Source organism: Zea mays, chromosome 1 (genome assembly GCF_902167145.1).
Source record: "Zea mays cultivar B73 chromosome 1, Zm-B73-REFERENCE-NAM-5.0, whole genome shotgun sequence".
In the NCBI taxonomy this organism is placed as follows: Eukaryota; Viridiplantae; Streptophyta; class Magnoliopsida; order Poales; family Poaceae; genus Zea; species Zea mays.
The window spans coordinates 57,214,694-57,286,534 of record NC_050096.1 but is presented as its reverse complement, the minus strand read 5'-3'; the positions used below and the strand labels follow the sequence as shown (position 1 = coordinate 57,286,534).

Below are 71,841 nucleotides of genomic sequence, written 5' to 3'. Positions count from 1 at the left end.
AGCTATCCTTCCGCAAGACTCCAGCGCTCCTCCGACGGCCACGACATCACATGAACAGGGTGCCAAAACCTCTCCGGCTGCCACGACGGCATGTACTTAGGGCACTAACTCCTCTCTGCTAGACACGTTAGCACACTGCTACACCTCCCATTGTACACCTGGACCCTCTCCTTACGCCTATAAAAGGAAGGTCCAGGGCACTCGTACGGGAGGGTTGGCCGCGCGGAGAGGACGGGACGGCGTGTGGGCCTCTCGCTCCCTCCCACGCGGACGCTTGTAACCCCCTACTGCAAGCGCACCCGACCTGGGCGCAGGACAAACACGAAGGCCGCGGGTTTCCCCTTTACGCCTGCCTCCTTGTTCTCCCCCCTTCGTGCTCCGTCTCAAGCCGACCCATCTGGGCTGGGACACGCGGCGACAATTTACTCGTCGGTCCAGGGACCCCCTGGGGTCGAAACGCCGACAAAACTATTCCTGGTGTTGTACCTAATCAGAATGGAGTTATAGCTGATCCTGGCCTTCGAGTTCCAATTGAGGATTTGGATCCAAATATTAGGGATGCTATAAAAAGAGAGTATATTTTGATGGGTCCATGTCTGAAAGGATCACGATGCCCAAGAGGGGGGTGAATTGGGCTTTTCTAAAAATCAACACTAATTAAACCCTAAGCAAGAGCCCAACTTCACCCCAACAACTAGCACTAAGAGAATAATACTAGAAATACAACAGTGCTAAGACAATACTTCAAATACTTGCTAAACAAATACACAATGTCCAGGGACCCCCCGGGTCGAAACGCCGACAGTTGGCGCGCCAGGTAGGGGCCTGCTGCGTGTTGACGAACAACTTCCCGTCAAGCTCCAGATGGGTAGTCTCCAGCAACCTTTCCAGCCCGGGACGGTGCTCCGTTTCGGGAGTCTTGAGTTCATGTCCCTCGACGACAGCTACGACATGATACTCCTTCCCCCGTCGCGCGACAGCGACAATGGCGGCCGACAACCCGCCCGCCGGCGGCGGAATCGACGACGTCTTCCCCACATGGCGGAAGAACAACATTCGGGTTTGTCCCGTCGCCTCCCCCGCCGACGGAGGAGGAGGCGGGGCAACCAAGGCCAAGCAGGAAGCGGCACCTCGTCGGCTGTCGAGCGAGTCGACGACGCCGGCGCCCCAACGGGGGACACGTCGGGCATCGACCTCGCGTCTGAGACGAAGACGAGCGCTGTTTCCCCGCAACACGCCAACTCCAAGCGGACGGACGACGCCAACACGCTCGCAAAGGACTTGCTGGGCGTCACCCTCGTACCTAAGACGACGGTGCAGTCTACCCCTGACGCGACTTCGTCACCGCCCGTCGACCAGGAGGTACCGACCGATTCCCATCTCGTGCCTTTAAGATCCAGCCGCGACCCACCAAGCGACCCCGCTTTGGTGGACGCTTTTATAAAGGCATGTTCAAACTCTCCGGGGTATCGTATGCGGTCACCCTGGGACCGGCTGACGGCCGTCTCGACCTACGGGCCCTCGGGTTCCGAGGAAGATGACGAGCCCGACTTTTGTTGGGATTTCTCCGGACTTGGTAACCCCAGTGTCATGCGGGACTTCGTGACCGCATGCGACTACTGCCTTTCCGACTGTTCCGACGGTGGCCGCAGCTTCGGCGACGAGGACTGTGGCCCAAGTCGTGAATGCTTCCACGTCGATCTAGGGGGTCCCGGTGAAGGCAACCATCTTGGTATACCGGAAAACGGTGATCCCCCTAGGCATGCGCCTCGCGTTGACATCCTTCGGGAGCTAGCTGTGGTCCCAGTCCTTGCGGGGGGTCAGGACGCACAGCTCGAGCAAATCCGCGAGATGCAAGCCAGGCTCGACGAGGGAGCAGGAACACTTGAGCCGTTCTGGCGGAACATCGGGCAGGAATGGGCAGACCAAGCTCCGGCCGGAGAAGCGCGTCACCTACCCCAGGGCATCTAGCACCACATCGCCGACGATGTCAGGGCAAGGCCACCACCGGCTTCCAGTGGGGTCGGCCAGAACCTGGCTGCAGCAGCGATACTTCTCCGCGCGATGCCGGAGCCATCAACCACCGAAGGGCGGCGTATCCAGGGAGAGCTCAAGAATCTCCTGGAGGATGCCGCGGTCCGACGGGCCGAAAGCTCTGCCTCCCGAAGGCAGGGATACCCCTCGGAGCATCACGCCGTGACTTCCCGATTCATGCGGGAAGCCTCAGTCCACACCGGGCGCACGTGCAACACAGCGCCTGCGGCCCCGGGTCGCCTCGGCAACGAGCACCATCACCGCAACCGTCGAACCCACCTCGACAAGAGGGTGCGCCGAGGCTACCACCCCAAGCGTGGGGGACGCTACGATAGAGGGGAGGATCGGAGTCCCTCGCCCGAACCACCCGGTCTGCAGGCTTTCAGCCGGGCCATACGACGGGCGCCGTTCCCGACCCGGTTCCGAACCCCGACTACTATCACAAAGTACTCGGGGGAGACGAGGCCGGAACTGTGGCTCGCGGACTACCGGCTGGCCTGCCAACTAGGTGGAACGGACGATGACAACCTCATCATCGGCATCCTCCCCCTGTTCCTCTCCGAGACCGCTCGGGCCTGGTTGGAGCACCTGCCTCCGGGGCAGATCTCCAACTGGGACGACCTGGTCCAAGCTTTCGCCGGCAACTTCCAGGGCACGTACGTGCGCCCTGGGAACTCCTGGGATCTCCGAAGCTGACGCCAGCAGCCGGGAGAGTCTCTCCGGGACTACATCCAGCGATTCTCGAAGCAGCGCACTAAGCTACCCAACGTCACCGACTCGGATGTCATCGGCGCGTTCCTCGCCGGCTCCACCTGCCGCGACCTGGTGAGCAAGCTAGGTCGCAAGACCCCCACCAGGGCGAGCGAGATGATGGACATCGCCACCAAGTTCACCTCTGGCCAGGAGGCAGTTGAGGCCATCTTCCAGAAGGACAAGCAGCCCCAGGGCCGCCAGCCGGAAGATGTCCCCGAGGCGTCCACTCAGCGCGGCACCAAGAAGAAAGGCAAGAAGAAGTCGCAAGCGAAACGCGACGCCACCAACGCGGACCTTGTCGCCGCCGCTGAGTACAAGAACCCTCAGAAACCTCCCGGAGGCGCCAACCTCTTCGACAAGATGCTCAAGAAGCCGTGCCCCTATCATCAGGGGCCCGTCAAGCACACCCTTGAGGAGTGCGCCATGCTTCGGCGCCACTTCACAAGGCCGGGCCACCTCCGGAAGGTGGCAGGGCCCACAACAACGATAAGAAGGAGGATCACAAGGCAGGGGAGTTCCCCGAGGTCCACGACTGCTTCATGATCTACGGTGGGCAAGTGGCGAACGCCTCGGCTCGGCACCGCAAGCAAGAGCGTCGGGAGGTCTGCTCGGTAAAGGTGGCGGCGCCAGTCTACCTAGACTGGTCCGACAAGCCCATCACCTTCGACCAGGGCGACCACCCCGACCGCGTGCCGAGCCCGGGGAAATATCCGCTCGTTGTCGACCCCGTCATCGGCAACGTCAGGCTAACCAAGGTCCTCATGGATGGAGGCAGCAGCCTCAACATCATCTACGCCGAGACCGTCGGGCTCCTGCGGATCGATCTGTCCTCGGTCCGGGCGGGCGCGGCGCCTTTTCACGGGATCATCCCCGGGAAACGCGTCCAGCCCCTCGGACAACTCGATCTGCCCGTCTGCTTCGGGACTCTCTCCAACTTCCGAAGGGAAACCCTCACGTTCGAGGTGGTCGGGTTCCGAGGAACCTACCACGCAGTGCTGGGGAGACCATGCTACGCCAAGTTCATGGTCGTCCCCAACTACACCTACCTCAAGCTCAAGATGTCGGGCCCCAACGGGGTCATCACCGTCGGCCCCACGTACCGGCACGTGTACGAATGCGACGTGGAGTGCGTGGAGTACGCCGAGGCCCTCGCCGAATCCAAGGCCCTCATCGCCGACCTGGAGAGCCTCTCCAAGGAGGCGCCTGACGTGAAGCGCCCTGCCGGCAATTTAGAGCCAGCAGAGACGGTCAAATCCGTCCCTCTCGACCCCAGCAACGATGCCTCCAAGCAGATCCGGATCGGCTCCGAGCTCGACCCCAAATAGGAAGCGGTGCTCATCGACTTTCTCCGCGCAAATGCCAAAGTCTTTGCGTGGAGTCCCTCGGACATGCCTGGCATACCGAGGGAGGTCGCCGAGCACTCACTGGATATCCGAGCTGGAGCCCGACCCATGAAGCAGCCTCTGCGCCGATTCGACGAAGAAAAGCGCAGAGCCATAGGCGAGGAGATCCACAAGCTAATGGCAGCAGGGTTCATCAAAGAGGTATTCCATCCCGAATGGCTTGCTAACCCTGTGCTTGTGAGAAAGAAAGGAGGGAAATGGCGGATGTGTGTAGACTACACTGGTCTAAACAAAGCATGTCCAAAAGTTCCCTATCCTCTGCCTCGCATCGATCAAATCATGGATTCCACTGCTGGGTGCAAAACCCTGTCTTTCCTCGATGCCTATTCAGGGTATCACCAAATCAGGATGAAAGAGTTCGACCAGCTCGCGACTTCTTTCATCACACCTTTCGGCATGTACTGATATGTTACTATGCCGTTTGGTTTGAGGAATGCGGGTGCGACATATCAAAGGTGCATGAACCACGTGTTTGGCCAACACATCGGTCGAACGGTCGAGGCTTACGTCGATGACATCTTAGTCAAGATGAGGAAAGCCTCCGACCTCCTTTCCGACCTTGAAACGACATTCCGATGTCTCAAGGCGAAAGGTGTAAAGCTCAATCCCGAGAAGTGCGTCTTCGGAGTACCCCGAGGCATGCTCTTGGGGTTCATCGTCTCCGAGCGGGGCATCGAGGCCAACCCGGAGAAAATCGCGGCCATCACCAACATGGGGCCCATCAAGGACTTGAAAAGCGTACAGAGGGTCATGGGATGCCTTGCGGCTCTGAGCCGCTTCATCTCGCGCCTCGGCGAAAGAGGTATACCCCTGTACCGCCTCTTAAGAAAGGTCGAGTGCTTCACTTGGACCCTTGAGGTCGAGGAAGCCCTCGGGAACCTGAAGGCGCTCCTCACGAACGCGCCCATCTTGGTGCCCCCCGCTGCCGGAGAAGCCCTCTTGATCTACGTCACCGCTACCACTCAGGTGGTCAGCGCCGCGATCGTGGTTGAGAGACGAGAAGAGGGGCATGCATTGCCCGTCCAGAGGCCGATCTACTTCATCAGTGAGGTATTGTCCGAGACCAAGATCCGCTACCCACAAATTCAGAAGCTGCTGTACACGGTGATTCTGACGCGGCGGAAGTTGCGACACTACTTCGAGTCTCATCCGGTGACTGTGGTGTCATCGTTCCCCCTGGGGGAGATCATCCAGTGCCGAGAGGCCTCGGGTAGTATTGCAAAGTGGGCGGTGGGAATCATGGGCGAGACAATCTCATTCGCCCCTCGGAAGGCCATCAAGTCCCAAGTCTTGGCGGACTTTGTGGCTGAATGGGTCGACACCCAGCTTCCAGCGGCTCCGATTCAACCGGAACTCTAGACCATGTTTTCCGATGGGTCGCTGATGAAAACAGGGGCAGGCGCGGGCCTGCTCTTCATCTCGCCCCTCGGGAAACACCTCCGCTATGTGCTGCGCCTCCATTTCCCGGTGTCCAACAACGTGGCTGAGTACGAGGCTCTGGTCAACGGGTTGCGCATCGCCATCGAGCTAGGGGTCCGACGCCTCGACGCTCGCGGTGACTCGCAGCTTGTCATCGACCATTTCATGAAGAACTCCCACTGCCGCGACCCAAAGATGGAAGCCTATTGCGACGAGGTTCGGCGCCTGGAAGACAAGTTCTACGGGCTCGAGCTCAACCACGTCGCCCGACGATACAACGAGACTGCGGACGAGCTGGCTAAGATAGCCTCGGGGCGAACAACGGTTCCCCCGGACGTCTTCTTCCGAGACCTACATCAACCCTCAGTCATGACCGACGACACGCCCGAGCCCGAGAAGGCCTCGGCCCAGCCCGAGGCATCCTCGGCCCCCGAGGGTGAGGCACTGCGCGTCGAGGAGGAGCGGAGCAGGGTCACGCCTAATCGAAACTGGCAGACCCTGTACCTGCAATATCTCCACCGAGGAGAGCTACCCCTCGACCGAGCCGAAGCTCGGTGATTGGCGCGGCGCGCCAAGTCGTTCGTCTTGCTGGGGGGAAAGGAAGGAGCTCTACCACCGCAGCCCCTCAGGCATCATCCAGCGATGCATATCCATCGCCGAAGGCCAGGAGCTCTTACAAGAAATACACTCGGGGGCTTGCGGTCATCACGCAGCGCCTCGAGCCCTTGTTGAAAACGCCTTCTGACAAGGTTTCTACTGGCCGACCGCGATGGCCGATGCCACTAGAATTGTCCGCACCTGCCAAGGGTGTCAATTCTACGCAAGGCAGACCCACCTGCCCGCTCAGGCTCTGCAGACAATACCCATCACCTGGCCGTTTGCTGTGTGGGGTCTGGACCTCGTCGGTCCCTTGCAGAAGGCACCCGAGGGCTACACGCACCTGCTGGTCGCCATCGACAAATTCTCCAAGTGGATCGAGGTCCGACCCCTAAACAGCATAAGGTCCGAACAGGCGGTGGCGTTCTTCACCAACATCATCCATCGCTTTGGGGTCCCGAACTCCATCATCACCGACAACGGCACCCAGTTCACCGGCAGAAAGTTCCTGGACTTCTGCGAGGATCACCACATCCGGGTGGACTGGGCCGCCGTGGCTCACCCCATGACGAATGGGCAAGTAGAGCGTGCCAACGACATGATTCTGCAAGGACTCAAGCCACGGATCTACAACGACCTCAACAAGTTTGGCAAGCGATGGATGAAGGAACTCCCCTTGGTGGTCTGGAGTCTAAGGACAACGCCGAGCCGAGCCATGGGCTTCACACCGTTCTTTCTAGTCTATAGGGCCGAGGCCATCTTGCCCACAGACTTAGAATATGGTCCCCCGAGGGCGAAAGCCTACGACGACCAAAGCAATCGAGCTAACCGAGAAGACTCACTGGACCAGCTGGAAGAGGCTCGGGACATGGCATTACTACACTCGGCACGGTATCAGCAGTCCCTGCGACGCTACCACGCCCGAGGGGTTCGGTCCCGAGACCTCCAGGTGGGCGACTTGGTGCTTCGGCCGCGACAAGACGCCCGAGGGCGGCACAAGCTCACGCCTCCCTGGGAAGGGTCGTTCGTCATCGCCAAGGTTCTGAAGCCCGGGACATACAAGCTGGCCAACAGTCAAGGCGAGGTCTACAACAACGCTTGGAACATCGGACAGCTACGTCGCTTCTACCCTTAAGATGCTTTCAAGTCGTTCGTACACCTCGTCCACACACAAAGTCTAACCATCAAGGAAGGGTCAGCCTTGCCTCGGCAAAGCCCGACCCTCCCTCAGGGGCTAGAAGGGGGGAACCCCCTCTGCGTCAAAATTTTCCTCGAAAAAAGTCTTCCATCAAAAAGGCTTTCGCGTCTCCCGGCTATGTCAGTAACAGAACCCCAAGACATGAATAAGGGTGCATGTAAGTGGCAAGGCCGACCGAGCCGAGGGACTCCTACACCTCTGGGATACGGATACCTCACTCGTCGCCTACCACGAAAAATGACTCTTACTTGGGCAAGCTACCCTGCTACTGACGAACGGGTCCGGATACGCAAAACGGAAGGAAAAGAAACACAACCTTATATTACGATAATAAGGTGTTCGAGCCTCGGCGGCCGCAAAAGACACATATGCATTCAAAGAAAACTGCTCCGGCAGAATCAGGCGTCGCCCGGAGAAGGAGTCGCGCCCTCGGCTTCATCCCCACCCTCGGCAAGATCCGCCCCGGCCTCGGACGACGGCGCAAGCGGGAGGATCTCTGCCTCGAAGGTGGTTGCCAGCACCACGCTTGGGCCCGCGGCGGCCACGTCGAGCCTCTGGACTTCGGCCAGGGCGGCTTCATCTTCATCGGGGAGGCAATACCCCTCGCTGACCCGCTCCAGATCCATGTCATAGTGGGAAGCGAGCACGGCGAAGGCCCGCCTAACGCTGTGATGCAGCGCCTCGCGGAGTCTGCCACGCGCATGGTCACCCAAGGCCTGCAGGCGACTTTGAGGGGAGCTTCCCGAGGGGACGTCGTCAAAGCCAAAGACCCGGCAGAAGGCCGAGATGGCCTCGGACATGGCCGCGTGGTCGGCCTCCCTCTGCTCGGCCGCCTGAGCAAGCGCCTTGGCGGACTTATCAAGGGCAGACTCGAGCTCTGCGAACAGCCAAAGCGGAAGACTTCAAACACGAGTTGAGGAACGAAGCCGAATCAAAATCTTAAAACAGCCAAAACATACCTTTGGCTCGGGCACGCTGCTCCGAGGATGCGACTTGGGCCACGGTTAGGTCTGCTGCAAGGATTCTGGCCTGAGCAGATGCCTCGGCTAACTGGACTCCAAGAGCCTCAGTCCGGCTTTCGGCCTCGGCGGCCCGGCCCCGAGATTGGTCCCACTCGCGGTGACCTGGTCAAGCTCCGACTGCTGCCGCTGCGCCTCTGCGCGTGCCGCCGCTGCCTCTGCTCCCAGATCAACACAGAGCAACCGAAGGTCCGCCACCTCGGCACTCTGTTGGGAGAGGCGCGCGGTAGCCCTGGCAAGCGTGGTCCTCAGGGACCACAGCGAATCCCAGACATCGACCTCGCGGCGGATGAACGACGACTTGGCGGTGCTCAGATCCGTCAGATCCTGAGGGAAGGAAGCGGGGCGTCACAAAGAACGCCTTAATCACGTGAAAGGTATGCCTGAAATCATTACCTGGAGGATCTTGGGAACGTCCCTGCAAAGGACCTCCAAGGTCGACCGGAGCGACCCCACCGTTGCCTCGACACACTCACGAAGCCCGTCCCAAGACTGCTCCTCCCGCTCGTCGTCAAGAACGAAGAGGGGATCCGAGGCCCCACGGGTCCGGAACCAAAGCAACTGGCGCCGCCCGTAGGAACTGCGCCGCGCAGGGACAAGGCTGCCGCTCGACGGGACGGGTCGTGGGTCCGCGCCCCCCTCCTCCGAGGCACCAAGTAGCGACGCCTCGGCCATCTCAGCATCGACGGCGATGGGTGGCTCCACGGCCAGAACGGCAACGGCCTCGGCAGCAGTCGGCGCCACCGCCGGCAGCATGTCTGGTGGGCCCGAGGCCACGGCCGCGCCGGCAGCCTCCCCCAGCGCGACGACCGCCTCGACAGAGGAGTCAGCCTCGGGAGCTCGCCCCACGGCAACTGGTGCCACCTGAGCCCCACGCTGTGGGGCGTCTTGCGAGGAGGTCAGCTGGCCGGCGAGGCCCGGCGCGGCACTAGCTGCAGAAGCCGACGCCGTCTTGAGGACCTTCCGGGGAGCCAGACCGGTCGAACCGTGCCTCCGCTTGCTAAGGAGAAAAGGAAAATCAGGATCGGGACATACGAAGGAGGAGCCAGGACGAAGACATCCTAAGATACTTACCCACTCCGAGCCATGATCAATCGTGCCTGTGGGGAGGTCTCTCGAACCTCGATCCCCGAGGGTACCACCGAGGTCTGCCCCGCTGCCGGCTTCGGTACCGTCCTCGCCTTGGGCGCCCGAGGCACCCGAGGGACGGACTGCCCAGAAGCAGCCACGACGACCCGAGGATCGCCCTCCTGCGCAGTCGGCACGGGCGACGGTTCTCGGGGAATAGGCAACTCGGCCTGACCCCCCGGGGTCACCTCAACTACCTCGGCCGAGGGGTCAAGTACCCCCTCGGTCTGCCCCCGCTCTTCGGACTGGAACCCTGACGTCCCGGCCCAGGATACCGACGGCACCAGCCCGCTTGGGGGCTGGCTTGACAACCCCTGGCCCAGCCTCAGATCCGGGCTGAGGCCAAGGCGGGCAGCCATATCGTCGTCTTCATCATCATCTTCATCGTCGTCGTCGTCGTCAGGCGTCTTCGGCGACGGCTCCCTCGGGAGCCCATCCCTCTCCTGCCGACGACGGAGCCTTTCCAAGGCGTCCCGAGCCCGCGTTCGCTCGCGGGCCCGAGCCTTCTTCGCGTCCTTCTTCTCCTTCCTCTTCTCCGCGGCGACCCTCCGTGCAGCTCGATCCACCGCGTCCTCCGGGACCGGTGGCAGGGAAGGCTTGTGATGCCCTACCTCCTGGAGACAGACAAAAAGTCTCGGCTGTGAGAACCAAGGGCAATCCGATGCAAGAAGAAAGAAGGAGCGGACACTCACCAGGGACACACACCCGCGGTCGGGACGCATCAAGGGCTGGGAGAGGGCGCCGGCGTCCGGCTTCCCCAACGTGTCGGCTACCCGACTGTGGAGGTCGTCGACGGGAAGGGGATCCGAGGACATCCGCAAACCCTCCAAGTCGGCCCCCGGCATCATCTCCCAAAGCGGCAGCCGCCGCTCCATCAAGGGAAGCACCCTCTGGCGATGAATGGCGGCAACCACCCCCGCAGCGGTGAGCCCTCCTTTCCGCAGCTCCTCCAGGGCCTTCAGAAGGGGCTGGAGATTCTTCTGTCTGTCGTGCGGGGTCCCGTAGCGCTAGTTATCGGCGGCGGCAGTCACCACTCACTGAGAAAACGACGGGAGCCTCCCGTCGTCATTTCGGAGATAGAACCACCGGCGCTGCCACCCTTTGTTCGAAGACGCGAGGATGGCGGGGATGTACTGTGGCACCCATGCCTGCCTCAGCTGGAGGATGCAGCCACCAGCCCGCACTGCCATGCGGACCCTTCTCTCCCCCGTCGACGAGGCAAAAAGCTCCGCGGAGAAGAGATGGGTCCACAGGTCCCAGTGAGGGTCAATCCCCAAGTATCCTTCACAAACCGCCGTGAAGATGACGGCTTGCGAGATGGAGTTGGGACTGAGGTTGTGCAGCTCCACCCCGTAGACATGCAGAATCGCCCACATAAAACGGCTTGCCGGCATTCCGAACCCCCGCTCGTGAAAGGAGACGAAGCTCACGACATATCCCGGCGGCGGGGACGGGGCGGCTCTGCTCGGAGGGGCCATCCACTCCGGCTGCGAGTCACCGGAGAGAGGGCGAAGCAAACCCTCAGTGACAAGGGCCTCCAGGTCATCCGCCGTGACGGTGGAGAAAGACCACGGGTCGCACGGCGAAACAATGGTCACCCGGTCAGCCATCACCAAGCAGAAGAGGTGGCGACGGAGAGGACGAGGTGCACGGTTTCCTTTCTCTGGCTATTCCCTCGGGTTGCGAAAACCTAAGTGGGAGGCGAGCAGCAGAGTAGAAAACCACCACCGGTCCCTCTCTCGAATATATGAAGGCCCAAGCAAGACCCGTTCAACACTTCGCCCGAACCCGCTGCGAGATTCAAAACTCAAAGCAAGACGCCCGTTCCTCGAACGGCTCGCGCACGCGCAACGGCTGCCTCGCGAACCACTCGTCCCGTCGCATTAACTCTGTGGCAGGACAGGCGGCACCTTTGGCAGGAGAAGCAGGCGACGCTTCGCTTCCGCCATAATGACCGCGTCAAAAAAGGTGTGCCACGTCGTTCGATTTCGTATCCTTTTCCTCTTCCTCTTTCTCTCTCTTACAATAGGGATCGGGAAAGAGGACACCCCGAAAGGGATCCTTCTCCACGAAAGAAGCGAGCCCTGAGCCCCCCTACTGATCAGAGGTTCAAAGGCTGGCCCCTTGGAAGGGTTCAACAGCTGCCTCAGAGCGCTCGAGCTCCGCGCCCACTACTGGTCAGAGGTTCGAAGGCCGGCCCCTCGGAAGGGTTCAACGGCCGCCTCAGGCCACTCGGGCTCCGCGCCCACTACTGATCAGGGGTTCGTAGGCTGGCCCCCGAAGGGTTCGACAGCCGCCTCAGACGCAGAGCGAGGGATGACCCTAGGTACGTTCGATACATAACCAAGGCTCGGGCTACGCTCCCGAGGTACCCTAGGACATTTCCGAGACCAACGGGAACGATTTTGTAACGGAATCCCACCAGAGGGAGGCATCGAGCCCTCGGACCCCGTCAAAAGGGGACCGGGTCCGGCAAATCACCCGCATGTACTTTTGGAGCGCGCCTCCGGGCCACTAGCCGACCCCTAACAAATGGGGCACGAGCATCCACTCGGATTACCCGTTAGCAACTCACTGGAGACACCATGTTCGGCGCCCTCCGAGGGCAACATGGCGCTTTCCCCCCCTCCTCCTTGCGGAAGGCGACGCAGGGGCGTATGTAAAAAAGTCGAGTATGTCCTTGACTGTCCTCTCGCTCTGTGCAGAGGCTCGGGGGCTGCTCTCGCAAACCCGGCTCCAGCCAAACCGTTGACAACGTCAACATACCACCCGAGAACTTGGGACTCGACTGTGCACCCGGGCTACGGCCAGTTCGCATGAGGGAACAACCAGACCGGCCGAAGCATCACGAAACGCATTAAGACCTCGAAGGAGTCAAACCACTCCTCCGAGGCCTCGGGGGCTACACCTGGCGGGTGCGCTCGCGCGCACCCACCGAAACGAAACGCAACCGAGAAAGGCCGGTCCCCTTGCAAAAAAGTGCGACAAGAGCCTCCAAGCGAGTATTAACACTCCCTTTGAGGCTCGGGGGCTACTGTCGGGGACCATAATTAGGGGCACCCCCAAGACTCCTAATCTCAGCTGGTAACCCCCATCAGCACAAAGCTGCAAAGGCCTGATGGGTGCGATTAAGTCAAGGCTCGGTCCACTCAAGGGACACGATCTCGCCTCGCCCGAGGCCAGCCTCTGGCAAGGGCAGCTGACCTCGGAGGATTCACGTCTCGCCCGAGGGCCCCCTCAAGCAACGGACACACCTTCGGCTCGCACGAGGCCCAGTCTTCGCCAAGAAGCAACCTTGGCCAGATCGCCACACCAACCGACCGTATCGCAGAAGCATTTAATGCAAGGATGGCCTGACACCTTATCCTGACGCGCGCCCCTCAGTCGACAGAGCCGAAGTGACCGCAGTCACTTCGCCGCTCCACTGACCGGCCTGACAAGAGGACAGCGCCGCATGTGTCGCTCCGACTGCTGTGCCGCTCGACAGAGTGAGGCTGACAGCAGCCAAGTCCGGCTTCGGGTGCCATAGGAAGCTCCGCCTCGCTCGACCCCAGGGCTCGGCCCCCGTCTCGGCCTCTAACGACGAACTCCGCCTCGCCCGACCCAGGGCTCGGACTCAGCCTCGGTCCCGGAAGACGACGAACTCCGCCTCGCCCGACCCAGGGCTCGGACTCGGCCTCGGCCCCGGAAGACGACGAACTCTGCCTCGCCCGACCCAGGGGCTCGGACTCGGCCTCGGCCCCGGAAGACGACGAACTCCGCCTCGCCCGACCCGGGGCTCGGACTCGACCTCGACCTCGGAAGACAGACTCGACCTCGACCTCAGAGGAGCCTCCGCCTCACCCAACCCAGGGCTTGGACCGACCACGTCACAGGGGGGGCCATCATTACCCTACCCCTTGCTAGCTCAGGCTACGGGGAACAAGACCGGCGTCCCATCTGGCTCGCCCCGGTAAACAAGTAATGATGGCGCCCCGCGTGCTCCATGACGACGACGGCTCTCAACCTTTTACGGAAGCAACGAGACGTCAGCAAGGACTCGACAACCCCGACAGCTGTCCTTCCGCAAGACTCCAGCGCTCCTCCGACGGCCACGACATCACATGAACAGGGTGCCAAAACCTCTCCGGCTGCCATGACGGCATGTACTTAGGGCACTAACTCCTCTCTGCTAGACACGTTAGCACACTGCTACACCCCCCATTGTACACCTAGACCCTCTCCTTACGCCTATAAAAGGAAGGTCCAGGGCACTCGTACGAGAGGGTTGGCCGCGCGGAGAGGACGGGACGGCGCGTGCGGGCCTCTCGCTCCCTCCCACGCGGACGCTTGTAACCCCCTAATGCAAGCGCACCCGACCTGGGCGCAGGACAAACACGAAGGCCGCGGGTTTCCCCTTTACGCCTGCCTCCTTGTTCTCCCCCTTCTTGCTCTGTCTCGCGCCTACCCATCTGGGCTGGGACACGCGGCGATAATTTACTCGTCGGTCCAGGGACCCCCCGGGGTCGAAATGCCGACAAAACTATTCCTGGTGTTGTACCTAATCAGAATGGAGTTATAGCTGATCGTGGCCTTCGAGTTCCAATTGAGGATTTGGATCCAAATAATAGGGATGCTATAAAAAGAGAGTATATTTTGATGGGTCCATGTCTGAAAGGATCACGATGCCCAAGAGGGGGGGTGAATTGGGCTTTTCTAAAAATCAACACTAATTAAACCCTAAGCAAGAGCCCAACTTCACCCCAACAACTAGCACTAAGAGAATAATACTAGAAATACAACAATCCTAAGACAATACTTCAAATACTTGCTAAACAAATACACAATGTAAAACGCTTGAATTAAGTGCAGAATGTAAAGCAAGGTTTAGAATACTCCTCCAATTTTTCCCGAGGTATCGAAGAGTCGGCACTCTCCACTAGTCCTCGTTGGAGCACCCGCGCAAGGGTATCGCTCCCCCTTGGTCCTCGCAAGAACCAAGTGCTCACTACGAGATGATCCTTTGCCACTCCAGCGCGGTGGATCCCCCACGACTGCTTACAAACTTGAGTCGGGTCACCAACAAGATCTCCACGGTGATCACCGAGCTCCCAACGCCACCAAGCCGTCTAGGTGATGCCGATCACCAAGAGTAACAAGCTGTAGACTTTCGCTTGACCAAGAGAAGCCTAATGCAAGTGGTGTGTGCTCTAGGTGGCTCTCGCTAGCGCTAATGAGGTCCAAATGTGGGATTAAGATTCTCTAATCTCCTCACTAGGCTTTTGGTGCTTGCAATGCTCTTCCAATGTGCAGGAATTAATGTGGGCAGCAAGACATTGAATATGGTGGGTGGAGGAGGTATAAATAGCCCCCATTCACCAACTAGCCGTTAGAGGCAATGTTCTGCGCATGTCCGGTGCGCCACCGGTGCGCCAACGGTCGACTCCAACGGTTAGTTCTGACAGCTAGCCGTTGGGCAGATGGCACACCGGACAGTGAACAGTAACTGTCTGGTGCACACCGGGAACCTTGCGCTCTCGGGTTTCTGCGTGGGGATACCCTTCCCCCGGGCCAGCCTGGCCCCACCTGATAGAGGGCGCACCGGACAGTTCGGTGCACACCGGACAGTCCGGTGCCCCAAAGTCAGAAACCCTATTTTCTATTTTCTGCTGTTTTTCAAATCGGTTTTCGTTCTAACTTGTGTGTATGTTCTAAAGTGTCACCTAGCACTATATGTGAGTATGAATATGCACCAACACTACACTAGAACTCTCTTGGTCAAACTACTCATCGACAACCCCTCTTTATAGTACGGCTAAAACAAAAATAAAAGACCTAACTAAATCATGAGTGTCCGCAACTCCTTGACACTCGGACTACGTAGACCTTCACTTTGTGTTTCGTCGCTTTAGCCATCGCTTCGAGTTCTTATCTCCGGGATTGTTTTCACCATTGTAGTACTTCTACCTGTAATGCGACCTAACTTACCATTTGTCTCTGCAAAACATACGTTAGTCACATATAACATTACATTGTCATTAATCACTAAAACCAACCAGAGGCCTAGATGCTTTCAATCTCCCCCTTTTTGGTGATTGATGACAACCCTACAAGTTTTGTGAGAGTAGTTTGTTTTGAAATTTCTGTCAATAGAGAAGATGGTTAGTTGTACTCAGTAATCTTTGACAGAAAAAATGTGTAACATAATAATATGAATGAGCGCATACACATCGTAAGTTTCTTGTTCATATATAAAAGTGAAATCAAATCGATGAACAAGAACTAGAAGACTGGTGATAACATATAAGGTGAAAACATAATACACACACAGTCAACATAAGCATTGAGAGTATATAATAGAGTTTGTGAGCCAAAAGCATCATACAAAAGTGGAGCTAGTACAGAGAGTAACAAGCACATATATTACATCAAAATGACTCTCTACTAACTCCCTAACTCCCCCTAGCTCTCACAACTCATATCTCTCCCCCTTTGGCGTCAAACACCAAAAGGGAGCCCGAACCTACACATCAGAAGAGGGAGGAGGTGGCGGGGGCGCATCCGGTCGCGGTCGTGGCAGTAGAGCGAACGCCAGCTGTGGGTCAGAGTCAGTCTCAGATACAAGATCTGCTGTAGAAGCTGGAGCTGGTACTGACTCAGACGGAGGCGGTGCTGTAGGAGCTGCCGAAGCCAAAGAAGTCACACACACCGCCACATCGGCAGTGGTAACAGCAGGAGCTGGTGGCACTGGCGGCTGAGAGCTGACGGAGCCAATGACCGATGACGTGAAAACCATGGTGACCGGCCGAAGCGGAGAGGAAGAAGGACCAACTGTAGGCAGAGGGGGTCCTGGCTGAATAGCTAGCACAACAGGAGCCTGAAGAGGTGGAGGCGGTGCTAACTGAACTAGGGGAATCGGAACACCAATATGCTGAAGCATGAGAGTCATGAATGCCCTGTTCTCAGCCCGGTCCTGGAGAAGTTACTACTGCAGAGTATCCTGCCTGTCCTGAATCGTCTGAAACATCGAGAGCATTCTCTCGGACATCTGCTGCTGGACTGCTGCCAAGTGAGCCTGCTGCTGAGTAAGGGTCTGGAGGATCGCCGCAAGAGCAGGGTCAATGGTAGGAGGGGCAGCACCACTGGAACTCCCAGCCTCGTGATCATGAGTGCGTGGAGGCATAGGAGGCGGAGGCGGAGGTGGAACCCCAAGGTCATCATCATCATCATCATGGGCTGTTGTGCCCTGAGTCTCAAACTGATGGAAGGCTGTATCCTCTGTGTGAGTGTCGACCACTGGATCTAGTGCTGGCATGGGGTCCTCAGGGGCTGGACGGTAGGAACCAAAGTGTAGGCGTGAGGCCTCAAGAGTGCCCTGAAACTGCGGTGGCCGGATCAGTTATGCGAAGATGTGGCAAAGATAGTGAGCATACGGCAGCTGACGCCGGGCACGAAGTCCATCCAACACGGTGTCCTCGATCTAACAAATGAGGAAATCCACAACGTCAAACTTGGAGTGAGAGACCAGGGCACCTAGGAGCCAAAGCTGAATATGAGTGGCAGCCTCCCTGTAACCCATCCGTGGCAGAAGCGTCCGCCTCATGAGCTGATATAGAAACTTGGCCGCTGTGGTGAAGTCTGCCGGAGAACATCGCGACCCATCTGAGAAGGGCAGCCAGAACAAAGCCGCGATGTGAGCTATACCAGGAGTAACTCCGCCGTGAGGGCGTCGAGGAGGATCAGAGGTATCGTAGCACAAGCTGTGAAGACGAGTCGATGACTCGGGAAATCCAAACAGCTGGCGAATCTGGCTAGCATGAATAGTGACATCCTCTCTCTCAAATCGGAATCTCATCCAGTGGTGATCAGGGTCGATCCATATAGTAGCATAGAAAACTCGGACCCATTTCTCAACATATCTGCCGTTGATAGTTAGAAGAGTCAGAAGTCCAGGCAAATAGGAGAGGTGAACCTCAGAGTCTGCACCGGCTGCTAGCAGGAAGGCAGGGAGATCTAATAGCCGGTGCACTCGCAGAGCAATCTGAGCTGACAACTGTGCTCTGTAGAAAGACTCTTGTATCCTGGTGCTGAATGAATCTGCCGCGACAGGGTCTCTCTGTGCAGGTAACCAAGACTCCATGGGTACGTGTCTGAACCGATGTACCCGTGCCGCTGTAGCACGCTGAAGATCAAACAGCCTGGGATCCGCAGCAAGTGGACGCACCTCAGTCTCATCGCGCTCCCGGAAGCGAGCAGGTGGGATAGGAGGAGCGGAAGCGGGAGGAGGAGGAGTGGAAGCTTGAGTAGTGGAGGTGGTGGGTATGGCTGAGGTGGTGGATGGCGCAGGAGTGACGGGGGCAGGCGAAGTGGGTGGTGGAGTGGTAGCAGTGGTGGGAGTGGTAGGAGCGGAGGAGCGAGGACGAGAGGCGAGGTGACGAACTCGATAGGCAATCTGATCGGAAGGAATCTGCAACTGAGCTCCTCGTTCTGCCTGCTCAGTGGCTGCTGCTGCTATCGCTACTCGGGCTGCTATGTCCAGACGTTGCTTCTTGCGGCCTTCCTGCTGCTCCAAATAAACGGTCTTTCCCTTGACCTGCCTGAAGGGGCGAGGAGGATCCTCGTCATCTCCTCCCCCTAGCGTCGACACATTTTCGTGCGCGGCATCCTAACCTAATGACTGCAAATGAGGGAGAGAAGCTAAGCACATGTCGATAACATCCAATAGAATATCAAAAGAGTGGATGTCTACCTGGAAAGCTCACACGAGAGGTGAAAATCTAGGCAGGACAGGAGACGGCTCACGGGCAGGCAAGGTCACTGAAATCACAGAAGAGGTGAGCACGTATTAGTCACATAGTCATAAGTATATGAAATGTGAATAAATACATACACAGAGAATTATGGCACAGAAAACGAGAGATATGGCAATCGAGAGGTCAAACGACGCAAAAACGGCGTTTGAACGAGAAATAGTGCCATAGGAGGTTTGAAATTCGAATTGAGGTATGAAATGATGGGGAATTGAGCCGATACTTCACGAATAGGTTTATATGGGTAATATTAGTGAAGTGTGCGCTTGGTTTGATTTTAGGCGAAGAAAACAGAATTTGGGCACTTGGCTCGGAAACGATCGCTCGAAATAGGGAAATGTGTGAAATTGAAGCCTGGTATATCGGATTGGTGTGAAATTTGGTGAATATGTTACTGAAGGTGTTGTGAAGGTGCCTGAAAAGTTTGGGTTCAATCAGAGCAATTTTGAGTGGTTTGGGCATTTCGCTGAGCATGTGATGTGCAGGGAATTAGGGTTTCGGGGAAATGATCAATTAAGGCTGTGAAACCCTCCCTAAGGAGCTAGGAACCTGTAGGGGATACAATGGAGCACTAGGGCACACAACCATGCATAGGATTCACAAGATTTACACAAGAATTTGAATCGAGCACAAGAGGTGGGCAGGAGCTCCATTCAACTGAGAGACAGAGGAAAGAGAAGGGAGAGGGAAGATGAAGAGCTCACCAGAGAGGAGTGAAGAGCTCAGCCGAGGGAGATCACTAGAGGATCGCCGGAGGGGAGCAGCTGTCGCCGGCGGGGTGCAATCGCCAGAGACAGAGAAGAACTGAGAGAGGCAGAGAGAGGAAATGAGGCATGGTCTCGGGCTCGGACAGGAGAAGAATTTTTTAAAAACCGATTATGGGCGCACCGGACAGTCTACAGTGCTTGTCCGGTGCACACCGGACAGTACACAGTAGCTGTCCGGTGAACCACCGGACAGCACACAGGAGAAAGGGATCTTGCACGCGCGCGGCCGGTGCACCGGACTCTCCGGTGAGCCCAGACACAGGGAAATTTTCAAATTTTCAAATTTTCTATCTAGTTTTCAACCAAACCAAATCCCATCTTATAATCACACAAAATAACACTTGTTGGGACAGGTATTGGCACCCTCATATATTTTCTCATAATTTTCAAAATATTTTGCCACATGCTAGATAATTTTTAGAGAAAATAGGCAAATGGTAAGATTTGCATTTTGGCGTTGCACTAGGGGTTTTCATGAAAGATTTGAGTTTTAAATACTCCCCCTAAGTGTAGTGTCTCATGCATATCTCAAGAACCAACAATTGCATAGTAAGTAAGAATTTAAGTACTAAGAACTTAAAACTAAGACTTGTCAAGTTTGAGCCCGAGTTAAGCTTTTTCACTCGCTTTGTTGGCGGTTATCTCAACTAGGTTAGACAAGCCCTAGATGCAATACAAGAAATTTAAATATGCAATGCAAGCTTGACAGCACCATTTGACATCTTAAATAAAATTTCTGAGATCAAGTATATTTAATTCATTCCTCATAATGCAAAAGCGGGTTTTATCAAGAGGCTTAGTGAAAATATCCGCTAATTGATCTTTCAACCTCACTCCTTCTAAAATGATGTCTCCTTTAGCAACATGATCTCTAAGGAAGTGATGACGGATATTAATGTGCTTGGTGCGAGAGTGTTGAACAGGGTTATTAGCAATTTTAACAGCACTCTCATTGTCACACAACAAAGGTACCTTTTCTAGAACTACGATATAGTCTAGAAGAGTTTGTTTCATATATAAAATTTGTGTGCAACAAGCATCCGCGACAATGTATTCCGCTTCGGCGGTCGACAAGGCAACACTATTTTGCTTTTTCGATGTCCATGGTACTAGTGATCTCCCAAGCAAATGGCACCCCCAGAAGTTCTTTTTCTATCAATTTTGCAACCGGCATAATCCGAATCGGAATAGCCAATTAGATCAAAAGTAGATCCTTTGGGATACCACAGACCAACGCTTGGGGTGTGCCTGAGATACCTAAGAATTCTTTTAACAGCACGAAGATGAGCTTTCTTAGGATTAGATTGAAATCTAGCACACATACAGACACTAAACATGATATCGGGCCTAGATGCGGTAAGATACAATAAACTACCAATCATAGAACGGTAGAGAGTTTGATTAACCGGGTTACTTCCCTCATCTAGGTCGAGATGTCCATTTGTTGGCATAGGTGTCTTGATTGGTTTGCACTTCTCCATGTTAAACCTTTTCAACAAGTCTTTGGTATACTTCTCTTGTGAGAGAAAGTTACCATCTTTCATTTGCTTGACTTGAAAGTCGAGGAAGTACGTTAGCTCCCCAATCATTGACATCTCGAACTCCTTCGACATCAACTCACCAAATTCCTTGCAATGATAGTCATTTGTCGAGCCAAAGATTATGTCATCAACATATACTTGACAAATGAAAATATCACTGTTATGTTTCTTTGTGAATAGAGTTGTGTCGACGGTCCCGATCTTGAAGCCCTTTTCGATAGGGATGAAAACGGTTTCAGAATTTTTCGGAATTTCGGAAACCGTTTTCGACTATTTCTGATTGGAGTCTTCGGTAACGGTATTTTTCGGAAACGGTATCGGTTGTCGAAATTTTGGTTCGGAATAGGTATCGAAATCGGTATGACGTCTTACCGACCGTTTTTATCGGTTTTCGATTTTAATCGGAATTTACCAAATTCAATTTTTGGAATTTACCAGAAATAATAAAGAACCGGCCCACAGTCTAACATACCAGTGCCTAGCCCACTACCGTAACTAGGCCACAAGGCGACAAGCCGACAACAGTGAGCCTCAACTCAAGTCCGTGACTACCTTGAGCAGTTGAGCTCGTGCGGACAAGCGGCTAGGTGCCACGCAGCACATCCGACGCAGGTGTACGATGGCCTTCCAGGTTTTTGCTTCTAACTTCATCGGTACGTTGGCTGTGATAGCTAGTACTAGTAAACTACTTTGTTAATTCTATATTTCATGAGTACTAGAAATAGGATAGCTAGTAAACTAATTTATTAATTCTATGTTTCATGAGTACTAGGAATATGAATACGTTGGTTTGACGCAACGTTTGGTTTAATATAAATTAGTTTTCTTTGGATTAATACAGGGATATCTTGACTTTCTTGGCTTAACATTAGTATTTAATATAGAACAATATATTTAAGTAAGTGAAAGCATACCTTACTATATTGTACACATATAAATTTCTATATATATTAGGGCCTCCCGTTGAGTTCGATCTGGAGCCCCATATTCTTGGAGACGGCCCTAATATATATGGTAGTTGCAAACACGGCGAGTGCTACTTGCTAGTATTCGTATGAAAATCAGAATATGCAAGGATATTCACCTAGAGTCAAGTAGTTGTAGACACGTACAACCTAAATATGGTAGTTGCTACTTGCTAGTATTCATATGAATATGGTAGTTGCTACTTGCTAGTATTCATATGAATATGGTAGTTGCAGTTGCAGCGTATGAATATAGCAATTGTAGTTGCAGCGTATGAATATGGTAGTTGCAGCTCTCTATACACTGTGATATGATACAATGGCTAGAGATGGTGAAGCTTCACCTCCACAGAAGCGTATGTTTATGGAGTTGCCTTGTGTTGCATCCCTTGGTATTCAACATAAAAGTCAAAGCTCAATTTGTGAACTAGGGATCTTTGTGAATTTGTGAACTTATAGTATTGTCAACTTATGATAATTGTGAACTTGTTATATTAGTATATTTTTATATTGGTATGATTACTGACGCTATTTTAAATTCCAACCATTACCGGTGTATTTTCCACGCCGAACTTTTGTTTTCGATGTTTCCGAAAAACCGATATCGTTTCTGATTCTGGAGTTACCAATTCCAATTTCATTTCCGATAAAAAAATATGAAAACAGAAACGATTTTTGTGTTTACCGACCGTTTCCGACCGTTTTCATCCCTACTTTTCGATGAGGAAGTCGTGAAGACGCTCATACCAAGCCCTTGGAGCTTGCTTTAGCCCATATAGCGCCTTGGACAACCTGTAAGCATGGTTAGGATATCTACGGTCTTCAAATCCAGGTGGTTGCTCTACATATACAAGTTCATTTATGAAGCCATTTAAAAATGCACTTTTTACATCCATTTGATAAAGCTTTATATCATAGCATGATGCATATGCGAGTAGGATACGGATGGCTTCCAGTCGAGCAACCGGTGCAAAGGTCTCTCCAAAATCTAAGCCTTCAACTTGAGAGAATCCCTTGCAACAAGTCTTGCCTTGTTCCTTACAATCACGCCTTGATCATCTTGTTTGTTTCTGAACACCCACTTTGTTCCAATGATTCTTGCATCTTGTGGGGGCTTCTCTAGGGTCCAAACTTTGTTACGGGTGAAGTTGTTAAGTTCTTCATGCATGGTGTTCACCCAGTTCGGATCCTGTAGCGCCTCATCTATACATGTAGGATCAACACAAGAAACAAAGGAGTGATGTTCAATAAAAGAAGCATGCCTATGTGATCGAGTAATAACCCCTTGTGAAGGACTCCCAATGATTTGGTTTTGAGGATGAGCTTGAAGTAGTGATGAATTTCTCCTGTCAATCACTTGGGAAGAAGATCCTGGAGCATCAACATCTTCGGCTTGTACCCTTGCTTGTTCATGAGAGACAAATGTATCTTCATTTGCATGCCTCTCATCTTTTTCATCATCTTGTGGTACATTTGATGAAGAAGGCATGTCAATGTTTTGCGCCTCTTCTTCATCTTCTTTTGGTTTGATAGCTCCAATTGGCATGTTCTTCATTGCTTCCCTAAGTGGCTCATCACCTACATCATCAAGATTTTCAAGTGCTCCTTGGGAGCCATTAGTCTCATCAAATTCCACATCATATGTTTCTTCTACCATGCCAGTGGCATGATTGAATACTCGATATGCTTTGGACTTTAATGAATAACCCAATAGAAAACCAATATCACAACGTCTTTGAAACTTCCCTAGGTGATGGCGTTTCTTGTAGATGTAGCATTTGCATCCAAACACCCGGAAGAAGGAGACGTCTGGCCTTTTCCCATTTAGCAGTTCATAGTGAGTCTTCGTAAGCAACCGGTGAGGAAATAGCCTGTTTGATGCATAACATGCAGTGTTGACAGCTTCGGCCCAAAACCTCTCCGGTGTGTTATACTCATCAATCATTTTTCTTGCAAGTGTGATCAAGGTTCTGTTTTTCCTTTCAACAACTCCATTTTGTTGAGGTGTATATGTTGCAGATACTTCATGCTTGATCCCAATTTCATCACAGTACTCATGAATGTTGGTGTTGTCAAATTCTTTACCATTATCACTTCTAATCTTCTTGATCTTGCAATCAAATTCATTTTGAGCTTTCTTGGCAAACTTCTTGAATATAGATGCAACTTCAGATTTGTCATGGAGAAAGAACACCCAAGTGTATCTTGAGAAATTATCAACAATCACCAGACAGTAGAGGTTGCCACCAACACTTACATAATTTGTAGGTCCAAATAAATCCATATGAAGTAGTTCCAGTGGCCTTGATGTTGACATGAAAGCTTTTGTAAGATGTGTATTAGCAACTTGCTTCCCAGCTTGACATGCACTACAAGGCTTGTCCTTTTCAAATACAACATCCTTTAATCCTCTAACCATGTCCTTCTTTAATACCTTCTTGAGTGTGCTCATCCCAACATGTGCAAGCCTCCTATGCCAAACCATCCAAGTGAAGCTTTAGTGAAGAGGCAAGTTCTTAAGTCTGCATCTTCTGAGGTGAAATCCACTAAGTAGAGATTGTTGTATCTAAATCCTTTGAACACCATTGATTCATCATCCATTTTTGATACAATAACCTCTGTTGGAGTGACTAAGCATTGAAGTCCAAGATCACAGAGTTGACCCACTGATAATAGGTTGAAGCTCAAAGGTGCAACCAAGAGAACATTTGAAATTGATAGATCATTTGAAATTGCCACCTTGCCAAGTCCTTGAACTTTCCCTTTTGAATTGTCCCCAAATGTGATTTTGTCTTGTCCATCAACATTCTCATCAAGTGAGGTGAACATCCGTGGGTTGCCTGTCATATGTTGTGTGCATCCATTGTCAATAACCCAATGGCTCCCACCGGTCTTGTAGTTCACCTACATCCACAGACAAATCAAGCTTGAGTTTTGAGGGCCCTATATTGCATAGGACCAGTGACTCTCTCAATCAAGGACTTTGCAACCCAAATTTGTCTAGGTCTACTCTTGCTTGGTGGACCTAGGAATGTAACTTTGACCTTTCCATTTGATACTTTTCTTAGAACATAATGAGCATTGAAAGCAAATGGTCTTGAGTGCTTAGGCAAGGGAGTTGGTGGTTTGGCTTTGCAGTTGTGGGCAAAGTGACCTTCTTTTCCACACTCAAAGCATTTGATAGGCTTGTGAGTCTGCTTTGGCTTGTATTGAGTAGTAGCTTTCTTTTGCACAAAAGCATTGTATCCAATACCACTCTTGTTGTTTTTCATGACAGTGTTCATGAGCAACTCATTTTGGAGGTATTGGCCCTTGTTGAACTTTTGCACACTTGTTGCAAGATGTTCATTTTCACTCTTAAGTTTCTTGACCTCATTTTAATCCTTTCATTATCCACTGCCAACTCATTGTTGAAATCATTGTTCTCAATGGCAACCTTTCCTCTAGTAGTTGCATCAGTCAAGTATCTCTTCAATTTTTGGTTGTCTAAAGTCAAGACTTCAACTTTTTCGATCAATTCATCATGTAGGCTAGTTTGATCTCCTTGACTCAAATCATCACATGAGGTTGCTACATCAATCTTAACAACAGGGTTAATAGCCTCATGTGTATTGCAAGATAAAAGTTCATTTTCAACAAGAAGATTATCATGATCAAATTTAGTCCTAGTATAGTCTTCCTTGATTTTCACTAGTCTATCTTTCAACTCCCTATTAGCTTCATTTAACTTGTCACATTTATCCTTAGCATCTTTTAGGGAGGATGTGAGCTCATTTACAGTGGATGACATAGTTTTGTTTTCTTCTTTCATTTCATCACTAGCTTTCATAACTATGTCATATTTGGCATTCAAAGATTCATTTTCATTTTTCAACTTATCACATTTAGCTTTTGACTTCCTAATGATTTGAGTGTTTTCTTTAAGCAAGTCAGCTAGTTCATCATAGGAAGGTGAAGCAAATTCCTCATCACTATCACTATCACTATCATCAGTAATATCAATATCATTTTGTACCTTCCGTTCACCTCTAGCCATGAGGCATAAGTGAGAGGTCGATGATGGCGATGGTGGTGGTGAAGAGAAGTCCCCGGCGATGGCGGCAACTTTTTCATCATTCTCTTCTTCACTTGAAGAAGATCCACTTGATGACTCAATGACAGTGAGCCAGTCACCAACAATATATGCCTTTCCATTTTTCTTTTTGTGGAACCTCTTGTGGTTCCCATCCTTCCTCTTGAAGAATCTCTTTTCCTTTTTCTCATCATCGCTGTCATCTTCTTTCTTGCCCTTGAACTTATTCTTCTTGGGCTTGTTACATTGATGAGCAAGATGACCAAGCTTTCCACAGTTGTAGCAATCCATCTCAGAAATGGGCTTTCTTTTGCTGGAAAAGAATTTCTTCTTTCTTGAATCAAATTTGATGCCTTCTCTATTGAGCTTCTTTAACATCTTGGTGGTCTTCCTCACCATCAAGGCAATGTTAGCATCAAGGTCATCATCACTTGAGGATTCTTCCTCAATTTGTACTTTAGCTTTTCCTTTTCTTTATTGATTTGCTTTGAGAGCCAAATCCTTTCTTTTGGAAGATGACTCATCCTTGTCATTGATATGCATGTACATCTCATGAGCATTGATATTTCCCAATATCTGTGTAGGTGTGGTAACTGAAAGATCCATTTGATGCAGCACAGTGACAATGTGTCCATATTTGTCAATTGGGAGGACACTGAGAATCTTCCTCACAACATCCGGTTGTGAGATTTGAATAAGCCCCAAGCCATTTACTTACTCTACAAGAATATTGAGACATGAGTACATAGCATTGGCATTTTAATTAGCAAGCATTTCAAAAGAATTTAACTTTCTCATAGCAATGTGATATCTCTCCTCACGCTCACTTCTAGTTCCTTCATGTAGAACACAAATGTCCATCCACAAATCATGAGCATTTTTATGATTTCTAACTCTATTAAACACATCTTTGCAAAGGCCTCTAAAAAGGGTGTTTTGGCCTTAGCATTCCATTTCTCATAATTAAACTCTTCACCTACAAGATTTGTGGGATCTCTAGGTTCAGGGAATCCTTGTGTGGCGGCTTTGTAGACACCAATGTCTATAGCCTCTAAATATGCTTCCATACAAATTTTCCAATATGGAAAATCGTCACCATAAAAAATGGGAGGAGGTCCATCCCCACCGGACATCGTTACTCTAGCAGTTAAGCTAATCTAAGAGCAACAAAGCTCTGGTACCAATTGAAAGGATCACGATGCCCAAGAGGGGGGGTGAATTGGGCTTTTCTAAAAATCAACACTAATTAAACCCTAAGCAAGAGCCCAACTTCACCCCAACAACTAGCACTAAGAGAATAATACTAGAAATACAATAATGCTAAGACAATACTTCAAATACTTGCTAAACAAATACACAATGTAAAATACTTGAATTAAGTGCGGAATGTAAAGCAAGGTTTAGAAGACTCCTCCAATTTTTCCCGAGGTATCGAAGAGTCGGCACTCTCCACTAGTCCTCGTTGGAGCACCCACGCAAGGGTATCGCTCCCCCTTGGTCCTCGCAAGAACCAAGTGCTCACTACGAGATGATCCTTTGCCACTCCGGCGCGGTGGATCCCTCACGACCGCTTACAAACTTGAGTCGGGTCACCAACAAGATCTCCACGGTGATCACCAAGCTCCCAACGCCACCAAGCCGTCTAGGTGATGCCGATCACCAAGAGTAACAAGCCGTAGACTTTCGCTTGACCAAGAGAAGCCTAATGCAAGTGGTGTGTGCTCTAGGTGGCTCTCGCTAGCGCTAATGAGGTCCAAATGCGGGATTAAGATTCTCTAATCTCCTCACTAGGTTTTTGGTGCTTGCAATGCTCTTCCAATGTACAAGAATTAATGTGGGCAGCAAGACATTGAATATGGTGGGTGGAGGGGGTATAAATAGCCCTCACCCACCAACTAGCCGTTACAGGCAATGTTCTGCGCATGGGCGCACCGAACAGTCCGGTGTGCCAACGGTCGACTCCAACGACTAGTTCTGACAGCTAGTCGTTGGGCAGATGGCACACCGGATAGTCCGGTGCACTATCCGGTGCGCCACTAAAATCCACTCGGGAACCTTGCGCTCTTGGGTTTCTGCGTGGGGAAAACTTCCCCTGGGCCAGCCTGGCCCCACCTGGCAGAGGGCGCACTGGACAGTCGGTGCCCCAAAGTCAGAAACCCTATTTTCTATTTTCTGTTGTTTTTCAAATCGGTTTTCGTTCTAACTTGTGTGTATGTTCTAGAGTGTCACCTAGCACTATATATGAGTGTGAATATGCACCAACATTACACTAGAACTCTCTTGGTCAAACTACTCATCGACAACCCCTCTTTATAGTACGGTTAAAACAAAAATAAAAGACCTAACTAAATCACGAGTGTCCGCAACTCCTTGACACTCGGACTACGTAGACCTTCACTTTGTGTTTCGTCGCTTTAGCCGTTGCTTCGAGTTCTTATCTCCGGGATTGTTTTCACCGTTGTAGTACTTATACCTGTAATGCGACCTAACTTACCATTTGTCTTTGCAAAACATACGTTAGTCACACATAACATTACATTGTCATTAATCACTAAAACCAACCAGAGGCCTAGATGCTTTCAATGTCAACCGAAAGGTCATAGTTATCCACAAAGAATAATATGTGGGCGCAATCGGCGATTTCAGCAAGATTGGTTTAATAATCATGCATGGTTGGAGTACAGTATTCCCAAGGATGCAGCCTTCTGTTTTTATTGCTACCTCTTTAAACAACCAAGAGCTGAAAATTACGGTGTTGATTCCTTCACAAATGTTGGGTTCCGTGGATGGAAGGATGGTCACAAATTAATTAAGGGAAATGATAAAGGAGTTGCTCATAATAATGCTAGAAGGCATTATGAAGATTACAAAAGTCAGAGGCAAAGTGTGCCATATGCTATGACATCCAGTGCTAATAAGGTGGACAATGAATATAAAAGTCGTATGATTGTTATACTTGAAGTTATCAGATTTCTTTTGCTTCAGGCTCTTGCATTTCGTGGACATGATGAGTCCTCTTCCTCGAGCAACAAGGGAAATTTTTTAGAGATGATAGAATGGTATAAGAGCAAGGATAAAAAGTTGCACATTTGCTCCGTACTAATCAAATGACTTCACCGTCAATTCAAAAAGACTTGTGCAAAGCTTGTGTTGATTTGACCAGCAAAGCTATTATTGAAGATATTGGAGATAGAAATTTTTAAGTTCTTGTTGATGAGGCCCGGGATGCATTTATAAAGGAACAAATGGCTGTTATATTGAGGTATGTTAATTCACAAGGTCAAGTTATTGAAAGATTTCTTGGTATTGAAGAGGTTGCTAACACAACCTCATATTCTCTAAAGCAAGCTTTAGATTCTATGCTTGCTTTTCATGGGTTGTCAATATCCAGATTGCGTGGACAAGGGTATGATGGGGCATCAAACATGAGGGGAGAATTCCATGGACTGCAAAGAAGAATATTAGATGAGAAACCATATGCTTTTTACATACATTGTTTTGCCCATCAATTGCAACTAGTTGTTGTTTCAATTGCCAAGTGTTGTTCCTCAGTGTTTGATTTTTTTAGACATCTACTCTAATTGTGAACACTGTCAATGCATCCTGTAAGCGAAGGGATCCATTGGCCCAACAACACCATGAAAATTTAGTGAACATGTTGGATAGAGGTGAACTTGTTTCCGGGAGAGGGAAAAATCAAGAAACCAACCTTGTGCGACCTGGGGATACTCGATGGGGTTCACATCATAAGACCTTATGTCGTATTCTTCACATGTGGGATGCAGTTCTAGAGGTGTTAGAGATTGTATCTGATGATGCCTCTAGTGGGGAAAAGAAATACACAACAGCTGGATTGTTAAAACAAATGGATAGTTTTGAGTTTGTTCTTGTATTGCATCTTATGATCAGACTATTGGGCAAAACTAATAATTTGTCACAGTGTTTGCAAAGGAAGGATCAAAATATTGTTCGTGCTATAGGGTTGATTGGGACAACACTGCAGAAAATGAATGACATACGGGAGAATGGTTGGGACGAGTTATTTGCAGAGGTAGAAAACTTTTGTCTTCTACATCACACCATTGTGCCAAAGATGGATGATACATTAACTGTTCGAGGTCGCTCAAGAGGTCATGTTGGACAGTTGGTAACATATTTTCATCACTTCAAAAATGAAATCTTTAATGATGTCCATGACCAAATAATTGTGGAATTAAATAATCGTTTTGCTGAAAGGTCCACTCAACTATTGAGATGCATTGCTTGTTTAGACCCACGGAATTCTTTTGCAAACTTTGATGAAGATAAATTAATAGAACTTGCTCAAGTTTATGCTATTGACTTCACCCAATATGATTGCATTGTTCTTCGCAACCAACTTAAGATGTTTGCTAATGATGCAAGGGCGGATGCAAGTTTTACATGTTGCAATGACCCTGGAGATCTTGCTATAAAGATGGTGCAAACTGATAGACATACAACATTTTCTTTGGTCTATCGTCATGTTGAGTTGGCTTTGATTTTGCCTGTTGCTAATGCCACAATTGAAAGAGCTTTCCCAGTGATGAAAATTGTAAAGACTGATTTGAGGAATAAGATGGGGAGTGACTGGCTCAATCATAGGATGGTATGCTATATTGAACGAGACATTTTTTCAAGTATTCCAAATGATCAGATTTTATACCAGTTTCAAGAAATGAAGTCTCGCATGAAAATGTTGCCTAAACAACCTCGGACTACTAGTGTTAATGGTATGTTCAGTTTATCAAATAATTGAAGTTTGACACGGTCTTAAAATTGTTATATATATAACTTGTGTTCATTTTTATGTAGGTCTGCGGTCTGATGCGATTGTTGATGCAGAAACAAGAAGCTAAGTGGAACAAATACAATAATTCTTCATCGATTAGGTACTTATTCTTGTCTGTCAATTAGTCTGTGCTAAATTTTTTCGACTAGAGTTAGTGGCCCTAGTCCTGTTGTGAGCAAAGTTCTGCCACTGATAAGATAGAAGGTGAGATAGGAGACCTGTTGTAGATAGTCTAAGTCTATACATTAGAATATAAATATAATATAAAGTAGTGTAAACATCAAGCACAAAATAGACTACTGATGTCAAAGTTTATTCTTAGACCTCGGTGGACTCATGATCCAGTGAACCGACTTAGGGTCTGTAACGATCCACCCAAACCACCCATTAGCTACGCCACTTCTGGCTAGTAGGGTCCAGGGTTTAGGCTAACCGCACTCATACTACTATAAATTTCTACTTAAAAAAGAATATTTTATCCCCATCAGCAATATTATCTACTATATACCACAATTCTTTGCAGTCACGTTTACTCTATATCTCAACTCTATAACAATTATCATATATTATATTATTTCTCTTTTAATTTCTGTTCGTCACGTGTTGTTTCTAGTTGTTGCGTGCACAATGCCACATGTTGCCGTATGTGCGCGGGGGAAGGTGTAACGCCCCGAATTTCGAGTTGAATTTTTTTCTTTTCTCTATCGCTCGCTAAATTCGGGCGTTACCCCTCTTTCCCATTTCTTTTCGCTAAAACCTCATCCGTCTTCAAAACTTTAAGTTATGTGATAATAGTAAACCCTAGAGTTATTTTCTTTGATTTGCTACACCATGCCGAACCACACATTTTTTTGATTGATTGAAAGTGTGAAAGCATTCATCTAGAAAAAAATAGATAATAGAAAAAGAAAAATCTTTTATTTTCTCTCCCCTCCCTCTCCTCCCCATTTTGGCCCAGCCGCCCCCCTTGGCGCGTGGCCCAGCTGGCCGGTTGGCCCAACCGGCCTTGCCCCCTCCCCCGTTTCCCCCCTCGCGCCGTGGGCCGGCGGTGCCGCGACCCACTCCCCCCCCCCCCCGCGCCCCCTCCGCTTTGGGCCCAGGAGCCGGCCCAGCCGCGCCCCCCCTCCCGCGTCCCCCGCGCGCGGCGCGGCGATTACGCCCGCCGCCGCCCCTCCCCCTGCGGGCCCCGCCTGTCATCCCTCTCCCCTCCCCCCCAAATCTCTCTCTCCTCCCCTGCCCAACCCGCCCGCTCCCCTGCTCGCTCGCCGAACCGCCGCCGCCGCCGCCGATCCCCGCCCGCGGTGAGCCCGACCTCCCTTCCCCTCTCCTCCTCCCTCTCCCCTCCCTCCCCCTTTCCCCACGCTCGCCCGCCGGCCCCGTCCGCCCCTGCCTCGGCTCGCCGGCGTCCCGCCCCGGCGCGAGCGACCCCGCCCCTCCCCTCGGCGTGGCCGGCCATGGCTGCCCGGCGCCCTCCCGCGGCGCGGCGAGCCCCGCCCCGCCTGCGCGCGCTTGCCCCCAGCCCGCCCTCTGCTCGCCGGCCCCGCCCGCCTCGCCTTCGGCGTCCTCGCCCCGCCCGCCCGACCTCGTCGGCTATGGCGCGTGACCATGGCGCGCCCGCCCGCCCCGGTGTGTCCTGCTCGCGTCGTGATGGCCCCGGTGCGGCCTCGAGCTCGGCCCAGCGTGCCTTTGGCGCGCGGCCTTGAGCTCGGCCAGCGCACGGCCCCGACGTGTGCACGGCTAGTTCGCGACGCGTGTGTGCGGCCTTGCGCGCGTGCTCGCGTAGTGCGCGGTGCTTTGGCACGGCTCGCCGTGGCCTTGTCTACCCCTATTATGCGCGCTAATCACATTGTTCATGTTAATAAAATAGGAAACTCAATTTAGAAATTGGTTACGTTAGTTAATTCATATAGTTAATCGTCTATCTCATTTAATGTTGATCAACTGAAAGTGGTTATGTTTCTATTAGTGCATGTAGCTAATCCTTTTTATTGGAGCTAAGTGGAACTAGAGCACGTTGAAAGGGAATTAGGCTTACACCTAGTTCCTAAATAATTTTGGTGGTTGAAATGCCTAAACACAAACATTTGGACTAACTAAGTTTGCCCAAGTGTATAGATTACACAGGTGTAAAAGGTTCACACTCAGCCAATAAAAAGATCAAGTTTTGGATTCAACAAAGGAGCAAAGTGGGAACCGAAGGCCCTCTGGTCTGGGAGCACCGGACTGTCCGGTGCACCACCGGACAGTGTCCGGTGCACCAGAGGACTCCAGCTCAAACTCGCCACCTTCGGGAATTTCCAGAGGCACTCGCGCTATAATTCACCGGACTGTCCGGTGTACACCGGACAGTGTCCGGTGCGCCACGAAGGAGCAGCCTCAGGAACTCGCCAGCTTCGGGAAACTCTAACGGTTAGTCCACTATAATTCACCGGACTGTCCGGTGTGCACCGGACTGTCCGGTGCAACTCCGGAGCAACGGCTATCTCCGCGCCAACGGCTACCTGCGGCGCATTAAATGCGCGCGCAGCACGCGCAGAAGTCAGGCGCGCCCATACTGGCACACCGGACAAGGAACAGTGTATGTCCGGTGTGCACCGGACACCCAGGCGGGCCCACAAGTCAGAAGCTCCAACGGTCAGAATCCAACGGCAGTGATGACGTGGCAGGGGGCACCGGACTGTCCGGTGTGCACCGGACTGTCCAGTGTGCCATCGATCAGACAGACTCCCAACGGCCACATTTGGTGGTTGGGGCTATAAATACCCCAACCACCCCACCATTCATTGTATCCAAGTTTTACACTTCCCAACTACTACAAGAGCTCTAGCATTCAATTCTAGACACACCAAAGAGATCAAATCCTCTCCAAATTCCACACAACGCCATAGTGACTAGAGAGAGTGATTTGCTTATGTTCCTTCGAGCTCTTGCGCTTGGATTGCTTCTTTTCTTTCTCACTTGTTCTTGTGATCAAAGTTCCATTGTAATCAAGGCAAGAGGCACCAATTGTGTGGTGGCCCTTGCGGGGAAGTTTTGTTCCCGGCTTTGATTTGAGAAGAGAAGCTCACTCGGTCCGTGGGACCGTTTGAGAGAGGGAAGGGTTGAAAGAGACCCGGCCTTTGTGGCCTCCTCAACGGGGAGTAGGTTTGCAAGAACCGAACCTCGGTAAAACAAATCCGTGTGTCACACTCTTCATTTGCTTGCGATTTGTTTTGTGCCCTCTCTCGCGGACTCGTTTTCTTTATCACTAACGCTAACCCGGCTTGTAGTTGTGTTTATATTTGTAAATTTCAGTTTCGCCCTATTCACCCCCCCTCTAGGCGACTATCAATTGGTATCAAAGCCCGGTGCTTCATTAGAGCCTAACCGCTCGAAGTGATGTCGGGAGATCACGCCAAGAAGGAGATGGAGACCGGCGAAAAGCCCACTACAAGTCAAGGGAGCACTTCATCGGAAGAGTCCCGCACCAAGAGGAGGGAGAAGAAAAAGATCTCCTCCAACAAAGGGAAGGAGAAGAAATCTTCTTCTCACCACAAAGAGAAGAAGGAAAAATCTTCTTCCCACAAGCCACATCGGAGTGGGGGCAAGCAAAAGAGGATGAGGAAAGTGGTCTACTACGAGACCGACACTTCATCAACATCGACCTCCGGCTCCGACACGCCCTCCGTAACTTCTAAACGCCAAGAGCGTAAGAAGTTTAGTAAGATCCCCCTACACTATCCTCGCATTTCTAAACATGCACCTCTACTTTCCGTCCCATTAGGCAAACCACCAACTTTTGATGGTGAAGATTATGCTAGGTGGAGTGATTTAATGCGATTTCATCTAACCTCACTCCACAAAAGTATATGGGATGTTGTTGAGTTTGGTGCACAGGTACCATCGGTAGGGGATAAAGATTATGATGAGGATGAGGTGGCCCAAATCGAGCACTTCAACTCTCAAGCGACAACGATACTCCTCGCCTCATTAAGTAGAGAGGAGTATAACAAAGTGCAAGGGTTGAAGAGCGCCAAGGAGGTTTGGGATGTGCTCAAAACCGCGCACGAGGGAGATGAGCTCACCAAGATCACCAAGCGGGAAACGATCGAGGGGGAGCTCGGTCGGTTCCGGCTTCGCAAAGGGGAGGAGCCACAACACATGTACAACCGGCTCAAGACCTTGGTGAACCAAGTGCGCAACCTCGGGAGCATAAAGTGGGACGACCACGAGGTGGTTAAGGTTATTCTAAGATCACTTATTTTCCTTAACCCTACTCAAGTTCAATTAATTCGTGGTAATCCTAGATATACAAAAATGACCCCCGAGGAAGTTATCGGGCATTTTGTAAGTTTTGAGTGCATGATCGAAGGCTCGAGAAAGATCAACGAGCTTGACGAACCCACCACATCCGAAGCTCAACCCGTCGCATTCAAGGCAACGGAAGAAAAGAAGGAGGAGGCTACACCAAGTCGACAACCAATAGACGCCTCCAAGATCGACAATGAGGAAATGGCGCTCGTCATCAAGAGCTTCCGCCAAATCCTCAAGCAAAGGAGGGGGAAAGACTACAAGTCCCGCTGCAAGAAGGTTTGCTACAAATGTGGTAAGCCCGGTCATTTCATTGCTAAATGTCCATTATCAAGTGATAGTGACAGGGGCGACGACAAAAAGGGGAGAAGAAAAGAGAAGAAGAGGTACTACAAGAAGAAGGGCGGCAATGCCCATGTTTGTCAGTGGGACTCCGACGAAAGCTCTAGCGACTCCTCCGACGACGAGGACGCCGCCAACATCGCCGTCACCAAGGGACTCCTCTTCCCCAACGTCGGCCACAAGTGTCTCATGGCTAAAGACGGCAAAAAGAAGGTTAAATCTAAATCCTCCACTAAATATGAATCCTCTAGTGATGATAATGCTAGTGATGAGGAAGATAATTTACGTACTCTTTTTGCCAACCTCAACATGCAACAAAAGGAGAAACTTAATGAATTGATTAGTGCTATTCATGAAAAGGATGACCTTTTGGATACTCAAGAGGACTTCCTTATTAAAGAAAATAAGAAGCATGTTAGGGTTAAAAATGCTTATGCCTTAGAAATTGAGAAGTGTCAAAAATTATCTAGTGAGCTAAGCACTTGCCATGAAACAATAGACAATCTTAGAAATGAAAATGCTAATTTGTTAGCTAAGGTTGATACTCATGTTTGCAATGTTTCAATTCCCAACCCTAGAGATAATAATGATGATTTGCTTGCTAGGATTGAAGAATTGAACATTTCTATTGCTAGTCTTAGATTAGAAAATGAAAATTTGATTGCTAAGGCTAAAGATCTTGATGTTTGCAAAGTTACAATTTCCGATCTTAGAGATAAAAATGATATTCTACATGCTAAGATTGTTGAACTTAATTCTTGCAAACCCTCTACATCTATTGTTGAGCATGTATCTATTTGTACTAGATGTAGAGATGTTAACATTGATGCTATTCATGATCATATGGCTTTAATTAAACAACAAAATGATCATATAGCAAAATTAGATGCTAAAATTGCCGAGCATAACTTAGAGAATGAAAAATTTAAATTTGCTAGAAGTATGCTCTATAATGGGAGACGCCCTGGCATCAAGGATGGCATTGGCTTCCAAAGGGGAGACAATGTCAAACTTAATGCCCCTCCTAAAAGATTATCTAATTTTGTAAAGGGCAAGGCTCCCATGCCTCAGGATAACGAGGGTTACATTTTGTACCCTGCCGGTTATCCTGAGAGCAAAATTAGGAGAATTCATTCTAGGAAGTCTCACTCTGGCCCTAATCATGCTTTTATGTATAAGGGTGAGACATCTAGCTCTAGGCAACCAACCCATGCTAAGTTGCCTAGAAAGAAAACTCCTAGTGCATCAAATGATCATAACATTTCATTTAAAACTTTTGATGCATCTTATGTTTTGACTAACAAATCCGGCAAGGTAGTTGCCAAGTATGTTGGGGGCAAGCACAAGGGGTCAAAGACTTGTGTTTGGGTACCCAAAGTTCTTGTGTCTAATGCCAAAGGACCCAAAACCATTTGGGTACCTAAAGTCAAGAACTAAACTTGTTTTGTAGGTTTATGCATCCGGGGGCTCAAGTTGGATACTCGACAGCGGGTGCACAAACCACATGACTGGGGAGAAAAAGATGTTCTCCTCATATGAGAAAAACCAAGATCCCCAAAGAGCTATCACATTCGGGGATGGAAATCAAGGTTTGGTCAAAGGTTTGGGTAAAATTGCTATATCTCCTGACCATTCCATTTCCAATGTTTTTCTTGTTGATTCCTTAGATTACAATTTGCTTTCCGTATCTCAATTATGTCAAATGGGCTACAACTGTCTATTCACTGACATAGGTGTCACTGTCTTTAGAAGAAGTGATGATTCAATAGCATTTAAGGGAGTGTTAGAGGGTCAGCTATACTTGGTAGATTTTGATAGAGCTGAACTCGACACTTGCTTAATTGCTAAGACTAACATGGGTTGGCTCTGGCACCGCCGACTAGCCCATGTTGGGATGAAGAATCTTCACAAGCTTCTAAAGGGAGAACACATTTTAGGATTAACAAATGTTCATTTTGAGAAAGACAGGATTTGTAGCGCATGCCAGGCAGGAAAGCAAGTTGGAGCTCATCATCCACACAAGAACATCATGACAACCGACAGGCCACTAGAGCTCTTACACATGGACCTATTCGGCCCGATTGCTTACATAAGCATCGGCGGGAGTAAGTACTGTCTAGTTATTGTGGATGATTATTCTCGCTTCACTTGGGTATTCTTTTTGCAAGAAAAATCTCAAACCCAAGAGACCTTAAAGGGATTCTTGAGACGGGCTCAAAATGAGTTCGGCTTAAGGATCAAGAAAATTAGAAGCGATAACGGGACGGAGTTCAAGAACTCTCAAATTGAAGGCTTCCTTGAGGAGGAGGGCATCAAGCATGAGTTCTCTTCTCCCTACACGCCTCAACAAAATGGTGTAGTGGAGAGGAAGAATAGAACTCTATTGGACATGGCAAGGACCATGCTTGATGAGTACAAAACTTCGGATCGGTTTTGGGCCGAGGCGGTCAACACCGCCTGCTACGCCATCAACCGATTGTATCTACACCGAATCCTCAAGAAGACATCATATGAACTCCTCACCGGTAAAAGCCCAACATTTCATATTTTAGAGTTTTTGGTAGCAAATGCTTTATTCTTGTTAAAAGAGGTAGAAAATCTAAATTTGCTCCTAAAACTGTAGAAGGCTTTTTACTTGGTTATGACTCAAACACAAGGGCATATAGAGTCTTTAACAAGTCCACTGGACTAGTTGAAGTCTCATGTGACGTTGTGTTTGATGAGACTAACGGCTCTCAAGTAGAGCAAGTTGATCTTGATGAGATAGGTATTGAAGAGGCTCCATACATCGCGCTAAGGAACATGTCCATTGGGGATGTGTGTCCTAAGGAATCCGAAGAGCCTCCAAAAGCACAAGATCAACCGTCCTCCTCCATGCAAGCATCTCCACCAACTCAAAATGAGGATGAGGCTCAAGTTGATGAAGAAGGAGATCAATCAAATGAGCCACCTCAAGATGACGGCATAGATCAAGGGGGAGATGCAAATGTTCAAGAAAAGGAGGATGAGCAAGAGCAAAGACCGCCACACCCAAGAGTCCACCAAGCAATCCAACGAGATCACCCCGTCGACACCATCCTCGGCGACATTCATAAGGGGGTAACTACTAGATCTCATGTTGCACATTTTTGTGAGCATTACTCGTTTGTTTCCTCTATTGAGCCACACAAGGTAGAGGAAGCACTTCAAGATTCGGATTGGGTGGTGGCAATGCAAGAGGAGCTCAACAACTTCACTAGAAATGAGGTATGGCATTTAGTTCCACGTCCTAACCAAAATGTTGTAGGAACCAAATGGGTCTTCCGCAACAAGCAAGACGAGCATGGTGTGGTGACAAGGAACAAAGCTCGACTTGTGGCCAAAGGATACTCCCAAGTCGAAGGTTTGGATTTCGGTGAAACCTATGCACCCGTAGCTAGGCTTGAGTCAATTCGCATATTATTAGCCTATGCTACTTACCATGGCTTTAAGCTTTATCAAATGGACGTGAAAAGTGCCTTCCTCAATGGACCAATCAAGGAAGAGGTCTATGTTGAGCAACCTCCCGGCTTTGAAGACAGTGAGTATCCTAACCATGTCTATAAGTTCTCTAAGGCGCTTTATGGGCTCAAGCAAGCCCCAAGAGCATGGTATGAATGCCTTAGAGATTTTCTTATTGCAAATGGATTCAAAGTCGGAAAGGTCGATCCTACACTCTTTACTAAAACACTTGAGAATGATTTGTTTGTATGCCAAATTTATGTTGATGATATTATATTTGGGTCTACTAACGAATCCACTTGTGAAGAGTTTAGTAGGATCATGACACAGAAATTCGAGATGTCTATGATGGGGGAGTTGAAGTATTTTCTAGGATTCCAAGTCAAGCAACTCCAAGTGGGCACCTTCCTAAGCCAAACGAAGTACACTCAAGATATTCTAAGCAAGTTTGGAATGAAGGATGCCAAACCCATCAAGACACCCATGGGAACTAATGGGCATCTCGACCTCGACACGGGAGGTAAGTCCGTGGATCAAAAGGTATACCGGTCGATGATAGGTTCATTACTCTATTTATGTGCATCTCGACCGGACATTATGCTTTCCGTTTGCATGTGCGCAAGATTCCAATCCGACCCTAAGGAATCTCACCTTACGGCCGTAAAACGAATCTTGAGATATTTGGCTTATACTCCTAAGTTTGGGCTTTGGTACCCTCGGGGATCCACATTTGATTTGATTGGTTATTCGGATGCCGATTGGGCGGGGTGCAAAATCAATAGGAAGAGCACATCGGGGACTTGCCAGTTCTTGGGAAGATCCTTGGTGTCTTGGGCTTCAAAGAAGCAAAATTCGGTCGCTCTTTCCACCGCCGAAGCCGAGTACATTGCCGCAGGCCATTGTTGCGCGCAATTACTTTGGATGAGGCAAACCCTGCGGGACTACGGTTACAAATTAACCAAAGTCCCTTTGCTATGTGATAATGAGAGTGCCATCAAGATGGCGGATAATCCCGTCGAGCATAGCCGCACCAAGCACATAGCCATTCGGTATCACTTTTTAAGGGATCACCAACAAAAGGGAGATATCGAGATTTCATATATTAACACTAAAGATCAATTAGCCGATATCTTTACCAAGCCTCTTGATGAACAAACTTTTACCAAACTTAGGCATGAGCTCAATATTCTTGATTCGCGCAATTTCTTTTGCTAGATTGCACACATAGCTCATCTATATACCTTTGATCATATCTCTTTCATATGCTATGACTGATGTGTTTTTCAAGTCGATTTCAAACCAAGTCATAGGTATATTGAAAGGAAATTGGAGTCTTCGGCAAAGACAAAGGCTTCCACTACGTAACTCATCCTTCGCCGTCACTCCAAACAACTCTCCATTCTAGGGGAGAAAAGCATGAGCATTAAAGAAAAGGACTTTGGGGGGAGAGTAAGAGCCCAAAGCTAAAGGATCGGACTTCATCTTTGGTATAATCTCAACTCATTTATTTATGACCGAAGGGGAAGAAAGCACTACGAGGGCTCTAATGATTCCGTTTTTGGCGATTCATGCCAAAAAGGGGGAGAAATGAGCCCAAAGCAAAAGGACCGCACCACCACCAAATTCAAAAACCTTAGTGTTGAATATTTATCAATTGGTTTTCCTATTATGTTCAAAAGGGGGAGAAAGTAGTATTTCAAAAAGGACATATCAAAACCCTCTTGAACACTAAGAGGAGTATCTCATTTAGGGGGCGTTTTGTTTAGTCAAAGGAGAAGCATTTGAAACAGGGGGAGAAAATTTCAAATCTTGAAAATGCTTTGCAAATCTTATTCATTTACCTTTGACTGTTTGCAAAAGAACTTTGAAAAGGATTTACAAAAGAATTTGCAAAAACAAAACTTGTGGTGCAAGCGTGGTCCAAAATGCTTAAAAACAAAGAAAACAATCCATGCATATCTTGTAAGTAGTTATATTGGCTCAATTCCAAGCAACCTTTACACTTACATTATGCAAACTAGTTCAATTATGCACTTCTATATTTGCTTTGGTTTGTGTTGGCATCAATCACCAAAAAGGGGGAGATTGAAAGGGAATTAGGCTTACACCTAGTTCCTAAATAATTTTGGTGGTTGAAATGCCTAAACACAAACATTTGGACTAACTAAGTTTGCCCAAGTGTATAGATTACACAGGTGTAAAAGGTTCACACTCAGCCAATAAAAAGATCAAGTTTTGGATTCAACAAAGGAGCAAAGTGGGAACCGAAGGCCCTCTGGTCTGGGAGCACCGGACTGTCCGGTGCACCACCGGACAGTGTCCGGTGCACCAGAGGACTCTAGCTCAAACTCGCCACCTTCGGGAATTTCCAGAGGCACTCGCGCTATAATTCACCGGACTGTCCGGTGTACACCGGACAGTGTCCGGTGCGCCACGAAGGAGCAGCCTCAGGAACTCGCCAGCTTCGGGAAACTCCAACGGTTAGTCCACTATAATTCACCGGACTGTCCGGTGTGCACCGGACTGTCCGGTGCAACTCCGGAGCAACGGCTATCTCCGCGCCAACGGCTACCTGCGGCGCATTAAATGCGCGCGCAGCACGCGCAGAAGTCAGGCGCGCCCATACTGGCACACCGGACAAGGAACAGTGCATGTCCGGTGTGCACCGGACACCCAGGCGGGCCCACAAGTCAGAAGCTCCAACGGTCAGAATCCAACGGCAGTGATGACGTGGCAGGGAGCACCGGACTGTCCGGTGTGCACCGGACTGTCCGGTGTGCCATCGATCAGACAGACTCCCAACGGTCACATTTGGTGGTTGGGGCTATAAATACCCCAACCACCCCACCATTCATTGTATCCAAGTTTTACACTTCCCAACTACTACAAGAGCTCTAGCATTCAATTCTAGACACACCAAAGAGATCAAATCCTCTCCAAATTCCACACAACGCCATAGTGACTAGAGAGAGTGATTTGCTTGTGTTCCTTCGAGCTCTTGCGCTTGGATTGCTTCTTTTCTTTCTCACTTGTTCTTGTGATCAAAGTTCCATTGTAATCAAGGCAAGAGGCACCAATTGTGTGGTGGCCCTTGCGGGGAAGTTTTGTTCCCGGCTTTGATTTGAGAAGAGAAGCTCACTCGGTCCGTGGGACCGTTTGAGAGAGGGAAGGGTTGAAAGAGACCCGGCCTTTGTGGCCTCCTCAACGGGGAGTAGGTTTGCAAGAACCGAACCTCGGTAAAACAAATCCGTGTGTCACACTCTTCATTTGCTTGCGATTTGTTTTGTGCCCTCTCTCGCGGACTCGTTTTCTTTATCACTAACGCTAACCCGGCTTGTAGTTGTGTTTATATTTGTAAATTTCAGTTTCGCCCTATTCACCCCCCCTCTAGGCGACTATCACACGTAAAGTCTAGCTATTCGTCTACCTGTAATGCGCCTCGAGCATAGGCTTTAACCCCTGCGAAACCTTCCCCCGTTTCTTTCTAACCATGGTAAATGTAATATCGTATGTCATATTATATGCATGTTTAATCTACTTGTTCTCTTGTATGGTGTACTGTTTGTTTCCTAATTTGAATGGATGGATGTATGTATGTCTGCACTCGCATAGAGAATGATCCGGTTGAAGAGCCCAAAGAACTCGCAGGAGAAGCCCCTGAGCAGCAGTCGGTTGGTGGAGGCAAGTGTCCCTTAACCTATCTCTGTCCAATACATACTTTAATTCACCTCCCGCATTACACATTTATACCTAAGGATTGACTAGCTTTTGTTATCCATGTCCTTGTTTACCTATTTGGGTTGGATTATTATTGTTTAGCTTTATGCTATTGCTCAACTCTAATCAATGAACATGATGAGAATGATCAATGATACGCTGTTTTCCCTCTTCTTATTATGATGTTATACTTGTGGCCTTTAAGGGGGCTCGAGCGGTTTCTCGAGTGCCTCTCCGTAAGGACCTGTTCGTTGGATGACCGCCCGGGAAAACAGTGCAACCATGATGGTGGAATGGGGTGCCCTTAGCTGAATAATTAGAGGATCCGGGGTGTAGTTCGCTTCGCCGTCGCGCCGTCAATGGGGCTCGGTGTATGCGGCTCGCTCTGCCAAGGTTGATTTGTCCCTTGGGGAGGAGTGCGGTACATTTAGGAAACCTAACGGGCGGCTACAACCCTGGGGAATCTTTGTAAATGCTACGTAGTGAGACCCTGCCTACTCACCTTGGGAGTGTTCAAGGGTCCGTACAACCCGAGGCAAAAAGGGAATCACGGCTCATGGGTAAAGTGCGCAACCTCTGCAGAGTGTTATGAAACTAATATATCAGCCGTGCTCACGGTTATGAGCGGCCAAGGGAGCTCCAGTGATTAGTGGTACTTGATCAGAGATGTTCGGATTGCAGGTGACAATGAGACTGATGGTTCTTGGTTTTGACTCTGGTAATGGTAAGTGGTACTCTTTCCGTTTGGAAAGGAGTATGTTTGGGTTAATAACGTGGGTTAACTCTAAAACTTGGCTTTTTCTACTAGTAATAATAATCTGACCAACTAAAAGCAACTGCTTGACTTATCCCCACATAAAGCTAGTCCACTACAGCCAAACAGGATACTTGCTGAGTATGTTGATGTGTACTCACCCTTGCTCCATACACCAAACCCCCCCAGGTTGTCCGCATTGCAACCACTGCTCAGGAGAAGACGAAGCTGTGGAAGGAGACTTTCAGGAGTTCCAAGACTACAACGAGTTCTAGGCGTGGGTTAGCGGCAACCCCCAGTCGGCTGCCTGTGAAGGCCGCGTTTATCTACGTTTCGTTTTCACACTTTGATTATTTGTAAAGACTATGTGGATGTCTCAGACATATGATGTAATCGACTATTATTTCCCTTTTAATACTATTTGAGCACTGTGTGATGATGTCCATGTTATGTAACTGCTGTGTACGTGAATTGCTGATCCTGACACGTACATGGTTCGCATTCGGTTTGCCTTCTAAAACCGGGTGTGACAGAAGGGTGTGATACTCTACTTATGTCGTTTCTCATCTATACTGTAAGGTTGCAGACTTGCAGTCATGGTTAAGGTCTCCCGCTGCGACAATATTCTATTGCAAATTTACTATATTAACCAGCTAAACATAAACGTGCAACCACGCTATCCACATCACTACTATAATTCCAACCCTCGGATTATGAACCGACGTCCCATATAAAATTCGAAAAAAGGAAAAAAATTCCGCCAAATGCTGTCGAATCTTCCGAAGGAAGGCGCGTGTCCTCGCTTGCATCGAGAGTCTTCTACGGAATGAATAAATTAGGGGAAAAAATCTTCACTGTCGTAACCTCCTAGCAAAGGTAAAGGACATTTACAGAGAGAGAAAACACAAACACAACAAAAACTCCATCACCAGACGACATCGGCTCCCCCACTTTTTCATCATTCTCAAGGTTCTCTTACCTCCCTTTAGTTCTCTACCTCCATATTTTGCTCTCATTGCTACTGTATAAGATTTTTCATGCCATTCTTGAGTCACCATTTTAAATGATTCGATCTTCTGTTATTTCTACTCACTCAGCTGAACTCCCTTATTTTTTCTAAGCAGAAAAAATCTTATGCGATTTCTACTCTCTCCGCTAACCTCACATTTTACGGTTCATCGTTTTGCAGTTTCCCTGCCGCACTTCAGTTCTCTATCCCATTATATTTTTAGGAATGAAATGATGAAGTCCTGATTCTCTTACGCCACCTCGGTACTCTATCTATCATTCTTTATTTCTTTTTATTTTGCCCTTATTGGTGCCGCTGAGAGAGAAAATTTTAAAAATATGAAAACAAATGTTTGCCAGAGATTCCTAAGTGAAAAATATGCAACAATATAATCTTGTGCTAGTTAGGGTTTAGGGATGTGATAATGAAGACATTTTCAGTACTTTATTTAGCAAATAGAATGCCACTTACCTGGTTACGCTTTCAGTTTCTTCTAATTTGACATGTGGTGCACACATTTTGTCCTTCCATTAATCTCTTTTTGCCTAAAATATTTTCTCTAATCTTATCTTATGTGGGCGCTATATAAAAAATCTTACATGCTGAAATCTATACATGATTCTACTTTGCAGGGATAATAATTTCATTCAAAGTCAATTCAGATATATGAGTTTCCGCCTATTTATCATTTTTCTCTGCTTTATTTTCATGTGCTGCCTATGTGAACAAATACATACTAAAACATACAAGATACCATAAATGTCCTTGTGCCTATAATATTTTCTCCAGTCTTATCTTCTGTACGCGCTATAAAAAAGTTGCATACTGAAATCTGTACATTACTATACTTTGCAGGGATAACACGTTCATTCAAAGCCAGAGGTCTAGGGAGCTGAGTTTCTACCTACAACATTTTCCTCAGCTTTATTTCTTGTGCTACCTATGTAACAAAATACATACTAAAACATAAAAATACCATGTTTTGCAGTAGTTGAAAGTTCATTCAAATAAAAAAATTTGGACGGCTGAATATCGACCATCAACAAAGGTAAGGTATTGCCTTCCATTTCTCCACTGTACTACCTCCTTCCTGGTCTGATCATTGAAAGAACTTTTTTCTCATTATTCTCCTGAATTTAGTTTTGTTCACATAATTTATTAAGAAATTTAGCGCTCACCATCTCTTTTGTTGATTACGATATTGCCATATAATTTGTTATGATATTTAGCACTCTCCATCTCTTTTGTTGATTACGCTTCCGCCATATGTTTGTGTTTTCGATTACATAATGAATACTTCTATTCATCCATACACAAACTAACATATAGTACCTCAACTAAATGTTATGGAAATAGTAATTGCCCAGTCATATAGAACTTAATTTGACAAATGGGTGATTCTTCAGCAACAAAGGAAATGGATGGCAACGACGAACCAGATCCCCCTACTTCTCATGTGACTTCTCGTGTAACTGATACTTGGGCATTTACTCCTCAAAGAAAGATTTCATCCATGACTACCCACAAAAACGTTGCACTAGCATGACCGATTAGTCCCCCAAGGTACCAATGAATACAAATAATTCACTATATTAATTAGTTACAATGACTAACAACATTAATACTTAGTCTGTTGCCTCTAACATTACAGTGACCTAGGTCTGCATCTGTACTTTCCACGACATGTTCAATCTCCTTCTACGGCCATGTCTAGACTTTCCACATCGGACTCATCAAGTGTAAGTTAAATCATACTTATCAATTACCTTTTCATTCTTAAATTTTCATACAGTGACATATATTTCAATCACCCTTAGGTGAGCCAAAAGCTAACATATTCTCCAGCAAAGAATAAACATGAGGTAAGTATATTTCATATGAAGGAAACAACCCACCATGTTCTACACCAACAACTGCAAAAAAATCAGACATGTCTTCTTTGAATATTTTCAATATACGATAGTTATTTTTTTCAATACTTTTTACCAAGTGTTCTCATTTTCCCTTTTACTCTTTTAAAAATAATTTAACTATTGCACAAACAAACCCTTTTGATGCTAACATAAGTGAAGCTACTACAACTACATTTGAATCACCGACAAAAAGGATCACAGTTCTCATCTCAGCTTATAGTACTATCTCCATTAGTACATTTGCTATAGTATACAACTAAATTTTCATCCTACATTGATACATTCATCCAGAATTAAACACAATCCGAAGAATCAACAAGAGTAGACGTAAACGATGCAACTAGAACTGATCCCAAGAATCAACAAGAGTAGATGTTGTCCGCAACACAACTAGGTAAACGATGCAACTAGAACTTCAAATAAACCAAAACTTCGCTCTACGATTGAAATATCCTACTGTTATATTGGGTGTAAGAATACTTTTGAACACAACCTTGAACATACGAAGCATGTTCTTCATTTTGTCTCCAAATATTATGTGTCATTACTGAAGCAAACCTTATTCTGGATGTGCTATATGATATCTATATATACTACTATGTCATGTAACCATCTATAAACTCATTAGGTGGTAGAACATGTTGCCATATTTTATATACAAATAAAACCATTTGATTTAGCTTGATAAAAACGTATAACATCAAAAACAAGCTAAACGCGCGCTGGCGCGCGCCAGTTGACTTGTAAAACTGAATCCTTATAGCGTATGCTTCACAGTTCACACTGCCGACAGCCTTAGCCGGTATGGAGCTTGGCCTCGAGTGTAGGCCCCCAGGAATGTCAGGCTAACACCAAGCCAAGCTGGGTTCGTCTTCTACATAGTCTCGTTTGCCAATATGCGATGGTATGGATTTTTTCACTGACAACGATATTTCTTGTTTGTTTTTAAGGGGATTTCTATGACGTATATTGTCCTCTATCTATATCTATACTATAATAATCTATTAACAATTTAATATGGGCCGGGCACCTGGTGCTACTTCACCATCCGTGCTACCACACCGCGCAAAAAATAGTTCAAAGTGAGCACTCAAACCCACAGCCCATTCCTCCAACCATTTGAGGGTAACCACTAGGCCACACTTACACTTACCTTAGTGTTTATAAATAAACAATAATTATATTTGAATACATATCTCATACCTATTTATCTATATTGCTATATTAAGAACTTAATGTGGGCACCTGATGCTACCACAACTTTGTGGACCCCAGCGCCCACGCAGCCAACTACTGCGTTGCTCAGCATCCAACCCTACCCACGCAGCTACCAGCCTACCACACCGCGCAAAAAAGTGCGAGCGAGCACTCGAATCCACACCCTAGCTCCGGAAATTTGGAGCTAACCACCACACGTATCTTGGTGTTTATAAATAAACAATAATTATATTTAATAAATATCTTAATACCTATTTATATGATATATAAAAATCGTAGCAAAATATGAGCAACTAGCTAATATTATATATGAGTTTTCTCGTGTAAAGGTTTTCTCATGAATTTATAATAAGGGGATAATCATTATATGTTTTATCACTTTATTCTTATTTTTATTAGATTTAAAGAAAATTTTAACCGTATATCTACCACGGGGCGTTTGGATCCTTTCATTTTAAAGGAATTGGAATTCACTCAATAAAGTAACTTATTTAGTTTGGAATTTGGCATTCCACCACTTTCCAAAGTTAAAATATAAGCTTATCTCAAATTCATAGGGTGGAGGATAAGAAATGATTTTAAACATGAGTAGAATTTGTTTCTACTCTGTAACTTACATGACACTCTTCGTTCCACTCGTCTATAGTAAAAATGTAGCACATAAATATTTAGGACATCTTGCTAATAATAGTATACAAATATATTTTGTATAAAAGTGAATTAGCTTAATTGATATATATCTAAATTATTATTATTATAATGGAATTTAATTCCAGTGATCCAAACGGGACGTCAAAGAAAAATGTGTCAAGGAGAGAAAAATATGTTGAAAAGAGTGCAGGCCCAAACCCTAGAGTAGACACAGCCACACAGGACACAAATGTTTCTAGCGTCCAAGTTCCTAACCCAGACTGGGTCAGATGCCTACCCCAAGTCCACAGTATACATGGGCCGGCCCAAATCTAGGCGAAACGACCAAGCTTGTCAAGGAAGCTCTTCTTCCTCTCGGGACTCGGTGAGCGAAGAGGGAAAACTCCACTCACTTCCCGCCCGAACATCCGAACTGCCCGCCGCCGACTTCCGCTCCGGCGATGTCGGCGACCATGGCCTCTGCCAGTCAGCCCTCCTCGCAGCAACCTCCACCTCCACCGCTCACTGCCGAAATCGTTCTCCGCCTCGCCTCGCGCGACCCCTCCACCGCGGTGCCCCTCCTCCCGGAGCTCCCGCCCGACGATCTCGCCGATATCGTTGCCTCGCTCACCGCCACCTCCCCCGCGGGCCACCTCTCCCTTCTCCCCGCGATCCTCGCTCTCTTACCCTCCCCATCCTCTGCCTCCTCCGCGTTCGCCGCTCTCCTCTCCGCGCCCAGCTGGCCCTCCTCCACGCTCCTCGCCGTCGCCACACTACTCCGCGACCTCCCGCCGGCCTACCGCACCCGCATCCCCGCCTTCCTCGGGAAGATCATCTCTCTCCTTCCAAGTGCGGATGCCCAGGACCTCCCTGCTCTCTCCTACCAGCTCCTCCTGCTCGCGTCCAAGCCGCTCTACCCGCGCGTCGTCCTCGCGGGACTCCTGCGCTTCTTCGGCGGCCGCCGCGGCGCCCGCGTTCGCGCGCCGCCGTCTATCGCGCGGCAGGTCGAGAGCACCGCGCTGATGAACGTCTCGTTCGCGGTCAAGCAGGACCCCGCGCTGGCGAGGGAGGTCCTGGCCGCCATCAAGGCTGACGCCGCGGGCGCTCTCAGTGGATTTGCGGTGGCAGTGATGCTGTTCGTGGCCAGGGTGCCGAGGTTCAACGAGGGTGCCGTGAGTGTGCTCCGGGATGCGGTCGTGGTGTCCCGCCGGGATTACCGAATGTCAAGGTGACGGATTGCTCGTTACTCTACCTATTGTGATTGCTAGTGTTTGCTTTAGAAATTTGTTCTGATCAGATGGCGGATGTCTCTCAGGCGGTGCAAGTGGTTGCCGGATTGTATGGAAGGGGAATATGCACGGGCCACTCAATGTGTCGAGAAGGGAATACTAAAATCTGTGAGGGATTCATATCTTATACTCATAATACCTGCCAAGTCAGTTGTGAACTGATCATAAACGCTGCTTAGATTCATAGTTCTTTTCGGGTGTATACGGCTTCTTATATGCAGGTCGACGAGAGCATTGTTGGCAGGGAGCATGTTGTGCCAAGCATTGTTCAGGTGGCTTTTCGCCTGTTAGAAGTCTCAGAAGGTGATCAAGGTGAGGAAGCTGGCTTAGGTGAAGGAGTAATGAGCACCGAAGAAATAGGCATTAATATGCTCAAATCATTGTTTGAGGTCCATGAAATGGCACGGACTGAGGTATGTATTGAAACAGCATGACCTTTGCCTTAACAAGTCGGAGCATATTTACAAATTGGTTTATTTGATGTGACATGGTATGTTTCATTTTTTGTCCTTTTGGGTTTAGATAATTGAACAGTGCAAGTTCCGGATTCTCTCGGCAAAGCCTCAGCAAAGTGTGCCAGTTCTCAGGTTATACTCATACTTGTACGCCATAGCAACCCTAGTTAAAATTTAGAAAGCACAAGTTATAGTCTACAGTTCAGTATGTTTACCTTTTCTTTTTGAGGAAACGTCTGACCATCTATTCATTGCAGGTTGATTGGATGCTTGATTTTGAGTCATCCATTTCCAATGCTGGAATTCATTGCACATTTAAAGGAGTTGTTGGATTATTTTTCTTTTATGAATGACAAGATATCAACTGCTTTGATCAGTTGCATCTTGCCACTCACAAAGTTCAGCCGTGATCTGAAGGTCTTCAGCCTTAACAATATTTTGTGCTTATGTGGCTGTAAAAAACTCGTTTGATTGTTTTAGAGTGTATTTTACAGGATTACGTAATACTGGTTGTAAGAAAGGCGATGTTCAAGAGGGAGGACATGGTTCGAATTGCTGCTACAAATGCTATAATTGAGCTGATTATTGCAGAAAACAAGAAAAATGAAGCCAATCCTTTTGAAGATTCAACAAGTCAGCCAAGCTCTAGCCAACAGCCTGAAACACATCTAGAGTTTGGTAGGTGTCTCTTTCAGGAACTAAGTGGGTTGCTTCGGAGATGTCTCTCACATCAGGTTTCACTGGTTTCATTATGATGTACTACCATACAACTGCTTCATCTCTAGTAAGACATACGGTTTCCAGCATAGTTAGTTTGCTCTTGCAGGCCAGTGTCAAAGAGGTCTTGTACGAGGGTCTTATACGTACTGCTATCTCTGATCCAGCTGTTTCTGACAATATCCTTGATTTTCTCTGGCCTCACTTCCAAAACTATTACTCAGAGGTAACACTACCTGACAGACTTTTTTTTTCTGTTTATGTTTTTGTGTTATGGGCCTTAAGCCCATTAGCTAGGTCATTAGGGTTAGGTTAGCCACAGTCACTGTTATGTTCACACGCGGGTACTGTAGCGCGAGATCAGTGCCGGCCAGATACGATTTGTTATGTTTCTTAGCTATTAAGTTAGGGTTACCTCTCTATATAAGGAGGGCGGGTTGTTAGTAGGGATAAGCAAGAAGAATAGACCTGGTTTACTCTTAGGGCCTCCTACGGGAGGGCCGAGTACCAGGACTATCTTGCGAGTGCATCATAGTTCACAACATTTTGGTCGATGTAGAGCCTTATTTCTGAAAATGTTGTATTCTCTTGACTGCATCCTTGCAAAATGAAGTTGGCCTCATGGGTTTTTGTTTCTGATTTTTTTAGGATGCAGAATGTCCTCTTAAAATTGGTTCATGCTTCAAAGTAGAGCATGCCAAACTATGCATTGTGGAACCTTTAGATTGTCTGCTGTCATGTATCTCAAGAATTCTGCAAATTAAGCAACATAGTAAATGTGAACGACCACGTGATGCATATTGGAAGTGCTTTGGTTTTGCTGCTTCACAAGATAATGAGGTTGGTCTATCTCCCTCTGACTTCTGTTGATAAACAGCTAAATGTTTTGATGTTATGCCTCTCGTTCTAGTCTTGTTCTGTGTTTTTATATCCCAAACTATTTTCAGGTTGGACGAGCATCATCAAGTGATTTATTCGTGAAAGCTTTATCAAGCATCCAAAAGTATTTGAGGATATCCCTCACAGGTTTGTGATATATCATAGATAAAGCAAGCCAATCAGAGCAAAATAATGCTATTCAAGACTCAAGAGGTTTGTGCTTATAATTTCTGCATGTTGACAGAGCAGAGAGGACAAAGCCAAGAAGCTGGATCTCTTTCTTCACCATCAGAGATGGCTCATTGTCATAACTTTGCTATGCTTGGAATCATTGAGGTTTTTATTGATTTTTCTGCTTCAAAACTGGAGAAAGCCTCTGGCAAATCGAAGGAAATGATAGAAAAAGAAATCGTGGAGCTTGTTGATGCGCACAGTGGCTTTGAGAAAAAAATTAGCAGTGGTAGGGAAAGGATAGCACGGAGAAGAGCAAATGCTGGTGATGCTACAGATAAGCACACCAACGAACCCAGGGAGAATTCTAATGCTTCATTGCAGAAACATCATGGAAACAGGGGTAAATTTGCTGATTCGAGTTTGTATGAACTTTCGGTAATGTGTGTCAAGCAGTGCCATGCTGATAACTACAACAATGTTAGTCAACATTCTAGCCAAACTAAATTGAACCAGAGCTCCAATTTGACATCCTTTGTACTGAAAGCCTTTCTTGAATTGTTGAAATCACTTGCATCAAAGCACAGTAGGGACTTCACAATAAAGCTGCATGGAGATTTTAAAAAGTTAAGCCAGCCAATAATGCAGCTAGTATGGTGTTTTCTGTTAGACCCAATTCAAGAAAATGGTGGAAGCAAGAAGAACATGACCCAAGGAAAGAAAAACACTGAGTGCAAAAAGGATCAGTTATATTTGGCTCTGACATGCCTAAAAAAATTCCTTGAGCCAAGTGTTTCAGGAGAACACTCTAGTGATATCATTGATTTTCTAATATCTTTGGCTCCACCTAATATAGAGGATACAATGGGTACTGGGGATCTTGACAATAATGATACCACTATGGTTGAAGATAGAAGCACAAGAAATGTCCATGTGATTTTGAACATACTGAAGACGTTATATGCCAGACTTCTTACCCAATCAGTTTTACGTGAATCTGAGGTATTTATGTTTGCTCTGGGATTGAAAGCAACGTTGGATGTTTTGAAATTTTACTGCATCATATTTAGAATGAGGATGGTCAGCGTCTCTTTGCCAGCATACCGAAAAGATAGTTGACTAATTGACCTAATTGATTGATTCGTTTAGGAATTTGTTCTATTATACAATTTTAAAACATGGTAGCACACTAGATGCTTCTGTGTTGTCTGTTCATTATGGATGTCTGCACACTAATTTAATTTCTGCCTGCTTAAATTTACAGTCACCAGATACCTAAAACATCAATATGTTTTCATAGGAAGTATAAGGGCTCTTCTAGTCTGGCATTACCTGTACAGTCATAATTTGAGCACTTCCTATTTTGTTTGGTGGAAAGTACTCCGATCACTTTCCTTGCCTCTGCTTTGTTGTACCATGTGATATATTGTGTTTTTGTTGAGAATAACTCTTTATAAATCAACTACATGAAACAGCATATAAAGAAAACTGAGCTGATTTAATTAAGTCTTGTTCATTTCTGTAGGCTGTAATTGAATTGATTCTGGGTATTTCAAGAAAACTGCAACTTGAACGAAGGCATCTTGTTGGAAAATGGGCTACAGATCTATGTAGAAAGAAAACCATGCAAAGTCCTAGAATGGCACGAGAGATGTTAAAACTAGCTATACATCTTACACCAGCTCCAGATGACATGATTCTTGTTTATGAGGTGTCTACTGAGTTGATGAATTTAATGACCTCTGGAGATGATGGAGATTCTTCTGATACATTTCATATCATTAACTGTAAAACAAAGAGCTCACTCGCTGCTCTCTCTCTTCAAATGGTTGAGTCATCTCTTACTGAATTGGATTGGGGCTTTGGAAAGCTTAAAGCAATGCTTACATTAGGTTATGATTGTGCTAACATTGATGAAGATCAACCAGCAGATGAAATAATGCTAAGGTTGGCTTTGGAGAAAGCACTCTACTCGAGATCAACATTAGTAGTTCAAGTGCTCTCTTCCTTTGCACATATGAGCCCTATGGGTATGTTGTGACGCACCATAATATGTCCATTTGGTTCTGTTTTTATTTGTGTCCTGATTTGAGCTTTGCATTCTCAGATACTCAAGCAGAACATTTTCTGAAATTGACTGTCAAGTTCTACAAGCTTTTAACTCGCATGTCAAAGTCCCAGATTGTACCTAAAGGCTACAGACAATCCATTCCAAGCCTCAAGTTTCAGAAACTGGCAGAAGTAACTTGCAAAATGCTCACCGCTCCCCTTTATGATTTTGTGTTTCAACAGGTCCTTTTCATTTTCTACATACATCATTGATGTGCATGGCTTCTATAACTGCGGTTTTAACTTTTTTTTCTTTCTGTTTTCCTTTCTTCTTGTATTGCAGAATCAGCAAATACCCATAAAGGGAAACCTCGCCAAAATTAGAAGAGAAACCAAATGTATCCCTGATCTTATTTTTCAGATTGAGGATTATGAGAAGTATTTAATACAGCTAAGCAAACTAACTAAGGTAAACCTTTTGAGGCATGCCAAACGCAGTGTAGCAAGAGACTTCCAGATAAAAGATAAATCTGGGGGACAACAGGAAGATGATCACATTCCAGACAATGCTGCAGCATCTGATAACGAGGCTGATAAGGACGCAATGGGTCCAAACGCACCAGTTGAATCATGTGCTGACGATGCTCAAAAATCATATGCTGACGAAAATGCATCATGTGAAAGTGGGCATGATGAGGATGCAGGAGGTCCAAACACTCCAGCAGAAGCAGATGCTGATGAAATCATTAGGTCTAGCATTCCATATGGTAGTCCAGTCCAGGAGTCTGAATCTGATAGAGAAGAGGAAGAATTATTAGCACGGACGAAGAGAGCTAAGACAAAACAAGTTGTGCAGGATTCTGATGAGGATGCAGATGAGTAGGTTTTTAAACATTATCAATAGTTCAATTTTCGAAGCGTCTATTGTGGGCAACATCATGCCAAGGTGTATATACATAAGTTTTTATGGGTTATCTTGCTGATTATAGACGATGAACACAAGAGATGTAAAATATATGGTTTTGCAAAAATTCTTGTGGGCCATCATGTTGATTATAGACCATGCACAGAACATATGTAAAATACTTTATTGTAAATTATAAGTTATTCTAATTTTCTTTAAGTGAAAACTTCTTAAATTTAGTAAGATTATAGAAAAAGTATAAAGATCTATGAAATCAAATAGATATACTAAAAACATAATTAATAAAAGAATCTAAAGATATTTATCAGTTTTTATTATTATTGTTGTTGTTGTATATATAATTTGATTAAATTGACTGTTAAAAATTTACAATTACTTATAATTTTGAACAAGGGTAAAACTAAACGTTACTGCTGAACTAGCTATACAGATTTAAAAAATCTTCTTTTTGTCAAAATCTAGAGGTAGGGATGTAGTTCGTATTCAAATTCAATCCATCTAAAAATGGAATTCAATCCATATAATGTATTAATCGGTTATTCCTATCTAATGTAGTAATGTGGATTGTACAAGATTTTAAAAAATATGAAAGATTTTGAATTGTTCGGAATTGAAATCCACTCGATCCCATTCAATCCATATGGATTGAGAGCAAAACGAAAAGTCCTAAAAATACTGATACACGATTTGAATCTGAAGAGAAAAATGTGAAAACAAATATGAGAAGTCGTATCCGATCCGATTATAGGGGTGCTATTCATGCTTGCTAGAAAGCGTCTGACGAAATCCCAAAACATCACATAACAGATAAGATTATCCCGCAAAATTGTTTGTGTGGATGACGATCTCTCTCTTGCCGTTTCTATTACATAGTGCACAAACCTTGGTTGAAGAAACGTAACATATAGTTTGCTTTAATTTCATTGACTCGAAATTCTTGGGGGCAAAAATGCAAGTGATCCTAAATTTAAAAAGTAACATTACTGATATATGATACGAGGGTCACTCATCACCCAAGTTCGCCATTTGTTCTGGTGCAGCGCTGCACATTCCTACTTTAGAATACATAAGCTTGTTGTACGCGTGAGCGAGGAGTAGGGGAGGGGGCTCAGCCAGGTACCCAATCTAGGTTCTAGGGGCATCCAAATTATTGGACGGGCCGACAGCCTTCTATGGAGACACGGAGTGTTGGGTACGCTCGCGGTCATTCAGATCATAATTATTGCATCTTTTTGGACATGTATACTGGTGTTTAATGTAGATGCTTTTAAAATGTATAAAGAGTTTTTTTGCAACAAAAATAAAATAAAATAAAATTGTGGAGCCATCTTTCTATGAAGAGACATCTCTGGCTCGTAAACCAAGTAGCAACAGACGTCTGACTTTCTACTGTACAAATTCAACGTCTGTTTTATGGATATGATGTTATACAAACACATTTACTTCTGTATTTATTAGTGAGCTACATTTATAAACACTTCATTGTATAATAGAGTTTCTTAGTTATCTCTTGTGCTTATAGACCGTTTTAGTGTCTCTTTACTATATATGATCTTAAGTGTTGAGCAATTTAGTTTCTTTAAGTCATTACAGTTCCAAAGGATACACGATGTTCTAGTAGGGGAACATGGACTTCCCCAAATCTAGAGGAACTCTCTTTTGGTATGACTTGGTCCCTTAGGACATGTACAACTCTAAACTTTAGTATCGGTTTTCCAAACATAAAATACAACTAAGAAACTCTATCCATACATCGAAGAACTCTAAATTATAAATGTACTACGTAGAATGCATGCGCGGGCGCGGCACGCGTATGTGAAGAAAAAAATAGCAAATCCGTCCATTCCATTGGCTAGAAACCAACGACGTGTTTGAATTTGTGGATGTTGCAACTGTTTCAAGAACAAGGGAGATCGGATTACTTGATGTCGGCAGTCTCGCAGCACAATGGGGGCGACGCGCACGGGGGACTGCTTCTTATGAAGCAGTTTGTTAACTGCAGCATATAATAAAACCAGTCATCAACAAGATGCAAACAATATGCAAGAACATGGCTGAAGGTCCTGTATCTATGGCAATTATGACCTCGTGATGCTCATTTTGGAGTTTTCAGGAGGGCATACAATCACCATTTGTAATTTTGATACTCGAAAATATACTATTTTTCACACAATGCTTACTCCAGACTAGATGAGCTTGGGACTAAAAGGCTTTGTAGGTATTAAGTCAGTTAGAGCAAGTGATAATTCCTTCGTGCAAAATATCATAAACAATAAATGACAACGGTGATGGGATGAGAGGTGTCTCACAAGCAATGAAGCAAAGCACAAAAGCAAACCGGACTCGAGTCGACGCCACGAGGTCCACTAATACAAGAGCATTACCAGCACCAATCAATCTAGCTCACAGTGGAGTGTCAACGACAGCGACACCACGACGCCCACGCGACGCTGAAGCTGATCCCCAGATGGATCTCCCTTCACTCTCCCACCAGTCGCGCTCTTCGCCGCTGTCCGACCCGCCCGGGCAAACAGACGCCGGGGAGACCGCACTGTATGTTGCCATGGAGGCCAACAACGAGGAGGTCGTCCGCCTCCTCCTCTTGCTCCACGACTTCGAGTCAGCCACCATCCGTTCACGCCTCGACCTCGATGCCTCTCATGTCACCGCCAAACAGGGCCACACTGGTGAGCTCCCCATCAGTCCCCTTCTATTGATGTTATGCGAGGCAGCTGGTTCGAAACCTTCAGCGCCTCATCGGGGACATTGGATTGCTGAGGCGGCGACGCGACGGTGGCAAGGACCGAGGAGGACGCGGAGGAGTAGAAGCCGGGGAAGCGGAAGGTGGAGCCGCCCCCGTCGGTGTGGACCTACTCTGAGCAGAACGCAAAGGCGGCCTCCACGGAGACGGTCGTGGCCTGGTGGGGAAGGGCCATCGAGGAGCGGGCATGGGCGGCGGTGTTAGAACTCTTGCTCACGTACACAATTTCCAGATAGTGGTTTGGGTTCCTTTCTTTTCTTCCAAGTTCATCACCAGCCAAAAAGTGTCTTACAAGGAGCAGCGCCTCCTTTTTTATACGAAGAGGAAAACTACCAAAGTAAAATAGAAACGACATTAACATATGGGCCCTATTACAGCCATTGGACACCAAAATACTTCTTGTTGGGCTTCATCTCCTGTGCACTCCTTCTCGGCTTCACAACATCGTTAGCTATCTTCTTACGTTCAGTTAACTTCTCCACTGTAGAGTGTCCGACACCGCCAGTCAGCTCTTCAGCATCATCACCTCCAGTCTATTCTCTGACATCTACCTAAGGCGAAATTGGGTGCTGGACACTGAAAAAAGGTGGCCTTTGCCACAACACACTAAAGAAACATGTCTTTGACAGAACACATTATTACTCTATGGCAATTTGGTGCTGGACACTATAACACATATTATAATATATTCTCATCAAACAGGTATCAATACATTTATAAAAGACATATATACCCCTGTCCTTCAACAGGTTCAACAAAAGGAAATCACAGATTCAAGCCACATCTGGCATCTTGATGCTACCAAAACTATACATGGTACTGATCTGACACTCTCTACTCTTTCTTAGACCTGACAACCTTCAACTTCTTTGCCTTTCCCTTCTCCAAGAAGCCTACAGGAGATAGTGCTGCACAGGTAACAGGCTCTATGGAGGCTTCAAATTCCAGCAACCTTTTTTGGTTAAAATGGATAGAAAGCATGTCAACAATTATTTTAAAGATAATAACCAGAAAAACATAATTGGCTTATACCTCCTTGTCATAGGGCTAGGTGTTTGCACAGGAGTGATAGCTCTGGTTGGTGTAGATGGATTTTGTTGCAGCAACCTCCTTGACATACTAAATGAAGAACTAAGTGAAATTTAGTAAGAAGTAATACAATATGGCCAAATTTTGGGAGTTGCATTTGTACCTTCTTGTCATAGGGCTTGGTGTAGAAACAGAAGTGATAGTTCTTGTTGGCGTAGCACTGTAAATTGTTTAGATATGCATGTTAGTGGTCTGCTATGTAAGATATGTTTCAAGTTTGAGTTGAAAGCTTACAATGGTTCATCGAGTGAAGGCTGTTCTTGTATTGGATTAGTAGCACTACTAGATGGCACCACTGTGACATTTTTCTTGGCTCTCTTTCTTTTTGGCTTTGGAGGGGCAGGTGGTGGTGCATCAGATTCATAAACATATTCATTGCATGTTTTTTCCATGTGGCCAAGCTGTTTGCACCTTTTGCATCTTGTGGATCTCTTTCCAGTGCCACCTTCTGCAACTGATTGTACCTTCTCTCCCTTGGTCTACCGGCTGCCCTTTTCAAAATTGGGGGCCACAATTTGAATCCAGGGTCCATCTTAGGCCATTGATTCCTATCTGTCATTGGTTTTACAGACTTTTCATAGGCTTTCTTGAACTTTGCCACAGAATAGTACTCATGAACATAGTCTTCTATATTATGACCCCGAAGTGAGGTGATAATACATAGGGCGTGTGTACATGGAAGACCAGTAACTTGCCAGCGCCTACATGTGCATGTCCTCTCTTTAAGATCAACAGTATGCCTCCAATGAACTAGATCCCTTGTAACACCTTCAACTTCACCTAAAATTTCAGTACCAGTACCACCATCTTTGTGTGAATACCTCCACACATATCTGAGCCCCCTGCTTCTTGTATTGAGTTCCTTCATGACATTAGGTAGGATCTTTCCTTCAAGCTTTTTTGCATTTTTTCTTCTCAAGAACATTTTTTCCATTTCCATCTGTCTTATCCTATCCATAAGATCAACTACATGAAGGGATTTCTCATGTCTAACCCAGCTGTTGAATGTTTCAGCTATGTTATTTGTGACATAGTCACACTTGCTTGCTTCAGAGAACAAGTGTCGTGTCCACAGGTGCTTATGAGTATTATGTATCCACTTCATGGCTTCAGGACATGCTTCATACATTAGATTGTAGTGCTCTTCAAACCTGTGTTTTTGATAAGCTCTACATGCTGGCCACAAGTGCTTCTCAAAGACTTCACCTCGAAATCGCTTTTGGAAGTTTGCAACTAAGTGTCTCATGCACTCTCTATGCTCAACCCCATTTTTGAACACTTTAGTAACAGCTGAATCAATTCCTTTGCCTGCATCAGTTGAGATCACTAGGCCTGGAGGTGATCCAATTGCTTGATGAAGCCTACTAAAAAACCATTCCCAATTGTCAGTTGTCTCTGATCCAAACACACCATGACACACTGGAAACATCCAATTGTTCCCATCAATAGCAGTAGCAGATGCAAGTTGACCCTTCCATTTCCCAGTCAAATGAGTAGAGTCCACACCAAGGAAAGGCCTGCAACCATTTAAAAATCCATCCACACATGACTTTAGCGCAACAAACATTCTAATAAACCTCAATTTCTTCCCAACTTTCTCATATTCAATGTCTACCAAACTGCCTGGATTGGTCTTCTCCACCTCTGTCTTGAAACTGAAAATACACTCAAAACTATCATCCTACTTCCCTTTGAGTTGCTCCAAAGCCTTCTTTCTTCCATCCCAAACTACCCAGTATGACAATTTCAGATGATACTGCTCCTCTAGCCTTTTCTTTAATTCTTTAGCTCCAATCTTATTGTCCTTTGCAAGCCAATCTAGAACTCGATCCTTGACCCAATGATTTGTTGCCATGCAGTTCTTCTCAACTTTCCCTGTGCTTTGAGTCAGTTTCAAGTGAAGGTTGTGCAATAGTTTGGTTGGCTGGGGCATCACTACTTCCCTGCAAAACACAAGGCATGCTCTCCAGCCGGCCAATATCACGTATGTGATCCTTATCGTCTTTCCCTATAACACGCACTTGCACTGAAAGCCTCCTTATATCCCAATACATGTCAATTGCATGAAGCAATTTTTGGTCAGAAGCAATCTCTTCATAGCTACGACTAATATTATCCCAATAGGTGACACGCAACTTTTGTTTTGAGCCTAACTTAATTTCTGTAGCAATTTCAAGAAGCAAATCATTCCAGTTTGTGCTATCCCTGTCTAAAATCTTTTGAATGTTGCATGCCTTACAATATTCACGACCATCATCATCAGTTAATTTGACATAAGCGCCTACTCGAACAGCAAGCCTGTAGGACGAATTAGGATCCATCCTACACATACAGGGGGCACAAATATGAACAGGACGAACTAGGGTATGATTTCCTTTGCAAAATCAAGCCTACAATTACCTTAACTCTAGGGGAAAATGGCAAGAATATTACCCGTCGAGAACCCATGACAGATCGGCGTGGTTCTCTGCAAAAATATCGCTGAAGAATCGTGGAGGTTCCTCCATCTCCTGGGTGCTTCCGCCCTGCCACGAGCAGGTGCCGCCGCCGTGACACGTCGCCTCCCACGCAGGAACCGGCCTGAGCCTGGGGCACTGGTGAAGTTGTCGACCCTGTGCGCCTGGAGCAGGGAGGTGCGGCAGCAGGACACGGCGGATGGAGGGAGCCGACGAACCTATCGGCGGGAGCACCTGGACGGCGCGAGCAGCAGGTGATTCATTTTTGCGATCCAGTTTCAGCGGAGGAAAGGAGAGAATAGGCAGGGGCAATTTTGTCTTTTCATGTAGCTTCTATTAAAAATGATTATAATAAAAGGTGGAGTGTCCGGTACCTAATAAAAGTAACTTTTTAGTGTGTCCGTTCAAAGCCAAGTTTTTTTGATGTGTTGTGGCCGAGGCCACCTTTTCTTTGTGTCCACCACCTAATTTTGTCTCTACCTAAACAACCAGCTTGTCCCCAAGCTGGGGCACAAGGGAATTCTTACTTCATCAAAGCTTCATCTTCCCATGTCGCTAGACTAGCGTCCTAGTCAAACCACTTGATTAGGATTTGAGGAATCGCCTTGCCATTATGCCAAATCAACTTGGAGTCCAACACATCCTCTACAACCTGCAACCCGTGGGAACAATCTGGAAAGGAAGGACACACTGGTGTTTTAGAACTCACCATTGGTTTTAGTTGTGAAATATGGAACACATGGTGAATACCACAACCCACTAGTAGATCTAATTCATAAGCTACCTCATTAATCTGGCAAATAATGACAAAAGGCCCAAAAAACTTGAAAGTCAATTTTGGGTGAGACCTAGATGCCACTAAAGATTGGCAGTATGGTTGTAATTTCAAAAACACCGTCTGCCGCACAGTAAGAACACGATCCGTTCGACCCTTGTCAGCTTGCCTTTTCATTCTATGTTGAGCACGCTGCAGATGCATCTTGATCTGAGAAAGCCTGAATCTTCTTTCCTCCAACATTTCATGAAGATCTGGCACAATGCACTGTCCGTTCACATTGACCCCAAAATGTACTGGTGTGTGGCCATATAGTGCTTCAAAAGGAGAGGTTCCCAAAGTAGTGTGGTGGCACGTGTTATACCAAAATTCTACTAGTGGTAGCCATATAGACCATCTCTTTAGACACGAATGCATAAAACAACGAAGATAGGTCTCAAGACACAGGTTCACCCTTTCCGTTTGGTCGTTCGACTGAGGATGGTAAGCGCTACTCATAGATAGTTGAGTCCCAGATAGCTTGAACAACTCCAGCCAAAGCTTGCTTGTGAATACAGGATCTCTATCAGATATCATGGCCATTGATAAACCATGCAAGCGATACACTTCAGAAAGATATAACTTGGCCACCGACATCGTTGTAAAAGGTGAGACAAAGGAAGGAAATGAGTATACTTCGAGAATTTACCCACCACTACTAGGATGCAATTATACTTGTGAGATTGGGGCAACCCAGAAATGACGTCTAAATTGACTGTATGCCATGCATGGTATGGTACTGGTAAGGGAAGAAGCAACCTTGGGTATTCCATCCTGTCAGGCTTAGCTTGTTGACAAGTGAGGCATGACTGCAGACATTCTTTGACTTGTCTCTTCATTCCAGGCCAAGCAAAATCTGCCTTGATGCGATGATATGTCACAGGAAATCCCGAGTGTCCACCCAATGCGCTGTTGTGGAGAGCTGACATTATGGACTGATGTAACTGAGCATTGTCTGCCAACCAAATGCGACCCTCATAACGGATAATTTCACTGTTAAGAGTATAGTGACCATGTGTGCCTTCAGCAGCTAGCAACTACATCCACTTTTGTGTTATCTGGTCTTGTTCATATCCTTGAACCACTTGCTGTAACTAGTTGGGAACTACCGTGGACACATTCACTAGATTAAGTTGCAGCTGGGGTGGATCTCCCTCCAACCCTGTACGTCATGACCTTAGTAACCAGGTTCCCGGATCGATGGAATCGAGGAACGGGAACGTGGTACACAGTACACTACTAAAACTATGTTTTAACACTACAGAAACAAGATTGTTCCCACGTTCCTGGAACGGAACGAACGTTCCCGAAACAAGGAACGTGGCCATGTTACCAGTTCCTGGTTACTAAGGTCATGATAAGGCATCAGCCACCCGATTGTCCGGTCCTTTGTGATAGATACTTTTATAGTGTAAACCCATAAGTTTGGTCAATGCTTTCTACTGCCAAACAGTGCAAACCCTCTGATCCTCCAGATGAATCAGACATTGATGGTGTGTCTTGATTACAAATTCTGCATGTTGCAAATAGGAACGCTAGTGGTCGACCGCAAACAAGATAGCGAATCACTCTTTCTCGTAGATAGAAAGCCCCAAATTCCTTTGTCCCAAAGCTTTACATATATAAGCAATAGGGTGTCCCCTATACCACCTCCACTCGCATCTGTCTCAATAACAAAAGTTTTGCTAAAGTTTGGAATGCTCAGAACTGGAGCCTTAGCTAATGCTAGTTTCCGTACATAAAATGATTGTTGTGTAGTTGCTGGCCACACAAACATAATATCTTTTCTCAACAAATCTATGAGTGGTTTTCTTATGACTCCAAAGTAGGGAACAAATTTTCTATAATACCCTGAAGGAAACAGGTGACGCCTAAGACGGGGGAGGGGGGGGGGTGAATTAGGACTTCTAAAACTTTCACTAAACTAGACCACAAATAAATCCCTAGAACAAAACTTATGCAAATAATCAAACTTGAATGTGTAAACTAGGTTTTGTCTAAGTGTTGCTATCTCTACCGCAATGGCTAAGTTTCAATCTACACTATATAAGCATAAAGGCAAGATTGAAACTTAAATGCTTAATATAAATGCAAAAGTTAAAGAGCAAGGTAGAGATGCAAACTCTCGTGGATGACGCTGATATTTTTACCGAGGTATCAGAAACCATGCAAGGTCCCGACTAATCCTCGTTTGTGCCCCTGCGTAAAGGGAAGCCCACGCGAGGTCCAAGCACCTCGATCGAGTAACTCCGCAGAGAGCCGCGAGCCTTCTCCATGCGCAGGTGGTGCTCCGCTTCCGGCTCCTATGCTCCCCGCCGTCTCCACTATCGAGCTTCCAGCTAAAACGCCGCGAGCCTCGTTCCCTTCGGTACACGGTGGCGGCCATGACACAAACAGGGTTGTCACGGTCTCGCGAGACTCTCGCCCCACTCAGTACAAATACAACGACTCACGCAAGAGCCGAGGGGTTGTGTGGTTTATCTAAACTCACTCAACTAACTAGGATTCACCTAGAGCAAGCGCTAGAGCAGTCTAACTAACCTAAGAACTTCGCAAAGTACCTACGCTAATCACCGAGTGATTCCATTAAGCACTTGGGTGTAAGAGCACTTGGGAATGTCTACTATATGCCTTGGTGTTTGTAACGTCCCAAAATTTCAACCCGAGGTTTGGAACCCTAATCTCCTAACCCCCCTTTATCTCTCCCTAAATTCCACCCCATAGGTCATCTCCTCATATGCATACACTTGATTGATAGAAGCACCTCACATAGATTATTATTTTTCTAGCACCCAAGATTATTTAGCCATTTATTTGTTCAAAAGAAAAGGAGATAAAAGAAATAGAAATAGAAAATAGAAATAAGAAATAGAAAAAGAAAAAAAGGGAAAAGGAACCCCCCTCGGCTGGGCCGCCTCTGGCCCAGGCCGCCTCTCTCTCCCTTGCGCGCGCGCCCGCACCCCTCTCCCTCCCGCGACCCAAGCGACCCATCGCCACGCGCCCGCGCCGCCACTGACACCCCGGCCCCACCCGTCAGCTGCCTTCCCCCTCTCTCGTCGCTCTCCCGCTGTCGGCTCGGCCCCACCCATCAGCCCGCGCTCCCCTCCCTCGCGATCTCTCCCTCCTTGGCAAGCGGGCCCCGCCCATCAGCGCCTTCCTCGCGCCCGTGACCGGGCTAGCGACGCGATCGACGCCGATCGCCACCGCCCCGTTGTCTCACCATTACTCGCTCGCCTGCCCAGTTGGCGCCTTGCGCCTCTGTCCTCTTGCGCCAGCCGAGCCATCCTATCACCCCCCTGCCCGAGCTGTCTCGTCGTCGCCACTGTGCGCCACCATCCCCGTCGTGGCGAGCTCGCCGGTGCACGCCACCTCTTGCCCCTTCCCTACCTCGGGCGCCTATAAAAGGACCACCCCGAGCTCCCCAATCATTCACACTAGCCTCGGCCCCCCCTCTTCCTCCTTCCCCGAGCTCGATTGAGCCAGCGCCGCCGCACCCTTCCCCTGCTCCGGTGAGCCTCGCCCTCCTCCCTCTGCTAGGTTCCAGTCTAGTTTATATAGTTCTTGAGATTTGCCTTTCCCCCACAAACACAATGCACCCATCTCCGCCTCCTATTGCGCTCGGCAGCCTCGTCGGCGACCTCACCGCCGCGAGCGCCCGCCACCGCGTCGTGGATCAGCCACCCCAGGCACCCTCCGGCCAAATTGGACCTACCCCCATGATCCCCTACCCCGCCCGTGCCTCGCCACCACTCCTCCGTCGCAAAATCGGGCTCCCAGCGGAGAACCACCGCGGACCTCACCGGCGGTCGAGCCCGACCGGTTCGCCCCCCCCCCCCCGTCCGTCGCCCGCTCCACGCCGTTACCCCCCTCCTCTCGCTGACACGTGGGCCCGCGCCCATGGCGTCCGCCTGTGCCGCTCCGCTCCTCCGTAGGCCGGCTGGGCCGCCCGCGCTCGCTGGGCCGAAATTCCCCCCCCGGCCCAGCTAGCTGAGAATTCCTTTTCTTTTTCCTTTTTCCATTTCTTTTTCCCATTTTCATGTATATATTTTTATACTAATATTTTATGCACCAAAAATAGTTTAAATAAATTATAGGGCACAAAAATAAATAATGTATAATAATTGGCACACCCCACCAAGTCACCATGATTGATGTATTGTTCGTTATCTGTGCTTTTTAGCGGAAGAGGGATCCGATCCTCCGGAATTTGTAGCTCCGGAAGAAGGGCAGGAACCCGACCCCTCTGAAATAGATGTTTTGTGCCAGGAAAGCTTCGACGAAGGCAAGTCCATCCTTCCCTTGATGCATAATTTACCTATTCTTTCAACCACTATCTAAGCCAGGATTAAGGGATGGAACATTTGCATTGTGAGCAGAGAGATAGCCCGCATTAACAAACATCTTTTGAGTACAAATTGTGGGATGGGAAAAGGGCAGTGTTTTTACTAAGTGATGTTTTCAAAAAGTGTGCGATGAAGGGTATTCACCCTCATCACCTTGTGAGTGGGATGATCAGGGACTCCCTGGTTTAGGGGAGGGCCTAAGATGATGGCTCAGCTGGTTTATGTGTGAGCAGAAGGATTGTTCCCTCATATAAGGACCGATTTGTCATCCTTCACTACCTGTACTCATGATTAGTACAACCACTCGAGACTGTATGGGCAGTCACTCAATCTGAACTCGTACGGTCCAACCCCAGGGTTATGAAGACTGCAGGGGAGCACCGAGAGGATAAGGTTAGGACGTGCGAGGAAAGAAAGAGATTCGGATTCGGATCTCATTGGCCATGAGATCGCAGAGCCGGACTAGTGGGTAAAGTGTACCCCTCTACGCAGAGTTCAAACCTATTCGAATAGTCTGTGTCCACTGGAATGGACGAGTCTGGTGTGGTATGTCAATTAGTGTTTTACAACCTCCGTGAACAGGGAAATGTGTGTGTGTGTGTGTTTTTGGGAAATGAAAACGATGCCACGGGAGCGGGAAGCTCAGTGGTGGTTGAGTAATGTGTTATTTTTACTTCTTCGGGAAAAACCCTCAAAGTACTGCCTTTCTCTGAGAAAAAGAAGAGTGACTTCAACTCCACCATATAGAGCATGTATGATATAGGTCCCTTTCTCTTTACGGGAGCGGGATGGGCTTGCGGAATACCTAGTGTATTCACCCAGATTTATTTATGTTTTTCAGCAGCTGAAGACTTCTTTTCTGCTATGCTTGATTGAGGGGGGCTGTGTTTGCACCCAGTTCTGCCTGTGGCTTGGGCTAGTTTATCTTCTACTGTGCTTTGTATTTCTGGTTCTCTCTCGAGCTTGTACTCTGGTATTGTAATAACATTTATTCGAACTATGTACTATTTGAAGTAAGGAATGTGGTTACTAGCCTCCTAGGACTAGTAATTGTATCACATTTGAGTCCCAAAGGATCGAGACGCTTCAGGTGGTATCAGAGCCATAGGACTGGCCGTAGATCGCAGCCCCGACCTTAAAAGTTTGCCTTAACAAGAAAACACCTCTTACCCCTAAGAAAAATCTCCTCTCCTTTCCCCCGATATTAACAGACCCTTCTTTTCTTCTACCAGATGGAAGGCTCTTGGGTCATTAGGACATCCTACTGCTTAGAGGAGGAAGGATTCCCTCATCTCTTGCGGAGTTGCGCGCTTCGCATGGGGATCCGCAAGAAGCCGGAATATGTCTAGAAAGAATACCGCGAAAACGGAATTGAGAAGTGCTCTATGGCAGTCTACCTGGGAGAAAGCCGAAGTTACCCAAACCACCCTCCTTTCCAAGTCACCTTCACTGGACACCACTTCCCAGACACTTGCCAAAATGTTGCCCGAAAAGCCCTCCGACAGCTATGCCAAAACTACAGCAAAGAGGTTTTTGAAACCCCCCTTCGTTACTTCCCACCTAGCAAAAAAATACCCCTACCTAGAGGAAAAGACTTCAGGCCCTGTCAGGAAGAGATCCTACCAAAGATGACCCCACCATCGTCTACATGGCTGGATATCTCCACACTCTCGATAACCACTACGATGACCTTTCCTCCCACTGCACCCACCTAAACTCCCGGGTGGAAAGCTTAGAGCAGCAGGTCAAGGAACTTAAAAAGGAGAAGGCATCCCTCCAAGAGTGTCTCGATATAGCAGAAGGCGAAGAGGCCAACGCTCGTGAAGCCTACCGAACCCTAAAGATGGATTACGATAAGAAGCAAAAAAGGCTCGCCCCCACGAAGAAAATCCAAAAGAAGACCAAGAGCCAAGGATGCCAGACTGAGCGGAAGAAGAAAACCCCTCCAGCTCCACCTCTCTCTAGGATAGAGAATTTGTCCGACGTCGAGGATATGTCCCTAGCTAGCCTTGATGACCTTCTCAAGGAATTTGGGGTCACCTTAGAAAAAGAGTTCGGAAGTACCCTAGAAAGCGCTTGCGTGTAGTGCGACTTGTGGTAATTGTATGCTTGTAATGAACTGGTGTAATGAATAAAATAACTTGGTTGAAAAAAAATTGGCATATGCATAGTAGTAACTCTCTCTCCCCCCTGGCAGATGGCTTCGGATAAAACCACGCCTACCACCTTCGAGATTGGAGCAGGGTTTCCTCTAGGAGATAAAGGAGAAGCCAGTTGAGAAGGGAGTGAGACCCACCTCCCCGCACCTTCGGAGCTGCCATTAGATTTAGCCCAAGTTCTAGCCAACCAAACCCGACTCATTGAGGTCCTCACTAGAAGTCTGGAGAATCAACGCCGAATGGTGGAAGACCACAAGACAGGATGGGAGATTGTCGAGGCTCAAGCCTCCCACATTCGCTGGATCCAGCAATCCCCTCGATGCTGATGACTGGCTGCGCACGATTAAAAGGAAGTTAGAAGCCATCGGATGCCCAGAGAATCAGCGTGTTCAATTGGCTGCTCATCAACTTTCCGGGATGGCCCTAGCATGGTGGGATACCTTCAACGCTGCTGTCAGAGATGCTACCTGGACAGAGTTTGAAACTGCTTTACGAGAGCACCATGTGCCCCAAGGGATCGTTCAGCTCAAGGAAGATGAATTCCGGGAACTAACTCAAGGTGGAAGATTTGTCAGTGAGTACGTGCACAAATTCACAGAATTGGCCCGCTACGCGCCTGATGATGTCAGCACAGAAGCCAAGAAGATGGCCCACTTCTTGAAAGGGCTCAGACCAGAACTCAAGACCATCCTAGCCAGCCAAGATTTCCTCAGCTTCTCGCACCTCTCAAACAAAGCCATACAAGTGGAAAGGGCAAGGGAAGAAGAAAAAGGTCACCTCAAGAGGAAATTCCAAGTCCTCCGAGCTCAGCAACAAGACCGGCACCAGAGAACTCGATCCTTTGGGTTTCCACCCAAGGGACCAAGCTTCAATAGACCAGCTGGACCCACTCCGTCACGTTTCAGTCAGCAAAGTCAGAGCTCCTTTCAGGCCCCCTCGGTTGCAAGCAACCAACCACTAGCAAATGCATATTGGCACTGCGGAGACCCCAGTCACTTCAAGAACAACTGCCCCCAGTTGAAGGCATCAGGACCTGCTTACTCCAACTCGGTGAATGGCCCCAAGAATACCTCAGCACCTGCCCCCAAGGCGCCCTCCTCCATCAGCCAGCAGAACAAGACCCAATATCAAGGAAGGGCACGAGTAAACCACGTCGATGCTCAGGAGGCTCAGCAAGCTCCGGGAGTAGTACTCGGTGAGTTCCTTGTTGAATTTACTCCCGCTACTGTACTTTTTGATTCAGGAGCATCCCATTCTTTTATAGCCACTAGTTGTGTGGAAAAGCATGGCATTCCCTCTACCCACCTAGAAATTCCCTTGGTCACCCGAACCCTAGGGTCAGACCTTCTATGCCAGCTCAAATGCTCCCAAGTCAGAATCCTTTTAAGTGAGGTAGTGTTCTTGGCAGACTTAACCGTCTTGCCATCCCAAGGAATTGATGTGATCTTAGGAATGGATTGGTTAACCAAGCACAAAGGCATCATAAGTTGTGCAAACAAGACAGTCCTTCTCACGGACCACCAAGGAAAGTCAGTCACCTGTCAGGCTCAGCCCCCGCTAATGATCCGATGGTGTTTAATCTAGCAACAGAAAGCATGTCAGTGGTAGAATAATTCATGGATGTATTCCTAGAAGAGTTGCCGGGAATGCCGCCAGAAATAGAAGTGGAGTTCTACATAAATCTGATCCCGGGTACGGCACCCATCGCAAAGAGACCATACCGCATGGCTCCTACCGAGTTAGCAGAATTAAAACTCTAGATCGCAGAGCTTCAACAAAAAGGGTACATCCGTCCCAGCTCATCCCCTTGGGGAGCACCAGTCCTTTTCGTCACTAAAAAGGATGGAAGTATGAGGATGTGTATTGATTACCGATCTTTAAATGAAGTTACAATAAAAACAAGTATCCACTCCCTCGAATCGATGACCTCTTCGACCAGCTTCAAGGGGCCAAATACTTCTCCAAGATAGACCTGAGGTCTGGTTATCACCAACTGAGAATCAAGGAAGCAGATATTCAGAAGACTGCATTTGTCACCCGGTACGGACAATATGAGTTCACAGTAATGCTTTTCGGACTAACGAACACACCCGCCTTTTTCATGAACCTCATGAATAAGGTATTCATGGAGGAACTGGATAAGTTTGTCGTAGTCTTCATTGACGACATCCTTATCTACTTCAAGAATCGCGAAGATCATGAGCGTCACCTCCGGATCGTCCTCGGAAGACTCAGGGCACATGAAAGGGAAATGTGCCTTTGGGCCATTTCTAAGTATTTTGGTGATTGAGTGCAAACACAAGTGCTTAAATGTGAAAATGTGCCCATGGTTGAACAAAGTGCAAATCACAAGTAAAGGTATGTTTCTAAGCCTTAGTACATTGGTTTTGTGTACTAATATCTTGTCTAAGTGTTAGAAACAGGAAGAAGAAGAAAAGAAAAGAAGTGGAGAGTGGCTGTGTACAGCCAAAGGCTGTTTCGGGCTGGGGCACCGGACTGTCCGGTGTGCACCGGACAGTGTCCGGTGCGCCAGACCAGCGCGGAGCAAACCAGCCGCTCTCGGGTTTTTCTCCGGCGACTTCGGCTAAAATTCACCGGATTGTCCGGTGTGCACCGGACTGTCCGGTGAGCCAATGGTCGGCCGGGCCAACGGTCGGCCGCGCGATCGGCGCGCGACACGTGGCCGAACCAACGGTCGGAAAGGTACACCGGACTGTCCGGTGTGCACCGGACATGTCCGGTGCGCCAACTGTGCGCAGATCTGCATCAGAAAGCAACGGTCGGATGAGCTTTCTATGGAAACAAATCGGGCACCAGACAGTGTCCGGTGTGCACCGGACTGTCCGGTGCGCCACGAGACAGAAGGCAAAGATGGCCTTCCAGATTTGTTCCCAACGGCTCCTAGCTGCCTTGGGGCTATAAAAGGGTCCCCTAGGCGCATGGAGGAGTACACCAAGCAACCTTTGAGCAATCTTGATCATCCACACTCAGTCTTTGCGCATTCGTTTGTCATTCTAAGTGATTCGAGCTCCGTTCTAGTGAGAATTTTGAGATAGTCTTTTGAGCTCGATTCTTGGTCGTGTGTGTGCGCATTTTGCTGTGGATTTGTGTGTGTTGCTTCCCTCCCTTACTCCGTGCTTCTTTGTGAAACTCAATTGTAAGGGCGAGAGACTCCAAATTGTGGAGATTCCTCGCAAACGGGAAAAGAGAAAAGAAAAGAAGAACACCGTGGTATTCAAGTTGATCATTGGATCACTTGAGAGGAGTTGAGTGCAACTCTCGTCCGTTGGGACGCCACAACGTGGAGTAGGCAAGTTTTGTACTTGGCCGAACCACGGGATAACCACCGTGTCATCTCTGTGATTGCTTTATTGTGGTTATTGTGTTTTGGCTCCTCTCTAGCCACTTGGCAATAACTGTGCTAACTCTTAATCAAAGTTTTTGTGGCTATAAGTTTAAGTTTTACAGGATCACCTATTCACCCCCCCCTCTAGGTGCTCTCAATTGGTATCAGAGCCGCTCTCTTCAAGAAAAGGACTAACCGCCCGAAGAGATGGATCCTAAGGGGAAGGGAATTGTGATCAACGACAAGGAGAAGGAGTCCGTCGTCAACGAGCCAAGGGATGACAAGTCCAACGACTCGGGCTCGGGCCACAGGCGCAAAGATGGGAAGAAGAAGAAGACAAGGCGCATCAAGGAGATCGTCTACTACGACAGCGACGAATCCTCTTCTTCCCAAAAGGACGACGACCACGACAAACAAAAGACGGTTAACTCAAACTTTTCTTTTGATTATTCGCGCATTCCACATAGCTCAAATACTCATTTGCTCCCCATTCCACTTGGCAAGCCTCCTCACTTTGATGGAGAGGACTACGGATTTTGG

The 71,841-nt window shown here is 47.6% G+C and overlaps 2 protein-coding genes across 3 annotated transcripts; one reads left to right on the top strand and one right to left on the bottom strand.

The window, feature by feature from the left end:
• Positions 1-48,233: 48,233 nt before the first annotated feature.
• Positions 48,234-54,531, top strand: LOC103634632 (Fanconi anemia group I protein homolog). Of its 2 annotated transcripts, none has more exons than XM_008657224.3 (13): positions 48,234-49,076; positions 49,164-49,245; positions 49,359-49,550; positions 49,660-49,724; positions 49,850-50,009; positions 50,087-50,326; positions 50,419-50,535; positions 50,958-51,149; positions 51,257-51,335; positions 51,433-52,361; positions 52,885-53,389; positions 53,467-53,600; positions 53,752-54,531. In XM_008657224.3, exons 1-13 carry the CDS (start codon positions 48,310-48,312, stop codon positions 54,289-54,291), a joined length of 4,002 nt encoding a protein of 1,333 aa, XP_008655446.1. In that variant the 5' UTR covers positions 48,234-48,309; the 3' UTR covers positions 54,292-54,531. The 2 variants fall into 2 exon arrangements, with proteins under 2 accessions (XP_008655446.1, XP_008655443.1); XM_008657221.3 differs by having other exon boundaries at positions 53,467-53,651.
• A 2,985-nt stretch (positions 54,532-57,516) lies between these two features.
• On the bottom strand, positions 57,517-60,871 carry LOC103634631 (uncharacterized). The gene is made up of 4 exons (XM_020547128.2): positions 58,418-60,871; positions 58,287-58,343; positions 58,127-58,213; positions 57,517-58,046 (listed from the first exon to the last, which is right to left on the bottom strand). Exons 1-4 carry the CDS (start codon positions 58,573-58,575, stop codon positions 57,929-57,931), a joined length of 420 nt encoding a protein of 139 aa, XP_020402717.1. The 5' UTR covers positions 58,576-60,871; the 3' UTR covers positions 57,517-57,928.
• Positions 60,872-71,841: the final 10,970 nt, after the last annotated feature.

Bases quoted from the DNA above. Each gene is read 5' to 3' on its own strand.
- LOC103634632 (XM_008657221.3), top strand. From the start codon at position 48,310: ATGTCGGCGACCATGGCCTCTGCCAGTCAGCCCTCCTCGCAGCAACCT. The intron at 49,077-49,163 runs GTGACGGATTGC...GATGTCTCTCAG, and splicing joins CGGGATTACCGAATGTCAAG to GCGGTGCAAGTGGTTGCCGG. The intron at 49,551-49,659 runs GTATGTATTGAA...TTTTGGGTTTAG, and splicing joins ATGAAATGGCACGGACTGAG to ATAATTGAACAGTGCAAGTT.
- LOC103634631 (XM_020547128.2), bottom strand. From the start codon at position 58,575: ATGGAAAAAACATGCAATGAATATGTTTATGAATCTGATGCACCACCA. The intron at 58,344-58,417 runs GTAAGCTTTCAA...AACAATTTACAG, and splicing joins CCTTCACTCGATGAACCATT to TGCTACGCCAACAAGAACTA. The intron at 58,047-58,126 runs GTATAAGCCAAT...TAACCAAAAAAG, and splicing joins CCTAGCCCTATGACAAGGAG to GTTGCTGGAATTTGAAGCCT.